Genomic DNA, 72089 nt, shown 5'->3' with positions numbered 1-72089 from the left:
AATAAAGAATGCTTTAAAAGATGTCGACATCAGATTAGCCTACTATAGTATAAACAAAAACAACAAATTTATTAAGACACACAAAGATCCTATCCCCAGTCCCATGAAAACCAACGTGATATACAAAATTAATTGTCTAAATTGCGACGCTTCTTATGTTGGTCAAACGGGCAGAAAGCTGAATACTAGGATAAAAGAACATAAGACCAACATAATGAAGCCCAATAACAACAAATCAGTGATCACTGATCACCGCCTAACATACAATCATGACTTTGATTGGGACAATGCACAAATACTAGACAACGAGCCCTTTTACACAAAAAGACTGATATCTGAAATGTTATACATTAAACGACAAATAAATAGCATAAATCTACAAACAGATATAGAATGTTTGCCAGCTATTTACGATGATATAATAAACAAACTGCCTAAGATCTAATGTCACCTATCTAACTCTTTCCATCTTAAATGTATTTTTCGCCCTTGAGCTCATTACCATCTGTACCATCGGCATAACCACACGTTAAACATCAGTTGTCGCGATATATATACCATAGATTCAACAACACACAAACGGAGTGCATATCCTGTAAGCTTTTTCTGAGTCACCACCAGTATACACAAACTAACGGTAAATTACTTTATTATAAACAGGTATTTATTATACTCATTTTATTAATACAGACTTAACCCTTCAATCTAACTGCATACCTCCCTCGGTCTGGAAACCTCGGAGAATTGCCTCGCGGGATTATTATGCAAGCCGTACAATAAAAGAGCCGAACAAGTTGGATCGTTTTATATATATGTAATTTATACAACCAACATGCGATAAATATGTACAGCGGTTCTGAGGCAGTGATCCTTTTAATCATGCGAATACGATCACGGATTTTATGTTCACACATGTCTTACGCCTTTATTATGCGATGTTTTATCATTAATTTCGTTTTTATTTATAATTCATTTATTTAATTTATATATTATGCTGAAGAGGATTCAAAACATGAATCGAAACGTTCAAATCTTTATTATAATTTCCGTCATTCTATAGAATGTTACTAATGTACTTAATGTCAATACAATTGCGACATATCATCTATATATAAAAAACTTATAATTTTATGTTCACATCTCCTCGCTCCTATTGCCTCTTTATTATTTACTTAAATATTATATATATAAATTTATTACAATAAAGAAAATAATTAAAAATTATATTACAAATTTTAGCTGTCTACTACATTATTATTGACAAATATTGTTCAATTTATTTTTAATTACCATTTAGCTTGTCACAAAGCTGATTTTGGTAATAATCAAGCTGATTTGATAAACACGGAGCCACTATGTCGTTAATAGAGTTGTCAATGCCGCTAATGAAGAAAAGAGAACATCGCTTTGAGGTGATGTTTATCCGCTGGTCCGTGTTGCTTAGTTACGAACGTTTGACGAGAAAGTCGCGTGTTGAAACAATTTAAGATCTCTTACGAAAAGTTTTGTATAAAATACAGGTGCTTTCAGGACACAGGTGCTTACAGCATACAGATGCTTTACGCACATAGGTGCTTCACAGCATAATTCACGATTTTAGTGAATAGCCAGATAAAGCGAACGTGGACGCATGTTTAATAAGTGTTAACTGGTAACACGCTTTAGAGCCAAAAATACAAAAATTGTTCAGAACCCTACCTGCATGAATTATTCAGAAAGCTACAAGTAAAACGAGTCAATTGAAAGAACGATCAACTATCGTATTGATAATTTTTGAGAATTGAAGTTTGAAGCTCATTAATTTTGGTATATCTCAATATAGATGTGACAGGATTACTTTCTTTCGGTAATGTATTTTGATAGTTATTTATGCTAAGACTTAATTCTTTAATTCAACTATTTTTAATTGTGTGTACATATTTCTGTATGTTTCGTCTCATTTCATTAAGAAATAATATTATAATAAGTTTTGATTTATATTGATTCACATATACAGGATGTCCCGAAATGACCGGTAAATATTCTAATGGCAGGTTCTTTAGAACATTTTAAAATAAAAAGTTTAATACAAAAATGTCGAGGCTATAATAGTTTTCAAATTAGAAAGATTTAAAGATCACGAATGACAGGACTAGAATTTCGCGCGCTCAGGTACAGCAAAATAACAAGTAATAAAAGTGCTTCTATGAATTTATCTAATTTATCTAATTCTTTTATCATTTGTTATTTTGCCGTACCTGAGCGCGTGAAATTCTAGTCCTGTCATTCGTGATCTTTAAATCTTTTTAATTTGAAAACTATTATAGCCTCGACATTTTTGTATTAAATTTTTCGCCTTAAAATGTTTTAAAGAACCTGCCATTAAAATATTTACCGGTCATTTCGGGACACCCTGTATATATCTATGTATTTCTTGTATATTTCATTTCTTTTCACTAAGAAATTGAGTATTGTCATATTGTTTTACATTTGTAAGTTTAATATTGTGTTTCTAATTTAAGTGTGATTGAGTTTCCACATTAAAAAATAAAATAGTAATAAGATTATTTCTTTTCAAGCTAAAACATACACAAATTAACATTGTTTCCTTTATGTCTATTCAGATATTCAATATTACATTTAGAAAGTAATCAATATATTAATATTAATCTTCTAAAAAATACATAATATCCAATCTGTGTTCACAATTATATTTAATTATCTTTCAGTTCACAACGTATTAATTTCTTTTCTTTCATTCATTAACGTTAAAGGTTGCAAGTAAATATATGCAATACAATATGCATACAAAAACAAAATAAACATTTTATTAAAAAATTATTAAAATTATTATTAACTATTTTATACATGATATGTATTAACATATTTATTATTAACTTTTATCATTATAATATATATGTATATATATATTAACTTTTATCATTATAATATATATGTATACAGGGTGTCCGATAATAACCGCCTCACCGCTCATATATAGGTAGAGCAGGTCAAACTGAGTAGAAAAGTCCTCTACCATTTTTCGATTTTCGAAATAATTATCGAGAAATTAATTAACAAATATTGACAAATCTGGGCGAGTACAAGCGCGCGGCGAGAAGGCCCATCTTACTGCTACGCGGTTACTAGGCGCTCATTAAATGATAGGAGGAGCGGTCTACGACTGAAAATGGATGCGTATGAGTAGCGCGCCTAGTAACCGCGTAGCGGTGGGACGGCCTTCTCGCCGCGCGCGCTTTACTCGCGCGGATTCGCCGATCTTTTTTTAATTAATTTCTCGATAATTATTTTGAAAATCGAAAAATGGTGAGGACTTTTCTATTCAGTTTGACCTGTTCTACCTGTATATGAGCGGTGGGGCGGTTATTACCGGACACCCTGTATATATTATAATGATAAAAGTTAATAATAAATATGTTAATACATACCATAATATAAAATAACGAATTCAAAAAATATTATTCCGTATAAAATATTATTCCGCGTATTCTGGTGGAAGGGGGTCGTCCCATCCTGATCTTATTAATAGATGGACGGATTTTCGAAGGTAGCTACGTGAACTCGAATCCATACCGAGATGGCTCGGTAACGTACGTTCCACTCCCATGGCAGAAATACACGGGTTTTCGGACGCCTCACAACTGGCGATGGCAGCTATGCACGAGTCCCTGACGACGACGGAAGATTTGTTACAAGAATAGTATGTTCCAAGACTAAAGTGACACCAATTAAGCGAATCTCAATTCCACGACTTGAGCTTACTGCTGCACTACTTCTGGCGCGATTAATGACAAAGACCCTGCAAGCACTTGAACTCACAAACCCGTCAGTGACTTGTTGGTCCAACTTTTCCGTGACGCTTACTTGGTTAGCCGGTCATCCAGCTTGATGGAAAGAGTTTGTGTGCAATCGTGTTTCAGCCGTACAAGAACTACTACCGAACGCCACATTGCGTTTTATATCGGGCAAAGAAAACCCTACAGATTGCGCATCTCGAGGCCTGACACCAGCATACTTAGCCCAACACAAATTATGGTGGAACAGTCCTAGCTGGCTGTCCGAGCCACAGTCATCCTGGCCTATAGGAGGACCCAAACTGACTGAACCTGTTGATTTGGAAGAGCGAACAAAAAATGTTATGGCCGCAGTCTCCAGGCAAATTCCTTACTGGGAGTTAGTGCACAAGTACTCTTCTCTCGCAAAATTGCTCCGCGTCACAGCAGTCTGCAGAAGGTTCGTCACATGTCTTCGACGAATATCAAATTCATCACCTGTGAAAAACCCATTAACGCCTTCGGAGATACAACAAAGTAGCAAATTCTGGATACGAGAGATTCAACAAGCATTTTCTCCTATGAGATTAGCATCATATCGAGGAACGATCGGCTACCTAAGTCAAATCCATTGGTGCGACTCACTCCATTTTTAGACAACGAAGGCCTTCTCCGAGTGGGAGGGCGTCTCTATAACGCCAAGATCGATTTTGATACCAAACATCCGTTCATACTACCAAGGAGGTCGCTCCTTAGCACTTTGATCATTGATGAAGCACACAAGAGGATGCTCCACGGGGGGACTCAGGTGACTTTGAACTTTATACGGAGAACGTATTGGATCATAGAAGGAAGGGCGCCTGTAAGATTGCAAATTGTAAAATGCGGACGATGCGTTACCAAGGTCTACGAGCTCTACAATTGATGGGCCAATTACCATCTGCGCGAGTAACGCCCGACTCTTTTTTAATTCAGGACTCGATTATGCCGGCCCCATAATGTTGAAGACTTAGAGAAGGCGGGCGGCACGCACCTACAAAGGCTATCTGGCTGTGTTTGTGTGTCTTACAACTTCAGCCGTGCATCTAGAGGTCGTTACTGATTACACGACAGAAGCCTTCATTGCCGTCTATAAGCGCTTCACGGGAAGAAGAGGAATTTGTGCCACTCTTCAATCTGACTGCGGAACGAATTTTGTGGGCGGCGATGCCGAATTAAGAGAACAATTTGATTCATCTTCAAAGGAGTTACAGCTACTTGCTTCACTTCTCTCACGTAATAATACCAAGTGGATATTCAACTCCCCATCAGCCCCCCCCATTTCGGAGGAAAGTGGGAGGCGGCTGTGAAGTCCACGAAGTATCACCTGAATCGGGTGTTAAAGGACACCATTTTGACCTATGAGGAGTTGACAACCATAATAGTACAGATAGAAGCAGTACTAAATTCGAGACCACTATGTCCACTGTCAGATGATGTCACGGATTACACAGCCCTAACCCCCGGACATTTCCTGATAGGTGAACCGCCTACAACCCTTCCAGAGCCCGACTTGTCAACAGAGAAGATCTCCAAGCTCTCGCGTTGGCAGCTCCTCAGACAAAAGGTGGACCACTTCTGGTCAAGATGGTCGACAGAGTGTCTTCAACGATACCAAGCTATTTCCAAGTGACATCACCCGTCCAACGAGATTAAGAAAGGAACAATGGTTTTGATCACCAATGAGCGTTATCCGCCAGGAAAATGGCCCTTAGCTCGAGTAATTCACTTGCACCCGGGACCCAACGGACACACGAGAGTTGTCACCGTGAGAACAGCCACGTCTACCTATAAACGACCCGTAGCAAAGATGTGTGTTTTGCCTACGGACCCCAACACAGTTCATTCGACAGAATTAATGTCGAAGGCGGGCGGAAATGTTGGGGAAACATGTGATACCGACATAGGACCGAGATAGAGAGCGCTCGATTAAAAGGTGGAGGCGCTTGAGCGGGCTCGCGGGCCTGTCGCTCAGGCTTGCTCGCTCGGTGCTGGTTGCATACGCGACGTGTTGTTTATCTGTATTTTGTCTTCCCTTCCGAATTACGAGCGTTTTGTTGTGCTATCCGTTTTTTTTACCACGCGACATTTCTAGCCTTGATAGGTGACAGAAGTCCAACTGGGGATAACGTACTGGCCTCTTAAAGGTGTGAAACGTCCAATTGGGGACGATAAAGTTTACAAGCGAGCCTTCTCCCTCCAACCACAAGGTGTGAGTCTTCTCGACTCTTCCGCTTTTTGCCGACGACTCCCTACAATGGGACGAGGTGTTGGATACTAGTCTCATTTCTTTATTGATGATACGACAAGGAAATTAGTCCCAGAACGACCTGTTTTTCAAACATTACATACGAGTGACGAATCTCATAAAAGAAGAAATCATAACACCTAGCAAAATACAACATTAAAACTAATTTTTAAAAAATTGTTACGCATACGTTTTTGCACTATACCTGTAATTTTTAATAAAAATGTATATTGGCCTTTATTTTTAAACACCTATAACTGATAAACGATTTATCGTAGAAGGGTCTGCCACGGCTCATTTTAAAGATAATTTAATTATCTTTGATTAATGTATATATTATTATAGCCTACAGCCAACCGGAAGTGAGCTATTTTGCAAAATACCTTTCAAAATTCAAATTTTGCAACTTTCTTGCCTTTATCTCATACACTCATTACCAAAATGAATTCAAATATACATGAAAAGTTTCAAAATTTTATTCCCTATTATTTTTATAATACATGCTATATGCGTACAATCAGTACTTTTTGAGTTATAATCGACTTTTTCACACGAAAATTGTAGTTTTAGCTACTAACAGCGCACTCAAAAAATTTTTAAATATTCGTATCTCCGCAAATATCAATCGCACAGGAATAAAAAAACGCAATTTATTCGCAATTTAGTGCTCTACAACTTTCATTTAAACGATTTTGTGATCCAAATGGTCATTTTCGAGATATTAACGAAAAATGCACGACGCGTGGGCGTGTTTTCGTCGCGTCGCAAAATGATCCATACTTTAAAAAATTCTGTCTTGGCTTCTATTGGTCGTACGAAGTTCTATAAAAAACCGAATTGTGCGGAATTTTATTAGCTACAATTTTGATATTCATGTTTTTACTCGTAAGCTTGATACTTTTCGAATTATTTACAAAAAATCGGTTTTTTGAACCTTTTTGACACCACTGTGAGTTTTCCGTAGCTGCCACGCATGGAGACTTTTGATATCAAAAAGCACCCCAAAACACACCTCTTCACAAAATTGCAGCATTTGTTCAATTATTTTTTCCAAATCGTGAAATATCGAGCAATTTTACTGGGCTATAAAAGGAATAACCTGTATCGAGAAATTCTTTATATCTCGCTATATCATCTTCAGTTAGTTTTTCTTTATTTTGTGAATAACTAACAATGATGCAATCGTCATCTTGTTCCGCATTTGTCAGAACAGTAACAGTAGTATTAGTTGCTTCCATTGGTAAAATATTGGATTCGTAACATTGATTTTCTTCGATAATAGTTTCGTCTATATTATATTGTCGACGACTTTTTCGACCAATAAATTTTGGACTGCTTCTTGAGCTTCTATTATATATTTAGGATTTCTAATAGGCATATGTTTATTATGTCAACTATCCAAGATTTCGGGCAGCATGCAATCGTAATAGAAACGTGTTAAAAAGGGCAGCATTTGAGTATTTCAAAATACATTGTCCCTATTAATACGTGCTATTTTTAAGCTTCTTGGCGTCCACACAGTGAAAATACAATATTCTTGCTGCGTTACACTTAATTGGCCTTAAACTTGATAGAAAAATCGATGTTTTGGATTCATCTTATCTAGATTTTTCTTATCAAAAACGTTTTTTAATTGAAGCAGCGTCTTTATCGCCTCTTCCGCTGTTAAATGTTCAGCTGATAGAGGACATTTTATTTCTACCAGGCCATCTTTATCTATGAGCTCATCAGGAGAAGCAGCTAAACATGGATTTTTAACATTAATGAATAATCCGCAAGTTTTAATCTCCTTTTTCTTTTTTTTGTCCAATTCTTTTTTTGCAATTTTTTCCTCTCGCAACTATATTTCATAGCCGCGGTATCGATAGAGGGAGGGAACAAAATGTTCTTTACAATTGCAGCGCAAAATGTCACATGCAAACCGCATCTAGTACGAAATATTACAACCAGCTCACGAATAAATCGCCTCTGGAATTATTTTTTAACTAATGCGCACATGCAAACCGCATTTAGTACGAAATATTACAACCAGCTCACGAATAAATCGCCTCTGGGATTATTTTTTAACTAATGCGCACATGCAAACCGCATTTAGTACGAAATATTACAACCAGCTCACGAATAAATCGCCTCTGGGATTATTTTTTAACTAATGCGCACATGCAAACCGTATTTTAATAATAGACTTTATATATACTATTTATATATTTTAATTAGGAATTGTTTTAAAGATATAATTTTTAAAAAAATGTAGAACAATTTTCATAATACTAATGTTTTAATGGACTTTATGGAAGTCAAATTACCAAATATTATCGTTTTCAAATGATACAAGTCATCACTCAAAAAGTGTGATTAATGACGTCAAAAATCCATCTTGTGTTAGTAGAAATATTTGGATTTTTAGATCAATGGACAATTTCAAGAACATTATAACATTATTTTATTATTTTAATAATTTGATTATTAGAGAATAAAGTATGTGCTTTATAAAAGTGAGAGTGTCAAATGGAACATCGTAACTCTCTCTATATATATGATATTATTTAAATAATATTATATATTATTATATTTTATATGTATATATTATTTATATATAACTTATGAATCAAAATTCATTTTTAATAAAAAATATAAATTTATTGGAAAATAAGATCGCTCTTTGAGTAATAAAATCTTTCATTCGAAAACGATATGCCATAACATAATTGGATAATAATAAAATAAACAACATATGACATAACAACATTAAAACAATTCCTTTTATATAAATGAAAATACTAACCTTTTCATCCAGCCTTTCTTGAAGGAAACTCTACGTTGAGAGAGACAAATATTTCCAATCGTGCTGTTGACCCATTTTTTAGAGACAAATAACTAACACTACATAAATAACTTCACTATACAAAACTACACTAAACGATATTAGAGCGTGCATCAGTAATGCCGAATCAGATGCATGGCTCACTCTCCGTATGACACACACACAAGCGCGAGTCGCGTATATGTGGCGCCGTGCACGTGCCAAGCTCACATGTAAACGGCTCGCGCTTATGTGTGCGTCATATGGGCCGTGAGCCGGTTCGGCGTCACCGGCGTGTATGTATGTTACTCTGGACGCATGAAACAGACAAGGATAGTACTATTGTCTTTCCTTGTCACAGAAAACGATTATAGCTCTGACTATCGCGACACCAGTCAATCTGCTGGTGTACTAATCTATTGCTCTTTTTTACCCATTTATCCTCGATTTCGTATGATACATATGCACGAAAGTGTATTCGACAAAAATTATTTTTACTACACATCAAATTCATTTTCTACAAGTTTACATATATTCTGTCATGCATTTCTTTAGACGAAACGAACTTATTTTGTATGTGGAAATTGCAAAACTTTTATATTAATAAATATAGTTATGACTTGACGCTACCAATTGATAATATAAAACTGTAATTTCTTATTTTCTTCATTTTTAACTGAAAATTATACTATTTCAACGATTGTTGCTGTATATACTTTAATCGTGGAGAAGCATTTTTCATTCTGTACAACTAATAAAATAATTTTTATCTAATATTAAACAATCGTTTTGATCGGTAAGGTAGAACGGTATGACATCCCCTTAAGGGGATCCTAAACGCCTCTTTTTTACCGACGAACCACATAAAAACTTTGCGTGTACAGATATTTTTTTTGGCTACTCAAATCGATAAATCCTTTTCCACAATTGATGTACTTATAAGAACAAAGAATGGGCGCTATAATTTAAGCTGAGAAAGAGAAAAAAGTAAGAAATTACAGTTTTGTTATCTGCTCGTCATGTCAACATTTGCTTGAAATAAAAATTCTGCAGTTTTTCCATACACAATATATAGCGCCCATTTTTTATTCTTATAAGTACTTCAATTGTGGAAAAGGATTTATCGATCTGAGTAGCCAAAAAAAATATCTGTACACGCAAAATTTTTATGCGGTTGCGTGATGCGAGATCGAGACACAAAGAGTAAAAAAGAGCCGTAAATAGTTGCCTAATATCGTGATAGATGGCATTACGATTTTTTTCTGGGCCATGTTCGCTTGCAAACTGAAAGCGTGCTCTATCTTTGTTCAACTTTCAGTAAGTAACAAAGATAGAATGACGTTTTTTAGCTAAGGCAAATTTAGTCTATGTATTGCTGTTGCTTTTTCACAAGCTCGTCTAAACATTTATATCTCTGTTTTCTTACATGAAAAAGCGATATGTAAGCGAGTGATTAGAAAAAGATAAAGTAATTATATATATGTGTATATATATAAAGTATATAAAGATTATAAATATACATATATAAAGATATATGAAGATTATATATATATATATATATATATATAGATTTCATATATATATAAAAATATATAAAAATTTTATATATATATATATATATATATATATATGTATATATATAATCACTTTATTTTTTTCTAATCGCTCGTTTACTACATATTACTCTATTGCCTTGTCACTCATATCCTAATAATACGAATTCATATTTATAGGCTATATTTATTGAATGTTGTATGAAAATATAAACAACATTTTCTAAAATATATTACGTACGTTCATAAAGCATTCTACAGAATACTTATAAAATATTCTATAAATATACATAAAATATTATGCAGAATATTCGATAGATATTATTCTATTCACATTCAGAAAACAAATAGAGTGTGTATGCCATTAGAATGTACTGTGAACTATATAATCTATATATCTATATATCTATAGAATATATTCGATAAAAAAATATATATTTTACAAAATGTCTTATGAAACATTCCAAGAATATTTTCAAGACCATTTTTCTCTTGAAGAATATTCATAAAATGTTTATAAGAATGTTTGGTGCGTATATGCAGGATAAATAAAGGATAAAATAAAAATAAATAATATAATATAAATAAGAATAAAATAAAAATAAAAAAGGTAACATAAATAAGAGTAAAATAAAAATAAAGAATATAATATAAATAAGAATAAAATAAATATAAAGAATATAATATAAAAATAATAAAATAAAAATAAATAATATAAATAAAATATAAGATAAATTGTTATTAGGACATTTTTGTTATTAGTATGCGGGCTCGTTCGTCGTCCTATCCAGTGATACCATTTCTGAGACTCTGCCCGTTGCCAGGCCGATATACGGCTCGTTCTCTGTGTGTGTACAGCAGCGGGCAGAGCTCAGAAATGGCATCATTGTCGATCTTTCTCAAGGGTCGCGTGTGTTACTTGTGTGTCGCGTAAAAGAAAAGATAAGAGAATGAGAACCATGTCAAGTTGTAAGTATAAATTCAAATATATTATTCATTTTATTATACATATATTATACATATATATACAATTTTTTTTTCAGCAAATATCAAACAAAAAACAAATCGAGGGAGATGTAAGAGCAGTAGCGTCGTCTACGCTACAAGCACAGAAGACGGCGTCTACGCTGCAAACGAGAGAGACGACATCGACGTTTCAAAAAGGACCACGGACAAATAAAATAGTTCAAAAGATTAGTTATTTATATAATTACGCACGCACGCACGCACACACGCGCGCGCGCGCGCGCAACGCACACGCACATTTATATGTATCTAAATGAATCAATAAATATATAAGAATATGCATATATATATATATATATATATATATATATATATATATATATAATATGCATATGTGTATATGTGCATATGTGTAATTGTTTATATTGATTTTTTAGTAAATTTATATACATACAAATGTATATACATATACAAGGTGCCTAATGTTTTTTATTATATTTTTGCAGAAAATAAACGAAGCGGTATGACGAGCAATCAATAAGGATAGAAAAAGGCGGCAAAGGTACATGCAACCAGTGTATAAACTGTGTATACATTGGTCGCATGTACCTCAAACGCGTCCCTGACACTGGCATCGGTATACGCCACGTCGTACGCGGTACCACCAGCCTTCGCAGCATCCACGCCGGCGTACGCACCACCAGCCTTCTTAGCACACGCCCCACCAGCATATGCAAACATACAACTCAGCGAGCACTGCATCGGCGTACGTATCGCGGCCTTTCTAAATAAAAATAAAAATATATTATATATATGTAATTATAATTATATATAAATATATATACATATATGATTATAACTTTTGTATCTTTTTTTTCTACCTTTTATAAGTTTGTGTTATATATATATATAATCTTCATATATCTTTATATATGTATATATATAATCTTTATATACTTTATATATATATATACATATATATAATTACTTTATCTTTTTCTAATCACTCGCTTACATATCGCTTTTTCATGTAAGAAAACAGAGATATAAATGTTTAGACGAGCTTGTGAAAAAGCAACAGCAATACATAGACTAAATTTGCCTTAGCTAAAAAACGTCATTCTATCTTTGTTACTTACTGAAAGTTGAACAAAGATAGAGCACGCTTTCAGCTTGCAAGCGAACATGGCCCAGAAAAAAATCGTAATGCCATCTATCACGATATTAGGGCAACTATTTACGGCTCTTTTTTACTCTTTGTGTCTCGATCTCGCATCACGCAACCGCATAAAAATTTTGCGTGTACAGATATTTTTTTTGGCTACTCAGATCGATAAATCCTTTTCCACAATTGAAGTACTTATAACAAAAAATGGGCGCTATATATTGTGTATGGAAAAACTGCAGAATTTTTATTTCAAACAAATGTTGACATGACAAGCAGATAACAAAACTGTAATTTCTTACTTTTTTCCCTTTTTCAGCTTAAATTATAGTGCTCATTCTTTGTTCTTATAAGTACATCAATTGTGGAAAAGGATTTATCGATTTGAGTAGCCAAAAAAAATATCTGTACACGCAAAGTTTTTATGTGGTTCGTCGGTAAAAAAGAAGCGTTTAGGATCCCCTTAATGTCATTAATATTGTAACAATAATAATAAAGATAAATATAATTACCAAAAGTGATACATAACAAATTCAGATATAAAAACAAAACTAAAGAAATAATATAAAAACTTAATAATATCTGTTACTGTTGTAGTTATTATTTTTCATTAACTCGTATTAGTTGGTAATTCATACTTCATTCTATCCAATAGAAATTCTTCAGATAATAATTATAATTGTATAGATGTTTAGTTTGTGACTAACATATTTTTACTTTTAGTTTAACATTCTTAATTAGTTCTTTCTGATTGTAATGCACAAATTTATTTATCTAAAAGAAATTAAAAACAGTCACCCGGCAAGCGAAAGACTCGGATTCGATTCCCGATTCAGCGACTTCGCCCCGTTATTTTTTTCGCCTACGTTTCTTTAGGGGGAGTAAAGAGGAGGTATAGAATTCTAAAAACTGAGAATCTAATTCTTGGTAAATATACCAAGTAAAATATGTACCCTGTGCACGTTTCAATTTTTGTGGAAAAAATTAATTTCTAAAGACACATTAACATCTGCGTAACAGTGCTCTTATTTGCCAGATTGATAGTTGTTTATAAATATTAAGAGCGTTGTATTCCAAATACTAGAAGAAATTATTTTGTCATTATTAAAGATGTATTCTCGACTAACAAGCCGAATTATTATTATACCTTTTCATATATTACATAATTTTTTACATAATTAAGATATATGGATATGATAGAATATATATGTATATGAAATATAATACGCATAAGTAAATTTGGCTATTATAAGAGATTAGTATATGAATATGTATTTTACTTAGGTTTATAAAATTTATTTTTATAAGTTGTGCCTTAGAATACACATAATCAATAATATTAATTAATGCTGCAACTTTACTAATCTCTCTATACGAATGAAATAACAGAGAGAGATACGCATAATAAATACATGTAACATAAACTTTTATGATTACAAATAGTGTACATTTATATTCAGATAAAATGACATTTATAAATAATATTATTTTATCTGGATTTAACGTAATTAAGCACTTCATTTTTTTGCATGCTGTGCAACAATTACAGGAAAAATATTAATATTGTTTTTAACTTGTAAATTTGAAAAGATATTTTTTTCCTTTGATAACATCGATTTGATTGTCTTTTCAGGGAGCGTCCCGTTTGACCACGTCACGATTGACCACAGCCACTTATATCAACCGATGCCTAGGGTCATCAGCAACGATTAACCAATCAGAGAGCCTCATTTTAAACTGGCCAATCGGCAACGTGGTCAATAGATTCCCACCCTCTTTTCATTTTTAGTGCAAACCAAAAATTCTAAATTTCTATTAGATTCCTTTGGCTCAAATAGTTGCCATAACTTTAATATTTCTTCGCATATAAAATAGCTATCATTCATACCATAACAGTATGTCCATTTCTTTCACCATGACAAACCATTTTAAGAAAAAAGGTATTAAATAATTTATAAAGTTATGCGTGTAAGATATTAAAAAAATGTTATCTTAAAGAAACATAATTATAAGAAGAATTATTTGTATACTTTATATAAGTGTAGATTTTGAATATTTAGGTATGTAAGCAAATTAAGATGGGCGGCGTTTAACCACTTGTCCAAATCGAAAATACATGCTCATTTTGCAGTCTCTTGTTTAAAACATTTAGTAAGATCATCATTATTAAGATATTCGTCATAATCTATTACTCTTCAAAATCTATATAATATATAAGTGTATTTTCTTAAAAATAGAGAAAGTTAAACATGTGAATTTTATATTTATTACTTTTTTTAAAAACAGAAATACATAGCATACAATTGAAATAATTTATTATAAAGCGGCCGTTTACTATAATTTTTTAAAGAAATAATTAAAAATAAAAATATTTGATTAGTACAACAATTATGACTATTTTACTTATAGTAATTTTTAAACTTTTTTTAATAGAATTGTTCAATTAAATTTACATCAACTAATTCTTCTAAATAATCTGCATATAAAAATAATGTAATAAAATGTTTAAAAAATTAAAATTATATAATATAATATATCTCAAATTTTTAACTTTTTTATGTAAAGAAAAGCTTAAATATTTTGGGCGTAATAAACAATTATTTACAACAATTTTTATGAAGATTTTAAAATGCGTGCAAAGTTTTGAAGTAAATATACACATTATATAGTAACTTTTAAATTATTAAACATTAATTTAATGTAATAATTTTTTAATAAAATTATTATTTCTGTCAAAAGTTTTTAAATTTTTGTAACAAATATTTATGAGAGAGAAAATTGATATGTTATTAAAATAAACCGATATTTTAAACTCAGATATATGTATAATAGTATCGTAAAATTATCTGTATGATGTAAAATCTATATTTAAAGTTATGAAAAACGTAAGTAAAAACATATATATATATATATATATATATATATATATATATTAAATATAAATTATTATAAAAAAATATACTATATATATTAAGATTAATATTAAATATAATATAAAATATTTTTCTCTTTTGTACTTTTCTTAAAAATTTTCTATATTTAATTTAATTCAATCTAACAAAAAAAATAACATTTTAAATCACATGTATATTTTATTTTTAATTATTTAACTATTTTTATTTTAATTATCATCATCGATGAAAACTGATCTACATATGTAAATTTTATAAGTAAGATTTCTTTTTAGAAAAATTTATTGCTGTTTACTATGATCATTTTTGTTTCTGGAAGTTGCAAGATACTTGATATATATGTTACGTTGTCGAGCATTCATTATTCGTGATATGTTAAACTTGCTATCTTCTTTGATTAACGATTTATCTTGGTTTATTCTCTCAACAGCTTCCATAGCTGCCCAAAAATCATGGAAACCTGCAGATTTATGTATACTAAATTTAAAAAATTGAACATTAAACATCTTCATACATTTTTATCAGACAAAATAATTATTTAATTTATTTTAACGTATTAAAGTGTTATACATATAGTGCATGCATGAAGTTGTAACTTATATATATATATATATATATATATATATATACAAGGTGTCCGGTAAAGATTGACTCAACGTGAGCAAATAAAGCGCATTAAACTGAACATAAAAGTCCTTTACCGTTTTGCGATTTTCGCAATAATTATTGAAAAATTAATTTAAAAATATCGACCAACTCATGTGAGTATTAGCACGTGGCGAGAAAAGCCAACCCGCTGTTACGCGGTTGCTAGTCGCACGCATAGTAACCGTGTAACACTGGGCTGTCTCTTCTCGCTGTGCTCCTAGCGACCGCATGACAGCGGGCTGTCTCTTTTCATTGTGTTCCTAGCGACCGCCTGACAGCGGGCTGTCTTTTTGCAGAGCGCTAATATATTGATGCAAATTGGTTGATATTTTTTAATTAATTTTTTAATAATTAGGTAAATATTGACAATAGCGAATAAATAACGAGCAACAGCTAAAACCTTCTGAAGGTCACTCAGGAGGATGACCTTGACAACATATGTCAAGATCAAAGTCATCGAGACTGGGTCCGCTATTGTCAATATTTACCAATAATTATTGCGAAAATCGTAAAATGATAAAGGACTTTTCTGTTCAGTTTAAGGGGTTAGACCACCTTGGAGCCTCAAGCATTTTTAAAAATTTTTTTAAAGAAAACTATCTGTACAAGGACAAATTCTTTTTTGGTGTTTATTATGAGTATTAAAGAATATAAAAAATATTTTTTAAAGTATTTAATATAAAAATTAAACGCGTGATGGCTATCTTTTTGTATGTGGTTTTGATCGATATGCAAAACGGCGGGCACGATTACTCAGCACTGGTTAGTTGTAGAACAAAAAAACAGAAATATTTATTTTCTACATATTCAAAACTAGGAATGTACGTAGCCGTTTTGAGAAATATGCATTTTTGTTAAAATGGCAACGATTTGAAAAAAAAAAGTCATTTTTAGCTTCAAAAATTTGAATGAAATAAAGCGATAGCGGCGAGAATTTTTAAAATATCGCAAAAATCCTACGTACAGTTCTAAATAATGTTGAAATAAAGATCTGGATAAAAATTCAAGTCGATTGGATAAAAATTGGCGAAGTTATGCTTCCCGCCGTTTCGAAAAATGCTGTTTCGAGAAAAACGCGTTTAAAGTTTTTTGGAACAATTTTTGACGCTGAGCGTCGTTTGGCGTCTGTTCGTTCTACAATTGACCTCGTGTATAACGGTCAAAATTTTGGCTGAGCCATCTATAGGTACAAAAAAAATTCATAAGAATAAGTGTCCCATTTGCAGGTAACAGGCTCTTTCAATAAGCCGCTTACACGATGTAGCGCAACACGTTGACGCGTTTCACTATACTCACTCGAAACATCATTTTCCTTTGCGATTTCGAAATCGGGTCTAATATATATCATTTTTAAGACTATAAGGAATATTTTAAGCAAAAAAAAAATTCGATTTTTTGAAAGTGTCAAGGTGGTCTAACCCCTTAATGCGCTCTACCTGCTCACAAACGTTGATTCAATCTTTACCAGACATCGTGTATATATAAAAAGAGCGTATACTTTATTTTTAATAGTTAAATATCTAGAAATGGTGGGATTTTCTAAAAAAATGTTTTAGACAGAAAACTTATTTAGTTCAAAGAAAAAAAAGATAGAGATACTAGTTTGACCTTGAGTGAACATGCCAAAGTTATGTGAAACTCCAAGCTGGTTTTCTTTAAATAGAACCACTTGATTTTTTTATATAAATTTATTTCTTACAATCTTTTCTGCGTAAAAAGATATAAGGTTAGAGTAATAATAATGGTTATGGAATTGATAACTGCTGCACTCATCATAATATTCCAGGATCATTTCTTATTTATTCACAATGACAAATAATTTTTTTTAACTAATTGTTGTCTCTTTAATACACAATGTAATTTTATATTATTTTAAAATCATTATTTAATTATTATAAAAGTTACATAAAGGTTTACTTTCTATCAATCAAATGTGTTTTTCTTGAAAGCAGTTAGTTTTAACAAAATAAAACAAGAATACTTTTTTCTTAGAGAAAGATGTGAAGAATTTAAAAACATAATTTAAAAATAAAAAAAAGTTATCACACTACTTTAAAGATCTTCACTTAATAATAAAAAAAGTTCTTTTACATTATTAAGATCTACAAAGATCGTCGCATCGAAAAATAAATGAAATTATTTGATTTAGGGAAAAAAATACCTTAAAAAAGGTATTCCTAAAATTTTTTGTCAGACTAGTTGTTTAGGAGAAAAACGAAGATAAAAGAATTGAGAATGTCCGGAACGTCGCGTCGGCCGCATAAGCAATTAGTTTTTCTCCTAAACAACTAGTCTGACAAAAAATTTTAGGAATACCTTTTTTTAAGGTTTTTTTCTCTTAAATCAAATAATTTCATTTATTTTTCGATGGACGAAAAATTAAAAAAAAATTATTGCCATTTGAAAATTAGCACCCCCCTATATCTCCCCCTCAAAATCAAACCAAATTGTCAAAATTACATAAAAGTTAAGGTTACTATTAATTATTATGCTGTACAAAATTTCAACGAAAAGTCTTCGAGAGCTACAAAACATTTTGCAATTTTTTCTACCAACTTTAGGGGGCTATAACTCAGAAGGAAAGCATTTTTGGTCCTATGCTTATAAGAACTTTTTTTCTTATTTTGACTCCTAGAATATGCGCTTAAAATCTTCGACATAGGATTAAAAACACCCTGTGTATATATTATAATTTATATAGTAAAAAATGAAATATATATTGTAGTATTTAAATTATAACATTGCAATTCTTACTTACTAGGTTTTAAAGTATAGTTATAAAGTATATCCTCTTGAAATATCATCGGAAAATACGTGTTGCAACATGCATAATACTGCAAACGCTATAACAAATCATATTAATTAATTAATTAAAAAATTAAAATTTAATTAAAAATGTTTAAAATAAATTTATTTTAGTACTTTAATAAATAAGCATATAACTGATTTCTTAAAGAAAAATTAATTTAAAAAAGTTTAATTATACATATTTCTATCTATTCTTACAGCAAAATTGTATATATTAGGTTGGTCAGAAAGTAGTTTCATATTTTGAGTTGCCCTATTTGCATAAAATACAAAAACTTTCTGATCAACCTGATAAATAAAATGATAAGATATACTCGGCAATGAGAGCCCATGCGCGGATGTTGATGCGTAAAGAAACTGCGTAAAGAAATTAATTCTTTTCACGAAAGAATTTTTAATTAGTGCACAGAGCACATATTTAGATTCTCATTTTTGAGAATTCTAAAAACCCCACTATACCCCTCTAAAGAGATGTGGACGAGAAAAAATATCAGGGCGAAGTCGCTGAATCGGGAATTGAACCCGAGTCTTTCGCTTGCCGGGCGACTGCTCTTACCACTGAGCTATTCAGCCCCACACCGATACTTTTCTCGTCTATTTGTTTATAAACCTCTTGACAGATAAACTGAAGAACGCGATTTTTCAGCCCCGCGTGAATTTTAATAATTTGAAAATATATACGGCTCCAATATTTACAAACATGATAAGATATACTCGGCAATGAGAGCCTATGCGCGGATGTTGATGCGTAAAAAATCGCGTTCTTCAGTTTATCTATCAAGAGGTTTATAAACAAATAGACGAGAGAAGTATCGGTGTGGGACTGAATAGCTCAGTGGTAAGAGCAGTCGCCCGGCAAGCGAAAGACTCGGGTTCAATTCCCGATTCAGCGACTTCGCCCCGATATTTTTTCTCGTCTACATCTCTTTAGGGGGGTATAGAGGGGTTTTTAGAATTCTCAAAAATGAGAATCTAAATATGTGCTCTGTGCACTAATTAAAAATTCTTTCGTGAAAAGAATTAATTTCTTTACGCAGTTTCTTTACGCATCAACATCCGCGCATGGGCTCTCATTGCCGAGTATATCTTATCATGTTTGTAAATATTGGAGCCGTATATATTTTCAAACTGATGAATAAACTACTGATTTTATTAAACGCTAGATTTCTTTTCTTTTGAAAATTGTATAGACAATAACAATATTATATTTATATACTTAATTTTACCTTTGATATAATAGAAATGAAAAAAAAGTGAATTAATTTCTGGTGACATTTGATATGAGAGGCTTCAGAAAACAGAAGTCCAAATGAAGAGATTTCTACTGACTAAACTAATTAGCAATACTTATTAACATCTCAAATATTATGTTATAATACGCGTTTATTGTAATAATACCTCTTATATTGTTAAAAATATCTTTTACTACGTTTAAATATTAAATATAAATATATAAAGTAAAAATTTTCCAAGCTTATTTGTAATAAGAATTATTTTAAATTGAATGTACATCAAATTTTCTGACTAATTTGGACAGTGAGATCTTATAGAAATTAAATAGAATCAAATAATGTAATAAACATCTTATTCTTAACAAATAAAAATTATATTAATACATCAATTCTCAAAAAGATATTAACCTAAAACTATACATGCGCCGAAAATTATTAGATAATATATAATAATAAATAGATAAGTTAGCTCTTGCTTTTAAGAAAGCATAAAAGAAATTCAACATATTATGTACTACTTTTCTTATTTTCTAAAATAAAACTTTATGTGTTTTGTTTGATATTTTTACATAATTTAATTTCTTAAATTGATTTTCTTTATTTTAATTATTAACATTTAAAAGCATGTATAAGATCATTAAAAAATAAAAATATAAGTTATTTTAAATTTATTTTAGACAATCTGTTTCTTAAAACGTAAAATCTAGTAAGATACTTATTTTCTATTTTACTATGTAATAAAAATTCTTTTCTTGTTTTTTTATAAATGGATATTTTAACAAAGATCCTTAAGATATAATAATTCAAAATACCGAAAAAAATTTTGTCTCTCCTCTCTCTCTCTCTCTCTCTCTCTCTCTCTCTTTCTCTCTAATTTTATTAATTTGATTAAGTATTGGCAATTGAATATATAATTAATAGTTACATGCATATAGTTCAACATTTAATTGTAACTAAAGCTTTTTAATATTGTAGTTTTGTATAAAATAATGCATAATAGTACATAATATCAGTAGCATAAAATTTATTTCGATATATTAAGTTTTTACTTTAAAAATGTTTAAATAGTATATTTCTGTTGTTTAAAGGAGAAATATGTTCTGTTTTTAGTGACTTACCTTATATAGTGATATTGTATATCGATTTTGAAGTATTTCTTGTAACAATTAGCTATTATTTATTTAGCTCAACTATCAACACTATTATTAATTCCAGATAGTAATCTATGTAATCGCGATCTTATCGCTTGGATGGACCGAAAACTGACAATGCTATTGAAACTTGACCTGACGTTAATAAGGCATGATGTACGCAGTGTCATGTTTGTAAAGTCTAAGGTTGATTGTATAGCTGGTCGATAAACACAATCGAATATCAGTACGTAAGAAGTAAATAGACTTTCACACACATTTATATATTTAAAATAATTTGTTTTTCAATTAATTTTTCCCAAAGGAGAGATATATGCATATTAAAAAAAATTTTATTATATTCTTGTAATGTTTTTTTATAAAAAATTATTTCCCCGCGACTTACAACAACTCACTTATACATCCTGAAAAAAATTTTGGTTTTTCATAGTTTGATCTTATCAAATCAGCTTTACGATCAATTTATATCAACTGATGTATATTTTTATTTAAAAAAGTCTATTTTAACATATTTAAAACTGTACAATGTATATACAGGTGTACATCTGACGAGATTTAAGATTCTTTGAATAAATTGACTATACTTTTCTTTAATTTTTATATCATATTAATTATGCTATGTTAGATTTAGCATTTTTAAAGTGTTTTCTCAATTTTCAGTAAAAAAAAGTTATAAAACTAAACCATGATGCAAATAATTAAATAATGGACACTAATCGAATTACTATTAAAAGTAACTTATAACTGACTATTAAAAGTAACTTATTTCAATACTTTTAAGACGAATTTTGACTACTTTCTCACAGGCTTAAATTAATAAATAAATATTTTGGTATTCAGTATTCAAAAATTATAATAAAACATATGTAACTTACATTTTTTTAGCAAAAATCAGTTCATTTATCCATCTTTATCTATCGACTTAAATATTTTTTAATATTGTGTTTTTTATTAAACATAATATTAAAAAATATTTATTTAAGTCGATAGATAAAGGTGGATAAATGAACTGATTTTTGCTAAAAAAATGTAAGTTACATATGTTTTATTATAATTTTTGAATACTGAATACCAAAATATTTATTTAGTCAAAATTGGCCAATAAATATTAATATATAATTTTTTTAATAAAAAATAAATATAATAAAAGTAGACATAACATATGAACATATGGTAAAAATAAGATTTTTTTAAAGATTTCATTGTGTTAATTTTTGTAAAAAAAAATTATATGTAAAATTTATGGTGAGAAATAAAGAAAAAATCATACAATCAACAAATAGAGCTTCTTGCGAAATATAACTTTTTAATATCTATAACGTTTTTTTATGTAATAATTATTACAATAAGGGTAAAACTGCATAAAAGCCGTCGCCTACTTAATTCCTGCGGGGAATTATTCGAAACAACTCCTCGAACAATATATGTAAGTAGCAAGAAAATCGGAGAGGTGTAACCTTTTATGCAGTTTTACTACAATAAGTAATTATATTGATGACTAACTCAAGAAAGACGCCAATGAATCAATGATGAATCTCTTTGATAATTGACTATCGACCTTCTATATACAAATAGGAACTATAATATAAAGAAATAATAGTCAATAATCAGATATCTTTTAACGTTATTTTTTGACGTAAGACAAAAAAATGATAACGAAATTGTTGATGAGATACTTTAAGTCTAATTGCTGCAATACCGATAAAAGAAATCATCGAAAAACAAAAATTTCATAATCAATCAAATCAATTACAAAAGAATTTACCGAAAAATGTAAATAATTTGTAATACGATCTTAATCATAAGTTGATATCTGACAATAGAAGATTTTTAAACAAAAAGCTAGGTAAAGTGGGAGGAACTTCCTCCTGAAAAAAAATATAAAAAAGGGAAACAATACACAGTTCTCAGTATACAATTTTTTCTTGCGCAGTGCAATTCAATTTTATTAATACACTTTTATATAGTTTTTCATCTTGTGTACTCTTACGAGACTATTATCTCAAACGAAAATATCTCGTTCTGCCAAATTCTCGAGAAAATTATCATAAGTAATAAAAGTCAACTTAATCTTCCTTCTAGTCTTTTTTCTTAGATTTGAATATTTTCTTAGTCATTAATTAACACCTCAGTACGAAATCATAAGCAGAACCATTGACCTCTCTTGAAGCAATTGTGAAATATAAATGGAATAGTCGGAATAGATAGGCATCGAAACTATCGGCACGAATAACTTAACAATTTTTTTTATAATTGTATATTTTACAATTTTATATAACAATGTAAATTTTGTTGAATTCATTACGGAAAAATTGTATAATTATAGCTATTTTACTTTTTTCCTTAACATTGTCTCTTTTTTTATAACTTCTTTTTATTACAATGATAACAATTAATAACATTTAATTTTAAGCACTACTGATTTTGATCACATTTTTATATAAATTGACATCATTTTTTATTATGGACTATGTTATATATGGATTATGTTTATTGTACATTATCTTACGAATATATAATATATAGTTTACACATAGTTATAATGTGTAATTTCTGTTAATTTCTAAATTTCTTATGAAAATTTTTACACACAAATACTTATGTAACATGTCTCATTTCTGCTAATTTTTAAATATTTATTGATATTTTCACAAAAAAGCGAGAGAGCAGTTCTTAAATTTATTTATATATATGTAGTATGTATATGTATTATGTATATACAGAGTGTCCCATTTTAATTCCTCCAGTGAAATATCTCGAAAAATATGGAAAATTCGAAAAAATGTTTTAGACAAAAGTTGTATGGTTTCTAGGGGGACATAAAATGGTGCCATTAGTTTGACCTTGAAGAGTCACATGAAGGTCACGTGAAGGTCATTTTGAATTTCTTAAATGGAACACCCTATATATTTTTGCATATTCATAGCTTATCTTGAGAGCTTTCCAAAACACTATGATAAAATTTTTTTCATTAAACACTTTTCGAGTTATAAGGCTTCAAAGTGGCAATATTTTGACATAAAATACAAGATATCTCGTAAAATATTCATTTTTCGATTATCTTAGCCTAATACTTTTGCACAGAATAACGAGACAAATCAATTGGCGTAAGTAAAACACATAATTATGTTAAAGTAAAAATGTGTAACTGCTAGTTGCAAATTCAGACTTTTTCTTAAAGATAACTATGTGTTTTCTTTACACCAATTGATTCGTCTCATTATTCTGTGCATAAAAGTATTAGGGTAAGATAATCGAGAAATGAATATTTTACGAGATAACTTGTATTTTATGTCAAAATATTGCTACTTTGAAGCCTTATAACTCAAAAAGTGTTTCATGAAAAAACATTTTATCATAGTGTTTTGGAAAGCTCTCAAGATAAGCTATGAATATGCAACGTGACCTTCATGTGACTCTTCAAGGTCAAACCAATGGTACCATCTTATGGCCTCCTCGAAACCATACAACACATGTCTGAACCATTTTTCTCTTCCAGGCTTGGTTTTCGAGATATTCGACTGGAGGAATTAAAATGGGACACCCTGTATAAAATATTTCACTGTTTTGTAGTAATGTGTGCGCATTGTTTTATGAAATTTGATTAATTGATGAAATTATACAAAAATTTTGTAGAAATTAGTTACTGTACATATAACTTCTTATATTCACTGATTATAAAGTGTTTTATATCTCTGTAACATTAAAGATAGATACAATATAATGAAAATTAATCTCTCTCGACATTATCCTAGAGAAAAAGTTGATTTCGAATGTATCAGAAGATGCTGCTAATAATAACCATATTAGCTATACATATTCATAGAAGAAAAAGAAAGCCATAATTTCTTTTTTGTTGTATATTATAATTTGCAAATAACTTTATTATTATAATTGTAAAAGAAAAATGTATTTATTCAAAAAACTCAACATTTTTGTTGATGATATATATTTTATTTGATTAATAAGATAATAATAATTCGATAATATATTGTAACTAATGTAATTGTATGGAAGTAGATGGTTTTTTTAAATGGACAACTCTCTTAACCGAACAAATTATTCTTTCTTATCACTGTCCATAACAAAGACTTTTTTGTACTTATTCCAATTACAAATAATGAATGATTCAAGATATGAGAAAGCAAATTTAAAAAATTTTATTTTTATCTTAATTGCAGAATCTTGTTTCCTTTAGGAGTGTGAAAAAATTCTTGAATGAGGAAAATTTACTAATCAACAATAGTTGTTGGATTATCGTAACAATCGTATTCTAACATGGAAACAGAGAATAAGACGGGAAGGTATGTTTCGTATTACTCGGAATTCGATATTTCGAAGAGTCTTTGACAAAAACATAATTTTTTTTGCACACTGACTTCGACGATCCGGTGCTAATTACGCGACTTTTGTGAATCTGCCTTTCGAATTTCGTATACCTATACGGATAATAGCTTAAATTTTTCATTTTCTCGAAAATAGACATATTTATAACATGTTTGATGTTTATAACAGTACATACATCATTTCGTCATTGTACTCTGAAAGAAACAATATGTTCAATATTCTATTGAATTTGACAATCCATGAGATCAAATGATGATCAACAAATTCTGAAATGTCAAATTTTTCTCTAACAAGTCGACTTCGTTGTCGTAAATAATAAATTTGATTGAAAGAAAAGAAATATCGGCCGTATATTTGCACATTTATTTAAATATGATATTGCTCAATTTGTACTTTATTCAAGTAATATATGTTAGAGACTCTGATTAAATTTTACGAAACAAATTGTTATTCTTACAGTTTCAACGATAAGTATAAGATGAAAGACCCATTTATACAATTCCAAAAGGAACGATTCAATTATGAGCATATGATGGAGGCTGTGATGCTGAAGAGTACGTCCAAGGAACCGGAGAATTTAGACAGATATACTATCGGTGGTAATGATACGGGAATCTATACGGAATGGAATACCGATAACAAAGTATTGGGAGATATGTGCAGTTTTCTGAATAGTTGCGCATATTTCTACCTTTGCAAAGAGAACGATGAGGCACGGCGTAAGAAGTGCATTGACATCATGGACGATTTTGTGCCTCGATATCAAAAAGCGATGGAAGGCAAATACGACAAGGTGTTTCCTTGGGGTAACAATTGGTATCAATTTTCTATCAGTTCAACCTTAATGCTCTTTTATTACATGTTAATAACGGAAACAAAAGAAAACCAAAAAATAGCGATTTACATGATACTGTCGATCATAAAAACGCCAAAGAAATCGCTCGGCATGGGTCGTGATCAAGCTAACAGTGTATACATGGCATTACCATGGATAGTGGCGCATTATCACAACGGAGATATTGAAAATGCCTCTAAACATCCGGATTATATGTACGTTGTCAACTATATAAAATTGCAGCCCGTCAAAGAATGCAAAAAAGAGGGATTGTATCTTGATTATACATATATCACACACACAGATTGTTTAGCTTATGGATATTTGAGCGAAATAGAAAATATGAGTCTGCCGCTTCTTTATTTCGACAATTGTATTCTGAAAAATTTCTTATCAAAATGGGAAAGGTGTAAAAAAATTCTGGCTCATCCGACAATTCCTTACGGACCGATTGGCTTCTATACTCGAAGCGATGCATTGAAATCATTCGCATATAAGGATAGCAAACTCGGTATAGAGGTCATTCCCACATGTTTGTTTATTCGTATGTATGGTAAGGATTACTCGTTTGTAGTTCGTGGACAAAATTCGTGGATAGCATATTACGAGTCGGATCAAACGTATTGTGATATGGCACAATATTGGGTACAATATAGAAACGTTCATTTTACTGGCCAAGAGTACGAACCTACATTTCCGGATGTCGGATTCTTTTATGAAAAATTCTTTTATACAAAAGAAAACCCACGCCAACCTGTAAAAGAACGTTGTACAATTCCAAGTACAACTAGTACAACTACGACATTTCGCACATCACCGAATAGATGTCAACTTGTAAAAGCAGGTTTTGTATTTTCGTATGCCAACATCGGAATGATGCGACATTTTTACAATTGTGCCGAAATGCGTTACACTCATGATCCGAATTGCGAACGCGGCCATTTTAGCGTAGACGAATATATACTTTGCGATTACAACAATCACATTATAGATATATGGATACGTATATATCGACACACAGATAACGATGTGATCTTGTTCTTTGAACGAGAACATTTATGGGCACAGGGGGAAAAGAATGTATTCATATATCATCTAAGATGGGATTGTAAAAATCGCACGCTGATATACAAGGGTAGACAAGAAGTACAATGTCCAGCTGATAAATGGGATCTGTATTATCCGAAAGGTATCGAGGTGGTTAATACAAATAACACGATTATGCTCCTCGATCACGAAGAGCCTAAACTAGCCATGTATCCTGACTCGTACATAGAATTGAATCGTAATTTTAAAACGGTTTATCAAGATAAAGAGTACGAATTTGTCTTTGACGAACAAACAAATCAATACTGTTTAGCCGATTTATGCATTGATAAAGGGAATAATTAAGAAAAAAATGAACAAAATACATTATGAGATATCTATAGTAATATAATTGATATAAGATATTGGTTTTCAATAATAACAAAGTAGAAAAATATTGCTATCATAATCAAGAAACGTAGTCAGTTTTACTTATCTTACTTACTCTATAGTTATATAAATTTTTTACTTTTAAATAATCAAATTTTAATCTTCAATTTTTAATCTCAATCTTCTATCGATACAGACTTTACAAAATGTAACCAATAAGATACTATTAAAGACCGGTTAAAATGTGATTGGATAATTTTTGTGATTAAGTCGGCCCGGTGAATCCGAAATAATTCAAAGACAGCGATATTATTAATTATTTACCGAATTACTATTTCATCACGCGCGCGGACAATGAAAAAACGCCCTATAAAACCTGTGGGAAATAATACAAACACAATATTATAAAATAAAAAGATTCGTATTAATTTGAGAAAATAATTTATATTAACTTTATGTTTTCATGTATAATTTACCATGTATTATGCATAGTTCTTATTACTAATATAATATGTACTTTATTTGTAAAAGTTTATATTGTTATAAAATCTCTCTCTCTCTCTCTCTCTCTCTCCCCCCCCCCCTCTTTTTTCCTTTTCCTTTTTTTTCTCTGTTCCAATTAGCAAACATTAGTACGTAAATTTTATCGCTTTCATATTAATGCCAAAACTGAGAAAATAATTTCGATTGTTACGGACATAAAGAATAAAAAAATCAAATAATATAGAAAAAAATATAAAAAATTTAAACGCAATCTGTAAGATACGATCACAACTTCAAGCACAAAACGAATTGCAGTTTCCATATTTATTCAAGATGGTTAGGTTATTAGAGCTGTATAATATTCATTTAATTTAAAACTAAATTTAATAAACAAACAAAGAGGAAATTGACAAATAAGAGTCAACTTGGATATTCATGCGTCGATTTCGTAGAAAATAATTTATTCTGCGAAATTGATGAGTGCACAGGGCATGTATTTTTCTTGGTGTATTTTACCAAGATGTTTATTCTCATTTTTGAGAATTTTAGAAATGGAAAATTTAAAGGTGCCTAATACTTTTGACCAAGACTGTACATGCACGCACTCACACGAGATTTATAACTTGAATTATCTTCTTCAATTTTCTTTTCGAAAAAGTTTTCCATGATTTGTTTTTAAATTGCAGATTTTACAAGAAAATGTCTATTTTATAACACTTTTCTTCAAAACGATGACGACTTCATTGACTAGAGAACATCACAAATCCAAAAATTCTGATTTTGATGAACCTTTGCACAGAAAGAGGCGGAAGGTAAATATATGAATTTAGAAATTTTCAGTTGCAGCTAAAAAATGATTTTAAAGAATGAAACCACTCATATGTAAAATGGCTTTTCGTTTTTCTCGCACTGAGAGAAACACTTTTGTAATTATTACAAATTTTCATTTGCTGACTTATAATTTGCTTAGGATAACAATAAATTTGTTACTATTATAAATAAACATCCAGTTTTTGTCATTTTAACAAATCACACATCGTCTTTGCAACAAGCCTCATTTACTTTTCTCTATTTGTTCTAATTACTAAATTGTGTGGCATAAGTACTGACACTGTTAGTAAATTAAAGGGATTACACCACCTTGGAGCCTCAAATTTTAAAGCATTTTTAAGAATTTTTTTAAAGAAAACTATACTGTACAAGAAAAAACTCTTTTTTAGTGTTTATTATGAGTATATTGAAGAATATAAAAAATATTTTTTAAAGTATTTAATATAAAAATTAATCGCGTGATAGCTATCTTTTTGTACGTGGTTTTGATCGACATGTAAAACGGCGGGCACGAGTACTCAGCACTGGTTAGTTGTAGAACAAAAAAACAGAAATATTTATTTTCTACATATTCAAAACTAGGGATGTACGTAGCCATTTTGAGAAATATGCATTTTTGTTAAAATGGCAACGATTTGAAAAAAAAAGTCATTTTTGGCTTCAAAAATTTGAATGAAATAAAGCGATAGCGGCGAGAATTTTTAAGATATCACAAAAATCCTACGTACAGTCCTAGATAATGTTAAAATAAAGATCTGGGTAAAAATTCAAGTCGATCGGATAAAAATTGGCGAATTTATGCTGCTCGCCATTTCAAAAAATGCTGTTTCGAGAAAAACGCATTTAAAGTTTTTCGTAACAATTTTTTACGCTGAGCGTCGTTTGGCGTCTGTTCGTTCTACAACTGACCTCGTGTATAAAATAACGGTCAAAATTTTGGCTGAGCCATCTACAGGTACAAAAAAAATTCATAAGAATAAGTGTCCCTTTGCAGGTAACAGGCTCTTTCAATAAACCGCTTTCACGACGTAGCGCAACACGGTGACGCGCTACTTACTCGAAACATCATTTTCCTTTGCGATTTCGAAATCGGGTCTAATATATATCATTTTTAAGACTACAAGGAATATTTTAAGCAAAAAAAATTCGACTTTTGAAAGTGTCAAGGTGGTGTAACCCCTTAACAAATATGTCGATAACAGTTCTTATTACTAAAGTTCTTTGTGTGTGTGTGTGTTGTCAATAAATTTAAATACTTAGATTTGTTGCTGCAACAAATCAAATTGTAAGTAAGCAGACCACAACGACTCCGTGTAGCGCTTGTCATTTGTTATAGCAGTTAGTTTTATGTTGTATCGTAGCAACTAGTCTTATGTTTTATCATAGCAGCTTTGTGTGCGCTCGTTTTTCTATTCGTTTCGTGAGTGTGTGTAGTGTATTCAAAAAAATGAGTGAAGAAGGGGAACAAGTCGAACAAGATGCTGTCTTCAAGCGGCTGAGGCGTTGGGGTTTAATTAAGGAAATTGTGCAAGCATTCAAGGGTAAGTTATAATGTTTTCATTTCATGTTATTAATAACATAATAATTCTAATTTTTTATTCCTTTATCTCACCACTTGTTGCATCATTCTTTAATTTGTTTTAAATCGTAAAATCAAACATCTCGCGCATTCCTCGACGTTCTTCTATCCATGTTTTTCGCGCTGCGCTTTCGATTATTCTATTAAAATCTACAGCGTTTTTGTTATCGCTATAATAACTGATTTGCGATTAACCGTTGCTGCGCATATCGAGAGTGAGTGCCTCTTCTAAAGATCTCGCAAAATTGCTACGATTTTATGAAACTGAGAATGCATTTTAGTTATACCTCTTTTACTTGATCCATTTGCACTCGATAGCTGCCGCACACATTGATATCGTGTGAGCTGTAAGTTCCATCTATGTAGCTTTGCTGCGAAAATGTAATCTATCATATTTGCCGTAATTTCGAATATTTCATACGCTTTATTATATTATTATTCACATTGTCATATACACAGAAAAAAGTAAGTATCAGATCAGCACTTCACGTATTTATATATAAAATATCCGGTAGAGATTAACTCAACAAACTAATTATCCGTTAATTTCGCACTCTGATTACAGAATAAAAAATTACTGAATAAGTATTTCCAGTTTTGGATAAAGAAACAATACAAGAACTAATTCCACTGGCTGGGGAGAGGTTATTATTTAATATAAAATTTAAAACTGAAAACCAAATGTTGAAGTGGTTATCTTAAAAATATACAAGTAATTAAAATTAAAGTATATTTAATCTGATTAAATTTTATCTAAAACATATCTAATTTTCAAAATTTCTGCTTCCACTGATGTAAGAGATACTGAAGTAATGAAATAAAACAATTATTATTATATATTAATAAATTTTAAAAATGCTTACATTTTTTACTCTTAAGTCAATATACATATACATATTTATTTTCTTTTTTCTTTACTACACAAGGAGACCCAGCATTTACAATTCCAGAAGGTCACAGTCAACACTAAGGTGAAAAAAATAACATAAGTCACTCTGTTAAATTTAACGAAAAAAAGTGTTGAATAATATTTCTTTTTTCAATTATTTTATTGTCATACTGTGCATTTTATTTTCAGAAAATTATTAGTCTTTTATAAAAAAGCAAAATGTACTGAAGTAATTATAATTGTGTGTATAATGGATTTGACGTTATAGAAAGGCACTGATGTATTTTATTGTTTTTATTTAAAATTTTGATTTATTTTACTCATTAATTTTTTTTTTAAATTCTCTTTGACAGTAAAATCTATTAGTTTATTTCTCCTACTAAAGAATTATATTTTAAACAGTTTTTATTATATTTCTTTTTTTTTGTGCATGTAGATTGAATTAAATATACAAGGGAAATATAATACTAATGAGTACAAAGGAGTTACAAGCTAGAATTATATAGATGGGAAAAAAATCTATATTATTTCACTAGTAATATTTTCTGTACTGACATTAATGAATTACTTATTGTTAGTAACGTAAAGGCTCTATAATATTACAATAATAAACATAAAATATTTAATATTAGAGCAATAATATGTGAATATACAGAGATAACTTATTGTAAGATTGAGTATTGTAGTAACATCACATCTATTTATAAAATTAAAATTATTGAATTGAAAGTTATAATATGGTGTTAACAATTGGCGAACGTTTCGATCAGATATTTCTGACCATCTTCAGCGAATAAATGAAGTTAATAAATTGAATAAACTATATTAAAATAATTTACAATAAGTATCGAATAATATAATGTTGGAAAAATGTTCGACTTGAAGAGAGCTACGAAGTTTCTTGTGACTGTCGTTATTATGCTGGTGCGTTAGTGAATCTTTATGATTTGTTGACAATTATGCGCACTTTTTAAAAAAATTTAAGCAAAAAACATTGAAACTATTTAGCTTTAAACTAATAATAGCTGAGGCTATTATTAGTTTAAAGCTAAAAAATGACCTGGACAAGCGGTAAATATTATATAGTATTAATTATATAGTATTTATAATAATTATGCATGACAGTTTGTTCAGGATCCGCCGGATATATTGATTTTCCGGGTCAACTGAGAGAGTCAATCAATATTTAAAAAAAAAACGAATGACACAGACATCACAGACACAACACTTGATTGACACAATATAGATTACGCGATAACGAGTTTACTGTTTTTTCACTCACTACCGATTCACCGATACACACATCGCGTGTAGCAATCAGCTGATTGCAGCGTCTGACGGCCGGCGATCTGGAACAACTTTTGGTTATTAAAGTAACGTTATTTTAAGGAACACTTATTCCTGACGTAATTATAAGACATTTTCTTCTTTACCAAAATTTTAAAGCATAATTTTATGTTATAAGATAAAATAGTTAGCAACTCATGCGGTGGTAATCACCACTGTCGGACGGTCAGCTGCGCCCGCGCTCGCAGCGCGCCGCGCCGCTCCTGCCTGCCTTCTGTATTTGACGTGTGATTTGCTGACTATTTTTGCTTATAACTCAAAAACTACGCTTCAAATCAAATTTTGGTAAAAGAAAAATTGTCTTAAAATTGTGTCAGGAATACGTCATTTTACGGACGGAAGGTTGTTCTGGGACACCCTGTATATATTCGAATTATTAAATTTACGCGGGCTGAAAAATCGCATTTTCGATCATTGATACAATAGATTTATAAACAAATAGACGAGAGAAATATTGGTGTGAGGCTGAATAGCTCAGTGGTAAGAACAGTGGCCCGACAAGCGAAAGACTCGTTCGACGGCCGCGGAGGTAAAAAGAGTAACGCGCGCACCTTAGTCTGCCCAACCACCACGCTTCATGCTTTGTTAAAGTTGTCTATGATAGTTAACGTACCGCTGGTCGAATGCTCAACTTCACATGCAAATTTCTCGGAAACGAAGGTCCATTCACTCAAACCCTCTTACACTTTTACTACCTTCAACCTCCCCTATCGAATGGTATATGCTTTATTCAAAAAGCGATTTCGCAGTTCGTACTCACTCCTTGTAAGAAATAAAATTAAGAATGAAGAAATTAAACAACGTATGGAAATAAAAGGCACAATAATAAATGATATTGGGAGGAAACAATTAATCTGGTATGGACACGTTCAGAGAATGAATGACAATAGGCCTCTGAAACAAAGTGGAATGGATACCTTCAGGAAGACGAAGAAGAGGAAGACCTAGGAAAACATGGGGAGAAGAAATACGGAAACCTATAAGAGCAAGAAATCTCACAGAAGGATTTTGAAACAAGATGAGAATGACAATTAAACATCGGACGTTAGAGCGTCGCAAGACGTTCTAACCCAGATATATGTATATATTTTTATAATTTGATCAGGATTATCAATTGGTTAAATTGGAGAAAATACTTGAACGTAATGAAAAAATAAAAGGCTAGTTATATAATATATATATTATTTTATAATAAATTATACATATACTCATAAATAAAAAAACAGTTACTTTTATATTATATATACATGTGTATATGTATATATGTTATATGTGTACTATATTATGATGTGTGCGTGTGCGTGTGCGTGTGCGTGTGCGTGTGCGTGTGCGTGTGCGTGTGCGTGTGCGTGTGCGTGTGCGTGTGCGTGTGCGTGTGCGTGTGCGTGTGCGTGTGCGTGTGCGTGTGCGTGTGCGTGTGCGTGTGCGTGTGCGTGTGCGTGTGCGTGTGCGTGTGCGTGTGCGTGTGCGTGTGCGTGTGCGTGTGCGTGTGCGTGTGCGTGTGCGTGTGCGTGTGCGTGTGCGTGTGCGTGTGCGTGTGCGTGTGCGTGTGCGTGTGCGTGTGCGTGTGCGTGTGCGTGTGTATGCGCGCGCGCATGTGCGTGTGTACACATATACAAAATAAATGCCGCGCGCATATAACTCAGGTAGCAAGTACACGTCATTTTGACGTCAAAATTTGGTCAATTTGAGCCAAAAATGACGTGATGTAATGATGTGAAAATAACGGGCTAATGTCACAGACAGATGATGACATTTCAAGTTAACGTTATTTTATGACCATTTTAGTCTTATTATTGACATTTTAACGACAATTTTAACTTTGAATCAACCAATTAATTATATTAAAATGCTTGGTAACTCCATATAGAATTAATTAATAATTAAAATAAATATAATAAATTATATATGTATTTTTAATTTATATAGAAATTTTGAGTTTGTTCAAATAACAGTAAAGTGAACTGTTTCGCCGTCCAATTATAAATAATTTGCTTAATATTCTGGTTTATCTATCTGTCTAGTTACAAATCTACTTAACATTCTAAATTCTTTGTTGAAATTATATCAGAAATTAAACTGACAAAAAAAAGATATACTTTGAATTTTATGTTTAGTATACTTGTTCTTTGTAGGCTTGAATACAAGTTACTTAAGTCTGAGTGCGCCGCATAGTGGCAAGCAAAGGAACACGTATATAACAATATTGTATATCTAAAATTTTTAATTTTACTACGCGTATTTTTACCTTTGTAAATTTATATACTTATTACTATTATAATAATAAAAAAATACAGTCAATTTAGATAATTTCAAATACCATAAAATATTGAAAAATAATAAATCGATATTCACGAAAATCAACTTTCCAATTCGATTCAACCTCTCAATTATATAGACGTCGAATCAACATTGAACTAACGTTACACTTCTGTCAATAATATATTACTATAAGATATTATTCTTTCTACTTAGGATATACATATTAATATAATAATAATTTAAATATATATATGTTGTATATATACATATATGCAATATATATATATATATATATATATATATATATATATATAAATCAATATTGTAAATCTGTTTGAGAAGTTCTTTAACAACTGTTGACGTTCTTAAATTTGCAATTGATTTACAAAATATTTATTTGTAGAAATGACATAATTACGACTTAAAAATCACGATATTACGATATGACATTTTTGTACAATGTTATTAAGATGTCACAAAAAACGTTTTAAGCATTATTTGATCATGTGACGTCATTGGATGATCAGCAATGAGTTTTTGACGTCAAAATGACACGTGTTTGCTACCTGAAAATGTTCTATTTTTTCTATATAAACATACACCGAAAAAATTGTATTCTCTATTTTAGAAGAATTCCTTCTAAAGCTTTCCTCCAATAAAATATTCTAAAAAATTGTATTCTCTATTTTAGAAGAATTCCTTCTAAAGCTTTCCTCCAATAAAATATTCTAAAAAATTCAGAATATTCTCCTCTAATGATCTTTTATTAAGAATAGTATATGAAGTAAAGAAAATATTCTTAAATTGTATCATACAAACTCTATTTGTGCTTACACCACTAGAGGACATAACGGTATATTTTTCCCGTAGATAGAAAAACCTCTCGCAAGATAAGAACCCCAACTCAAGAGAGCTCAGTGTCGGGGCTCTTAGCCCTGAAGATGCAAACTACAACGTTTGCGAAACGTCATTGCGTGTATTACACTGTTTAACCACGCGGCATCCGAATATATTCTTACATATTAAAAATATCTAATACTTTTCTATTTTTTAGAGGATTTCTGTCTTTAGTTAAGAAAATCCTCATGGCGCTTATTTTAGAGGAAGATATTCTAAAAATAAGTGGTATATTCTTAAAATGAGAATATGATTTTTTCGGTGTATGATTAATTGCACAAGAAACAAATAACGCACGCTGTGCGCCTATAAGTGTTCTAGTACAATAAAAATCGAATATTATCTGCTGTCGATGTGACAACATGCAGTAAATATCGAACAGATGTCTTATCTGAAATAAACAATAAAAAAACGACAAAAATAAAACATTATGTGCTATCAAATTATAACAGTAAAAACGCAGTAAAGATGTGTAATGTATTATAAATTAAATATTAGGTATTAAATGGTGTAAATATTATCGATAAGTCGCTGCTTACTTGTAATTTTCCGGGCATAAATATATGTAACATGTTATATTGTAAATATAATATAAATAATTTTGATATAATTAAATAAGTAATAAAATAAATTTAATATCCGTTTAATATTCCGTTTAATAATTTAATGTAATTATAATCCGTTTAATATTCTGCATTCTATGTTGGAGTCGTATCACAGAAATTAATCTGATAGAAATAAATATTTCATATTTTTAATTTTCACGTTAGTCACGCTTTGTAGTCTTTATATTTGCTCGTGACAGAGAGAAACTAAAATACAAGATTCGTAGCATAACAAAAAAACTATAACTCGATATAATATTTCTTAATACTGCCATTTTATAACAACAGATCATGCTATGTTTCTGCTATGTTTTTGCTGTTACTTTTTGAGATGACAGCGTATGTTCAATTTTTACCGCATTTCTGCCATCACACCGTAAGAGTTTTTCAGTAAGATACAGTGTTACAATGTATCTTGCTGGAAAGTTTCTAGTTTGCAGATAAGTTTGATTTCCAATGATATTTTGCCACGACATGGCGTCATATTATGCTTAATTTTGATTTAGTTTTTGTTGGCATTATACCAATACACAATGTTTAAAATCTAGTTTTTTTTATGCCAAAACTTTCTGTTTAAATTTTTTTTTGTATTTTTTTAGCATATCAAAATGCAAAGACTACTTATTTGTGTTGCAGTTTTGCTGACACTAACTAAAATTATGTACGGCTACTGTCCGAGCTCTTCCAACATAATATGTAGCGCATAATTTGCAATACGTGATCTTGACAAAAGTTATTTGGATATTATAAATACCACTTGAAAAGCTTTAGCAATCTCTCGGCGTTTATTAAAAAAATATTAACAAATAAAATTTCTTTTAATAAAAGTCTCTTTAGACAATCTATAATTTGCAACAAAATCCAACAGAATGTTATTTGTAATTTTAACGTTACATGTTTTAATGTATATTCAAATATATATGTATATATATATATATTGTGTTTAAATATATTTTTTGCATTACACAACACATAAAATTTATAAATATTTTATTTATTTTATTTTATTTTAAAATTTATATATCATTTAAAAAGACTTTAAAATAAGTTTGCAATTTTCCATTGAAAGCACCAGGCGAGGTGGGTAGACTATGCATGAAAAGTCTATGTGCAATTATACAATTGTAGACTGTATCACATTGAATGTCTAAAAATCTTTCAAATATTATTCAAAACTATCACTTTGGCAATATATAATTAACTCAAAGTTATTGGATTTAATTCTTCTAATCGGTATATTTATCATTACAGAAAATGAGTAAATATATGTTTAACAGGAAACATACATCTGATTGTGTCTGAACAATTATATTTCTACAATGTCTTCTGATTATATAAAATAATTATTCGTAATCATTTATTATTTTATAATTAATTTGTTTACTTTTTAGGAACTGTCTCTTAAATTTTGACGGCTTATTTGGACAAAAATGAAACAAAGAAAAGCGAGTAAAATTTTATGAATTCGACTGTTTTAATTTTCAACATTAAATAAGATTTCAGATTTATTTATTCGGTAAATAAAAAGAATAACTTATATATTACATTACAATTGGAATAAAAATCAATTTTTTATAGCTGAGAAATATTATAAATATATCATATTTCCTGTAAACAATATAATAATTAACATTAATGAAGAATAACGGGCACTTGCGAAAACTCGATTTGTAAATAAAAAAAGAAAATAGTCGGGTCTTTTTGTCTTTTACCGCTTCCTCTTTCTTTATCTTTCAAAATATATCTCTCTTTGGAATGTAGCCAATGTCAATGGATTATAAAATAATTAATCAACAGGTATACACGTTTGTAATGCCATATATATACAATACAGCTAATGTCAAGTCTATCTCCAAGAGTCTACAGATTATTGCATTACTATACCTCTATCGTACATATAGAATAATGTACTCAAATGTGAAGGTAAAATCTTCCATCAATAAATAAAATGCATGTAAATCAGATGTATTCGACGCGAACGTTATACAAGATAGCTAAAGATTATTTACCGATATTATCTGATTTATCCAACCTATATACGAGGAGACTTTTACGTATACGCCTGGTACATTTTGGCGACCGCAACCGAATCCCCAAGACACTAGTCCAACAAGTTCGTAGAAGCCATCATCTTGACATACCAAAGGACCACCTCCGTCGCCCTAAATATTGATAAATATAATTAGTTCTTCATACACACACAGTTTTCGTAAAAATTCTTACTTCAAAGACAAATTTTTTATATTATTAGATTATACAATACATATACACATCAAATATTTTCTTTTTTCAGTTATAAAATAATAAATATATACCTGACATGCATCATTTCCTTGCTCACCACCAGCGCAGAAGCTGCTAGCCGGTAAAATAAAAATTTTCTCGGTTACGGCATTCACTTTTCTTACGCACTCAGCATCACTTACAATGGGTATCTCCGCTTCACGAACTCGAAGAGGTATAGGACCAGCTATGAAATATCAATGTATATATTGTTATGTAACAGATATATACAAATGCCATGATATTCATTCTTAAAAAAAAATACATTACATATGCACAACTTACCTTCTCCCATATATCCATAACCAGTAACTGTACATCTTTGGCCAGCTGTGTGACTGACACCTCGCGCTGGCAAACAAACTAAGCAAACTCCATCCTTCAATTCTGTTTGACCTTGAAGTTTTAGCAAAGCGATATCGTTATCGAGCGTCTGACTGTTATGGTTATGATGAATATAGGTTGTTGCAACGCGCAAGGTTTGGGCACCAGGACTTCCGTATTTGCGAGTTAGATCGTGATCGCCCACCCTGACATAAATCATATCGCCAGATCTGACGATACTAGAAATAAACTTTTTTTGATACTTTTTTCAAATTGACTTATCTTTTGCGAGTGAACAATTGTAATCATTACATGAGCGATAAATATATTTACTCACTTTGTGACGCAATGCGCTGCAGTGAGAACCCATTGCGTTCCTATTAGTGCTCCTCCGCATAAATATTGGTTGAGGGAATTTATCAAAGCGACCTGCCAGCACCATTCATTAGCGTCCGCATCTTCACCACCTACGACACGCCCAACTCTCTCGGAACTTCGTGCTTGAATCGGACCGCGAGAGGTTCCCTTCACGCCACAGACATATTTACTGTACACTGGACTTTTAGTAGTAGTGGTAATTGTTGTTGTTTCATCTATAAAATTGACTATCTTTAGTATATTCAGATTTAATTTATGATAGGATAATTGGTAAACCTTAAGAAAAGGGACCCTTCTCTTATGACCTTGACCTTGACATATGTTGTCAAGGTCATGACCCTGAGTAACTTCTAAAAGATTTTAGCCGTCAGTCGTTGTTTATTAAAAAGTTATAAACAAAAGAATTTTTACAAATTATATACAACTTTTAGTACTATATATATTTTAGAAAGCTCATTCTTAATATAATGTAATATCTATTTATTTAATATGTGATACATTAAATGCGTTGACAGGGGATGGGCTTCATCCCTCTCTTTGCATCCTTACTCCGAAAAAAAATTAAGCCAATCTAACTTATGTCACGAAACAAAGTCTATTTCACGCCTCAAACACAGATTGGGTTGGGATAGTTTTTTCGGGGTAGGGGTGCAGGAAGAGGGGCGGAATCTTTCCCCCGTCTATGCATTCACTGTATCACATTAAATAATAATAAATAATAATAATAAATAATAGATTTATTAAAAGTACTTTTCATTAAATACATGATGTGAGAAAATTATATCCTATTTATAAAAACTTCTTTTGATAATAACTTTTTAATAAACAACGATGGCTAAAACCTTTTAGAAGTTACTCAGAGTCATGATCTAGACAACATATGTCAAGGTCAAAATCATAAGAGGTGGACTCCTTTTCTTCAGGTTTACCAGATAATTTAATTTAATTTATGATATAATTTTTAATCATAGATGATATATATATAGTAAATTTTAATTTAAAGCAATTATATCTATTCTTTCGATGATTTTTAATTTGTAGAATTTTATAATCTTATAAAGTGTAATGATAAACTAGATCGAAATAATTACTTACAAATCGATGTAGTGAACGTTGTGTAAGGTCGAGAAGTAGTGTGAAATGTATCATTTCTATTAGTCAGAACTGGTTCCGTAGAATTTCCACCATGCAATTCTCTTATCAAAGATTTCGGTGCGCAACATTGATATCCTTGTTTTTTACATTTGAATAAACTTGTCAGTTCGGCATTTCCTGCAATCATATGTATAAATATGATGTATTTTGTTTCAAATATGAAATTCGCATTTTCTGCATGATTACAACTTACTGAAGCAAGTGAATGATAAATAAGATACAATACAGGAACCGGGACATTCTGAGCGTGGATCCGGTGGTAATGATATAGTCGTTGGTAGTCGCAAGGTAGGTCTTGGTTTTGGTTTCGGCGTCTACATAATAAAAAAAACCAACATTTTATTATTTATATAATATTTTACAAAGAGTTTTTATATTATTCATATAAACTGACTTATAATACAGTTAAATAATGAATAATTTTTGGTAATTATAAAGATATAGATAGCCATCTCCGATTTCAACAATTTTCAGATATGTTATCAAGATCATCACTTTAAATAATATTATAAAGCTTTTAACTCGTTTAACTTGTTTCTTAAAAAGTTATTAATAAAAAAATATTATGAATATTATATAATTCTGTGACACCATATATGTAACTAATGTAAGCGTTATATGTAATGTATATGTGTGTTCGCTGTTTTTTTCATTTATATGCGTAACAAATAACGTCATGTTATAGTTATATGATAGTTATAATATCTACATAAGATATAACTGTTATATATGCAAAATATTATAAATGCTTCATGGGACATAACTATAACTAACCTAACACAAACTTTTTTCTGATTTTAAATTAAAATTAAAATTGGGTTAGGTTAAAACTTTTTCGTTCTGCAGGGGGAAGAATGGAGCTTCTCCCGCCTACGCTTGTTCTATGCGATCCTTATGCATTATAAAACGTTACTTGATTTCCTCACACATAAGCGGCAATTAAAATCTTCACAACATTACTTAAAGTGATAATTTTGATAACATATCTGAAAATGAATGAAATCAGGAGTGACTTTCTATATCTGTATAATTCCCTAATTTTTTTGAACATAAGATCTAGCTTAGTCCTACTTCTTGTAGTTTTTTATATTAAATATGATTCCAAATTTAAAATTAGTCTATTATTTCACAATTTAAAAAAAATTATAATTAAAGTTGCAAGAAAAACGAAAAAATATTTTAATGTAAAGCAAAATATTTTAATGTACTTTATAATGAGTTTGTTATGAATACTCATAACAAATAGGTAATCATTATTAGTTGACTATTTATATATCAAGAAAAATCAAAAAATTTTTTTATTATGAGCTGTATTCATTTTTACTTTGGAGACGATACATATTATAGTCTAAAATGACGTTAATATGATGGCAAAGCTGTATAATAAATAAAAATATTTTATTAGTTCATTTATTAACCATGAAAGAGACTTAGGTATCATAGTGATATATTTAAACTAATAATTTTAACTTTATAGATCGTGTTTTTTTCTCACCTAATGGTTATTTTTTATATTCTTAATGAAAATGTAATACAGGGTGTCCGGAAAATCGCCCGCAGTACTTCGGGAGATAATTTGAGACCAAGAAAGAAACAAAAAAACTATATAAACATAGGTCCGGAAATAAGTCGTTTCCGAGTTATAGCTACTTTTTGTTAAAAAGATCGTAATTTATTTTTCATAATTGTAATCATAATTTATTTCACAATGCTGTAACATAAATAACTTTATTTTGGACTTTTTTGGCGTAACCCAAGATGCACTATGTAGATGTAGAGGCATAGTCCGAGAATTTAATTTTTTAGTTTTTAATTTTCGTATTCTTCAGTTCATGTTTTTCATTTTCTTACTCTCAAAGTACTGCGGGCGATTTTCCAGACACCCTGTATAAAGAAATTGTTTTTTTTTAAATGAGAAAGCAAAGAAACGTACTTATTACTCTCCTCTTTTCAATTTTGATATCGGATTTGTTTTTACCAAAAAAAACTACTTAAAAAATTTTTATGTTTCAATAATTATAATTGACAACTATTTAATATATATCTAATAATCTAATTTATAAGTTTTCTAAATGTTTTATTACTTATAAACGACACAATACAAATTTCTTTTAAGAATTGAAAATCCTAATAATATATTTAATTTTGATTGCAATAAAACTTTTTTAATACGTCACATAGTTATAATATGACAAAGTATATACATTAAAGTATATGCATTAAAATGTGTAACTCTTTTTTACAATTTTAACTATTCTCAAAATTATAACATAATGAAGCAATTTAAAAATTAAAATTCAGCATCCTCGAAAAAACTACAGAAAGTGATTATTTCTTAATTCTTATTTTTTGTTAAATTGTGTAATCACTCGTATGGTACAAGTGATTTAGTATCTGCTGATAGAAAGTGAATTACCTGTGGACTTTTAGTATTGTCACAACAGATGAAGCCGGATTGACAAGTCGTTTTAGTTATGAGGACATTTGGCCGCTCGCAAAAAGCTATCATAATTTTCAACAAACAAAAGCCAGGACATGGCTTCGGTTGAGGATTCTTTGTGGACGGCCGAATCGTCGTCGTTGTTTCCTAAATAAAATAATACATTTCATACAGCATACATTGGTATGAACTTTGAAATAATTATACTATACTAATATTATTGTGTTCTAATTAATAAATTTTATAAAGTAATTTTTTTGAAAATAGTATTTTTTGCTTTTTGTTGATGCAAGTTATTAATGCATCTGTAATAATTTATCGCTCATTTAAACGAATAAATTTAATTTATTAAATATAAAATTTTATTACTGCTTTTTCTGGTGAGGATTCATTGACGCAACAAACTGTCACGGATCCATCAGCAGGACAGTCTGCATCTTCATCAATGTTATCGCAAAAGAGTGCGTACAATGCGTTCGTACACTTTCCTTTGCATGGGTGCAATGTTGGTTGCGTCGTTATCGTCAATGGCTGCTTGGTCATCGTTGTCGTCGTCATTGTCGTCATCACTGTGGCGACGGCGGTTGCAGAAACATCAATCGACGATATATGATTTGATTTTATTGTTGTCGATGGAGACGAAATCTCACTATTGTTTTTTTCGTCATAACGAGAAGAATTTATGCGGTCGATCACCAAAAGTTCAGGCGGTGGAGACTCTCCAAAAGCTTCCCTGGACACGCAACACTTGAAACCGGGCTTACAGAGAGATTCTATTATCAATACGGCATCACAATAATCTGCGATTCTCTCGGCCATACAAATACCTGAACAAGTTTTCTCTGAAATGAATGAGTATTGTATAAGTGTAACTTTTTTTTCATAATATATTGCTAATATATCTTGTGTAATAAAAGACATTCTTTTACTTAATATTTATGTCAATATAAGTAAAAATTTTACAAAACAATATAATAAAAAATACTACGTTTTGAGAAAAATTATATATTGTACGTATATATATATACATTTATATGAAATCAAGTTAAAACAACTTAATACAACTAGAAGAAATGCAATTTTGTTAAAATAAAGAAATACAGTTTAAAGAACAGTGAAATATTTACCGGATGACTTTTCATTTGTTTCATTATGGTTCTTCTGCAAAACAACAAGAATGTATAAATATAAAATACATATATGTGACAACAATTTTGAATACAATAAAAATATATCCTTAATAATAAAACGTATCAAAATCTTTAATTTGGTAAAAAAATAGGAAAATAATTAAAAAATAATAATTTATAAGGCTCTTAAATAAAATTAATAATAAATATTAATATAATATTAATAACTAAAATAATAATTATATTATATTAAATCTTAATATATTAATTAGGTAAATATGCATAAGTACTACTCCAAAGAAAATTCAAATTTTTTTAATTGTAATCAAGAAAAGTAGTGCGAAGATAGTACGTACAAGTGTTTTTACGAAGGCGCAAATGTTTTTATAAGTTTTTAATGAAAAAATTACATAAATAAATTTATTCATCATTATTCATAAGATCTTCAAAAAAAGTTGATAGAATGGAAAAAAAAACATTAGTTTCATAACATACACACATACACGGAGGGTGCAAGGAGGGCCTTCGGTCCCCCCTCCTGCACCCACCCGTCCATCTCGCTTCGCATGTACGTTGCAAGACAAAGCAAAGTTTATATGGTTTGCAACTTTTTACGTGAAATGAGGTGGACGGGGTGGGTGCGGGAGAGGGGCCGAAAACCCCCTTACACTCCCCCCCCGTGTGTGTATGTGTGCGTGCGAGCGTGCGTGCGTGCGTGCGTGCGTGCGAGCGTGCGTGCGTGCGTGCGTGCGTGCGTGCGTGCGTGCGTGCGTGCGTGCGTGCGTGCGTGCGTGCGTGCGTGCGTGCGTGCGTGCGTGCGTGTGTGTGTGTGTGTTTTATGAAACTATATGTTTGTAAACAAAGGTGAAGGGCTGAGTATACGTAGTTTTATGTTTCCATTTAATACATCGTATTTAGTATTCTCCATTGTCATAACTTCTTCAGAAAGACTTAGTAAAAACACTTGTACGTACTATCTTCGCACTAGATTACAATAAAAAAAATTTGAGTTTTCTTTGGAGTAGTACTTATGCATATTTACCATTAATTATAATATGTAATATAATTATAATTTTTAAAATAATTAATTCACAGTATTAGCGATAATATCTTATTTTTTAACAATAAAAAACTTTCTATAGCAATTTTCAGCATGTCGACCCTTATTTTTAAATACAAAATCTATTGAATATACCAGCATAGTTGCTAATGAAGTGGAAGAAGTCGATGTGCTAAGCATTGTGATAGTTGTCGTGGGTGTCGTAGAAATCACAGTATTTTTGATTGTTGTCACAGATTCAGTCGAGATCGGTCCTTCATCATCGATGATGTTTTCGGAAGATGATCCTGTGCTGTTTATCGGATCCTGTAGGCAACATCGCATACTGCTCGTAGGACATTGCACGTCTTCAAGGACATCGTCACACATTAACGTCGCCAATGCGTGTACACATACTCCCGGACAGTCAGCAATTTTCGCCGTGCTCGTTAAAGAATTTAAAAATCCTGTATACATGAATTATACAAAATATTTAAGCATATTTTGCGAAAATCACGAAAATATTTAGACATATTTATACGTGATACAATTAAATTGATATAAATCAATTTTTAATTTAATTTGAATTAAAGATAAAAAATTTTAAATTAATTTATTTATAGTACTATAAAGAGTTAAATTAGTATAATATAATCTTGATTTTATTGATATTTTAATTCATATAATTGATTTCAATAAGAAATTTTTTATATTAAAAATGATATAAATAAAAAAATTATTTTGTCAGAAAAAAAGCAAAACAAAAATTTTATAGAGGTTTCGAATTTTTTCTCGAAATATAGAATACTCTTGTAAAATCTATGACTTTTGATTTAAGATTTATGATTTACTTTTTTAGACTTACTTCATATAATTCAAATAACTTGCATTGATCCATTTTTGTCATTATAAAAAAATATAGTTAAATTTATATAAACACATTTTCATAATTTAAATTGTATTATATTGTTTAAGTTACATAAAAAATGATAAAAATATTATAGAAATTATATAATAAAAATATAATAGTAAAGAGATTCATTAAAATTATGGAAATGCATACAAACAAATAAAAGTATTTAAAAGTATAAGTTCTCAAATTATGAATTAGATTAGACTAAATTTAAGTCTTCAATAAAAGACAAAAAGTCTAACGATTTAAACATATAATATAGAGTATTTCATGTGTGCATTGATTAGACAGTATTATTTTATATTTTGTAGCAACGAAATTATAGAAAGACTGGTTAGAAAAAAAAGTTGGATTTTTGTCGAAGTTAATTGTAATTGTATCTCATTTACAGGTGCGTGAATACAACTCCGTGAATGAACGGTAAAAATTCCTGCATATCTAATCTCACCAGTGAATACATTATCTTACAAAATTCTTAAGAGTGACTGAACTTGATTTTGATTCTCGCAGAAAATAAGTTAATGGCCGCCAGAAAAAATTTCCTGTTATTGAAATTTTTTTTTCGTGTATTATGTTAAATTGAAGAGAAATGTGTTTAAGTCAAGCTGCATTTTATAAAATTATGTGAGTATATTAAATTATATATGTATAAGTGCAGACATTACCAATTATAAAATTATCTATTTACAAAAGTATTTTGATTTCCTAATTATTATTAATTCTTCTAAAAATAGATTTTTAAATATATTAAAAAATTCTTAATTTTGAAGGCATAGAAACTTAAATATAATATTTATTTGTATAATTAACTACAATATTTTTTTGTATGACAATTATACAGAGAAAAATATATATATAGCTTTTTCATTTATATATAAAATTATAAAATTTTTCTTTCCTAATGCTTAAACATTTTTAAAAATGTATTGAATTAATTTTACATCACACTCTTTTTTTCTAATTCTAAATTTATTTTTTTTAATTACATAAGTATTTTTCACCTTTTGATATTTAGATGTGTAATGTGCGTCTGACTGACAATGAGTATATATGTATATTATGCATATACGCGCGCGCGCGCGCGGGCGTGCAAGCGTACGTGGGTCGTGTGCGCGCGTATGTGTATATGTGTGTGTGCGTGCATATGTGATGTATCACATATATTTCTACTATGTCATTTAGTGATTTATTTAATTTTTATATTTTATAATATTGAATTTTTATAATTTTCTCGAAGTGGTATCCACAATCTGCAACATTTTTGAACACTCATTTATCAGATAAAGATGAATCTTCTGATTAAATTGTAAATGTTTTACACAACATGTTAACCAACACCAGTTTTGGGCTGAAAGTTAGATGCGATAATAGTCGATGTTACTTTTGAATGAAAGTTTAGCACAAAAATAACAAATAGTAGTAACATGTAATAAGTAAATAGTAATATAGTTTTTCATATGTGATATAGATTTGCTAAGAAATGTGTGCAGGTATCAGCTTGGTTTGGCAGTTATAACGGACCAAACAAACATAACGGTATAGTTAATGAGTGGTTTGACTCAAACTACGTATATAACTGTCGTTGCAGTTACATGTATTTCGACTAACGTATAATTCGATTTCGGCAGATAACGAATGATTACATAAAGCTATGCAGGCTTATATATATATATATATATATATATATATATATATATAATATAAATATATAATAATGTGCGCGCGTGAAATGCGTATGCGTGTGCGTGTGCGTGCGTGCAGTGCGTGTGCGTGCGTGCAGTGCGTGTACGTGTGTATGTCGTGTACGTGTGTGTGTGCGTGTGTAGGGGGGTGCGGAGATGTATATGTGTACATGTAATGCTTGTATATAAATACAAAAATAAACATCACTGTATTTTGATAAGCTCTTAATACCAACTGTCAAAATCTGGATAAAAAATAGAAAATTTTATTTCAAAAATAAATAAAGATGTGATCTTGATAATGTGAATCAAACCTTAATACTGCTAAATACACCACTTTGTAACCGACAACAACTTTTGTAAAACATTGTTTTATGAAATGAATGTGTTGTTAATTATGTAATTAATTATTATCAATAATTATCATAACAAGAGTTAAAACGGTAATGTATGTACATATATATACAAGGTGGCTTATTTAATCAATCCGCTAGACTATCTTAAAATCCGTTAGTTTTAGAAAAAAATTTTCAAATATGTTGTTTGTCTCGAAGGAAGAAAAAAGCGGCATAGGGCAAATTAATTTGACCTTGAGTGTACGTATCAAGGTCATATGAAGATCAACCTTAGTTTTTCAAACGGAACTACCTTGTTTTTTTTACATAAATAGATTTCTCACAATATTTTGCATAAAAAGTTACAATATAATAATTAAAAATTGTATAGTTTATAGAGATATTTTCTATTTCTTAGTTTGTTATAATTGTACATAAACTATGAAATATCGTAAAATATCCGTTTTTCGATTATCTTGTTTTAATACATTTATGCATAGAATAATGAAAGGAATGAATTGGTGTAAAGAAAATACATAGTTGTTTAAAAAATATATGAACAATTGATATTTATAATGAGTAGTATATATTTCTTTTTTAAAACCAACTGTTTACTTTACACCAATTAATTCCTTTCATTATTTTGTATAATCAGCGTAAAAGTAGAAATGGATATTTTATGAGATATTTCATAGTTAATACACCAATTAATTCCTTTCATTATTTTGTATAATCAGCGTAAAAGTAGAAATGGATATTTTATGAGATATTTCATAGTTAATTATATTTCATAATTATGTTAAATTATATCAAATTAAAGTACAAAATATCTCGTAAATTATTCAACTTTTGGCCATTATATTTTTATAACTTTTTATGTAGAATATTAGAAGAAATTTATATAAAAAGAAATCAAGATAGTTTTACTTTAAAAAATAAGGTTGATCTCTTGTTATGTATAATTATCGACAATAATTAATTATATGTATATTTAACAATACAAATGGTTATAGTACAATAAATTTTATCAAAATAATGCTTATATTTTACATTTTATAACTCTTATATTATTACTTATATTTTTGTATATATGTATATGCTTATATTACGTAAGTTCTTATATTATAATTTTATCATTTTTTTCAAAGGAGCACTAATAAATGTAAAATTACTAATAAAGATGATTATTTTATATATATATATATATATATATATATATATATATATATATATATAGAGAGAGAGAGAGAGAGAGAGAGAGAGAGAGAGAATGGGTTGCGTCCATACCACTACCAACGGGTGCAACAACTTCTTCCGCGAGACGTAATATCACGCGTCCACTTTTGTGAAGGTATATTCATTTTTTTAATTTCAATTTTTTTTATATTAAATTTACTGTAACATTCAATAATTATTTTAAAAAATGTGCAAGATTTCTCGCACAATGTCGGCGAAATAATTTATTTCCCGATTACATTTTGGACGGACGAGGCTACATTTACGCCAAATGGCGTATTTAATTCTCGTAACTTTTTATTTTGGCAAGAAGAGAATCCTCACGCCATACGTCCGTGCGCTTTCCAATATCGATGGGCGATAAATGTATGGGCAGGAGTAATCGCTAACAGAGTGGTAAATATTCTTGTAAATTAAAAATCTTTTCGCCCGTAACGTAATCATAATTTATCTATTATCTATTGATGATTTTCAGATCGGACATTATTTTCTTCCGCCACATATCAACGGACAAACGTATGCATAATTCATTGAAAATGAACTGCCGGTACTTTTGGAAGACGTTGATCTCCGCACGCGACAAATGCTGATTTTTCAGCACGATGGAGCTCCCACACATAATTCCCGTCGAGTACGGGAAATTTTAGACGCGCAATATCCAGATAAATGGATAGGTCGAGGAGGCCCAATCAATTGGCCGCCACGTTTGCCAGATTTGAACGTGCTGGACTATTTTGTTTGGGGATATATTAAAGCTTCGGTAGAATACTGTCGCGAAGGTACCGAAGATGAAGTACGCGAGGCTATTCTAGCAGCCTTCAACACAATCACCCCCGACATGACGCACCGTGCGACGCGACAAATTGTTCGAAGAGCCGACCTCTGCTTACAAGCACGAGGAAGGCACTTCGAACAATTATTGAATTAAATTATGAAAGTGGATTAGGCCTACTGGGGATACCACTGTAAAAAAAACGCGCCAAGCTATCTACTTCAAGGTGGTGTGGAAACGATAGCGTTTCTTCACATAAAATAATTTTTATTTCTTACAGATGTGAATAAAATCTGTCTGCAAAGTTGACACGACTTTTTACGAATTAAAAAAATAAATACTAATAGTTTTAGTAGTACTTTTTATAGTTTTCTAATCTCTGATAAAAATTATAAAGTTCCGCATTTCTTATATTAAAAATATTGAAATTGAAGAATATCGTTTTTTAATTTCGCAAATCTAACACGACGTATCCTCTCCTCTAACAAAGTATTAAAACGTGTTAAATATTATCATTTTTGACAAGAGTTCCCGATAATTCTGTTCAAATTCAGCACATAAATGCAATTTCAAATCGATAATCCGCCAATTAACAATTTTTTTTCAAAAATTGAATAAAAATTATAAATTAATGGAATATCGTTTTAAAATTGCATATACGTATGTTTGTGTTGAATAGAACTATTAGGAATTTTTGCCAAAAATGTAAATATTTAATGAGTTTTAATATTTTAGAGAGAAGGGTGTCGTGCTAAAAATTTCTTCGCGAAATTAGCACATCTTTTTGATTAATTTCGATTTTCTTAATGTAAAAAATATTTTAATTTTTGTCAGAAACTGTAAGACTATTTTTTAATAGTACTTTTGTACTATTAGAGTTCTTATTGTTATTTTTTTATTCCCGACTGCAGCCAACTGTAAGTTGTAGAATTCTTATTTTTCCGAAATTCGTAAAACACGTCGTGCAAACTTAACAACAGACACTAAAACAATCTCAAGCAGAACATAACGATTACAAGTTGTAATCGTTACCTCATTAGTTGTATCGAAATATTATTTTTATTTGCGTTTATTAATTAATAATATTGGACCTTGAGTTTTTGCGCGGTGTCGCGAGACGTAAGAACGGCGCGGTAACGACGTGGTAACCATGGGCAGCAGCGCGCTTATCTCTCTCTCCCCTCGCCGCGCGCCGACGGCCAATGCTAAATACACTGGGCCGGCCTACAAGCTCGGGCGGCTCGAGCGCTTGCCTCCTGTGTCTCGGTGCGCTCTTATTCGCCTAACTTTAATAATTATTATCTTGATTATTATTGCGAATTTCGCAAAATGGTATAAGACTTTTCTGTTCGGCTTAATGTCCTCTACCTGCTCACGCGTTTTGGTACAAGTGTTTTGGGACACCCTGTATATATATATATATATATATATATACAGGGTGTCCCCGAATTGGCTGATTAACTCTCGTAGATAGATAGATCGTGTTAAACTGAAGAGAAAAATCTTATATCATTTTGCTAAATTCGCAATAATTAATGAGATATAAATTAATAAAGATCGACCAATACGTGCCAGGATAAGCGCGCGGCACGAAGAAGCCTCCTACTTGTTACTTAATACTAGGCACGCGGCGAGACAGTAGGCGGAGCAGTCTACAAAGGACATACAAAGGACGTACAAAGGGCGTACTTAAAGAGACACGTACAGTGTGTTCTGCGTTTACGTCTTGTCGCGCGCCTAGTATCAAGTAACAACTGGGAGGTTTCTTCGCGCCGCACGCTTATACTGGCACGGATTGGCCGATCTTTATTAATTTATATCTTATTAATTATTGAGAATTTAGCAAAATGATATAAAATTTTTTTCTTCAGTTTAACACGCTCTATCTACCGACAAGAGTTGATCCGCCATTTCGGGGACACCCTGTATACTTAATAATATATGTATATATTAATATATTGTATAATATATATTTTTTTTATATTTATATTATAAATTTATGATATAACAATTATGAACTTCTTAAATTTATTATTTTTACTAATTCTGAAACTGGAGTTTATATTCTTATAATTACCGATAATAAATTAAATTTAAAAAATCAATATTAAAAACAAAAATTTAATAATTTTACTAAAACCATTAGTATGTATAATTAGGTATAATTCTGTGTGTGTTTGTGTGTCGAGAACTATACATACTTGCCAACTTAATCAAAATAAGTGATATGCATATGTATTATATATATATATATATATATATATATATATATATATTTATATACAGCGTGTCCCACTTGGAAGTGACCTCTTTTTATCTTTTAAATTAAAAGAGATAGACCATAACAAATACACATACGAAATTAAATGGCTTGAACTGAACTTTATTGTGAGTATAGTGATTGATTACAAAATTTATTTGTATTAAAGAACGGAGAGCTATGCATAATTTTTTTATAATGTAGATATTTTGATATAATAAAAGTTGTAGCACTGTTTGAAACAAATACAATGGATGTATAATTTAATGTAAATATTTTACATATTATACGAGATTTTCCGGCTTGAAATATCGCGGACGACGTTTATCATTTCATTTTCGGTCCTACGATATGGTCAACTTCTGACTCGTGCATTAAAAGTTGACGTACGTGAACATACATACGACATACGTCAACTTCTAATGCACGAATCAGAAGTTGGTCATATCGTAGGGCCAAAATGGTAGACGTCGCCCACGATATTTTAAGCCGGAAAATCTCGTATATGTAAAATATTTTGTAACCAATCACTATACTCACAATAAAGTTCAGTTCAAGCCATTTAATTTCGTATATATTTGTTATGGTCTATCTCTTTTAATTTAAAAGATAAAAGAGGGTGGCCACTTCCAGGTGGGACACGCTGTATATACACACGCACGCACACATATAGCAAAATAATCTCACAAATATCAAAATAAATTCTGAAATAATTAAAAAGAATTTTTTCTCTATCTCTATAGATTTCAAGTAAACAATTTGTAACACTTTATAATGCACCTTATATGTATATGCACATATATTTTCTCGGAATTTGTTAGAGATAGTAACAACACTTTTTTGAATGTTTATTCAAATCTTTTGTATAATATTTGAGATAATAGTACTTACCGATTTTTCGGAGAATGACAAAAGGACAATTCTTAAAATATGGTAAATAATTTATGTCGATTTAAAATCTTCTTAATTAAAGTGATTTAACACTATTTTGTGCTAAAGAGTCCTTAATTAGAGTGACGCCATGAAGTTTTCACTTTTGATTGGTTTCGTTATGTTTTATTTGTTCCCGCCAGATTTTAAATGAAAATAAATAAATGCATATAAGAAATTATATAATATATTGCACATTGTGTTATATATTGCATATTGTTATTTGCATTACATTTAAAAATAGACTATTTTATTTAATTTTTTTTTCAAAATGCACGTATATTAACAGTTAATTAAACAATAGTAATATTGTAAATATGTATAAAACAAATAATTTTACCTCGAATAAACATGAATTATTTGATTCAGTTGTTATATTTATAATAGTATTTATTGCATAGACTTATTGATAAATACTTTTGTGATTTAATTTTTACAAAAATATTTATAAACATGCGAATTTATGGAATTTTTTGTCATATTTTCTCAACTACACAAAATTTTAAAAAGTGAATGAGATAACAATGATTTGTTTCTATGATTGCACTTGAATCTGTAAAAATTTATGTGTCATTTCATTTAAAAAATGGAGAACCACTTGGAAGAGTGATGACTTTATTCAAGAAATGAAGGGAAATTGTTGTTTTTTATTTAGAGAAATTTTGTAAAGTGTGATTTATTTGTCTAGTATCTATAATTTAGCTATTAACTGACAAAAGAAATACCGTCATTTCTCTGGAGTCACACTCTCCATATTTTTATATAAATAAAGTGATTTTTATAAATTTCTTCTCTGATTAAAATAAAAATAAACAAAATACATAAATAAAAATAAACCTCACTTCTTAAATATGTGAAAATATTAAATTTATAATTCTATTTAAATAATTAATCTATTATTTAAATTATTATTTAAGAAAAAATTAAATATTTTGCTTACAATATTTATAATGTTAATATTAATTAACTACTATGTAGTTTATACGCATATAAGAAACGATAAAAATCAGTGTGTAGTAAAAGTCGATTTGATTTCTAAAAATCAATAACAGATGACATATAATCAAATGACAGATAGATACGTGTATAAGTGTAGCTACCATAGATATATTAAATATAGATGAAGTTTCATTTATCTACTGCGCGTCAAGATAAGTGGGGTAAAGGGGGAAAATTTTCCTCCTTCGCGCATATGCAATAACGCATTTCTCCCAGCGGCTCATTTTGACAGCGCGAAAATAACTCACTTTAAAAGTTAAATGTCAATTGTCATGTGTCATATATCTATTGTTCACTGAGAGAAATATACAAATGCGCATGCGCAAGAGAGGAAAATTTGTTATCTATCGACAGTTATCTTGACGCGCGGGGATCTAAGGCAGAAATGAGACAAAGCCCGATCTATATTTAATATATCTATGGTAGCTACAGATCTGAGCGCGAATTCTACGCTTCTTTATTGGCAAACTTCGTGCGTGATCGTTTATAACTTAAGGGAATACCGAACTCATTTCTTTTATTGACCGAACCATATTTTTTGCGCACCGAAATGTTTTTATTGGTTGCACAGAATAAAAAATCCTTTTCCACGATTAAAGTACACATAGAAATAATGGATAAACATTCCGATTTTTACGTAAAAGTCAAAAAAATCGGAATGTTCATCCATTGTTTCTATGTGTACTTTAATCGTGGAAAATGATTTTTTATTCTGTGCAACCAATAAAAACATTTCGATGCACAAAAAATATGGTTCAGTCGATAAAAAAATGAGTTCGATATCCCCTTAAAAATCATTGCAACCATGATATTTTTATATTAAAATTTTTTATTTTATTTTAGCTCTAGAATACATTATTAAAGTATTTTACAAAGATTGTGAGACATCCTATAGGAATATAGGGTATTTTATTTCAAATAATATTATCGAATATCTAAAAGTCAAGAGGTTTTAGAAAAAAATGTTTTCAACAAAAGTTGTTTGGTTTGAAGGGAGACAACAGATAAGGATATTATTTTGACCTTGGATGTAAGTGCCAACGTCATATAAAGATTAACTTAGTTTCTTAATGAAGTTACACTGGTTTTTTATATTTATATTTATTCGATTCCTTTTATCATTCAGCTATAAGAGTATAAAATTTGAATAGAATATAATTGAATAGAATATATCTTTATGAGATGTTTTATATTTTAATTTGATAAAATTTTACATAAACTATGAAATATCTTATAAAATATTTATTTCTCGAGTATATTACCTCTACTCTATACTTCATATCTTATGTTATCTCTACGTTAATACTTTTTTTATGCATAGAATAATGAGAAAAATTATTTGATGTATAAAAAATACATAGGTAAAGTTTTAAGAAAAAAATCGGTAGATTTGTATATAGAAATGTATATACATTATTTATATTAAGTATATTTCAATGTTTTAGTAATAATAGTATGTAGACTAATAAGAAGCACAGTATCTTTCAAAAGTTGACTAAAATGTAATTTTTAAAGTTTGCTTTTTTAATTTTTGAAATCTAGATTTTGAATAAATTGTGTGATTTTTATTAGGAAAACTGGCGACCAGTTGAAAGAAATTAATTAAATAATATATTTGAAAAAAAACGTGATCGTAATAAATCTTATCAATATAATCAACTATTAATCAAAAACACTTTAAATAAATTTAAAACACGCATAAATATAAATATATATACACATATAATATAAATATATAATAATATCAAAATTGGTAATCGTAGGCTTTGGAGAGCTGGTGTGCTTATTAAATTAAAAATTACCACACCCAACGAAAATAAAGTAATTACGTCAATTGTCCCTGGTAGATTTGATATGTTAGATATAGACATTAATATGTGCCGTCCAATATTCACTTTAGTCCATAAGAGAAATCTTCTTTCATTTTGATTTAGTTTGTAACTATTAGTTCAAGAAGAAAACAAGATAGGGATTAGTTTGAGTTTAGATATAAGTACTAAAATTTAAACAATCTACTTTTTTATATATAAATCGATTGCTCATAATGTTCGACGTAAAATGTTAGAAGAATATAATGACCAAAAATTGAATAATGTACGAGAATTTTATATTTTAATTTGATATATATTATATTATTTTCAAGAAAAAAATATGACATATTTAATAGTTTATATCAAATATGTCATCCTATTTCTTCCTCTTCCAATCGAACAACTTTTATTATAAATATTTTTTGTACAACATCAAGTTTCGAAAAACATCTGTAATACTTTATGTAGTACACCTTGTGTACGTTTTTATATAATTCAAAAAATTTGTTTTATAACTCTTTAATTTCTAGAAAGCAATAAATGTTTTAACAAATTACAAAAAACTACGAATTTTTTAACATAACTAAATGCATGTAATTGTCAAATATTTTACATTAATTTAATGGTACATTTATAAAAATATTTTAAAACAGAAATCGTTATATTTAATTCTAAGTTTTATAAAAATACAATGTATTGCCATATATATATATATATATATATATATATATACAAAATAATTCATTTTATTTATTATAATTGCGATAATAAAAAATTAAAATAATAGGACATTTAGCTTCGTAAGCAATAAATAAATTAAACAAAAAATAAATAATTAGTTTATTACATGAACTAACTAATAATAAGTATGAATGGATTTATTTCCTACTTTTTAAGTAGGAATATAGTGGCAGCGAATCGACCATCATCCGCGACGATAGTGCAACAACTCCTAAAAGTGGAACAGTCGCATCCTTACAGATTCTACCTATAAAAGTGTGTACCGCATATCTCCGCGCTTGGGAATTTCTATTTCTCGAAACAGCTATTACTGCTGCTATTACTAGATGATTTTTTCAGTCATGTGTATTCCATACAAAAATCGTTTTACAGAAAAAATGCAGATAAATAAAATAAATTTAATGTAATTTTACAAAACTATAATAAAAACTTATCCTTTCCTCTTTCTAAACATACATCATTGTTGTTATATAGATTTTAATTTTCTTTACGAATGTATGGTATTATATATATAATATTATACATTCGTAAAGAAAATTATATATGTGCGTGCGTGCGTGCGTGTGTGTGTGTGTGTGTGTGTGTGTGTGTGTGTGTGTGTGTGTGTGTGTGTGTGTGTGTGTGTGTGTGTGTGTGTGTGTGTGTGTGTGTGTGTGTGTGTGTGTGTGTGTGTGTGTGTGTGTGTGTGTGTGTGTGTGTGTGTGTGTGTGTGGGTGTGTGGGTGTGTGGGTGTGTACGTATATGTATATATATATATATATATATATATATATATATATATACATATTCTAATAAGCTGCACACGTATCTAAACTATTTCAAGAATATGATGTTTTAATAAAGTGTTATTTGTATAACTAAAATTTATTTAAATTGTAAATTTTATATAAATGTAAAAAAGATATCAAGTAAGATAAAGTAGAAATATCGTTACGGAAACGTAAATGGTTAATAAAAGGAAAATGCTCGTGCTATTATTATAACATTTTATTTTTTATAGGACATTATGTTGTATTTTATTTTGAACATAATGGTAATCGTAAATATTTACGAGTTAACCTTTATTTATACAGTCTCATCACTCAGTCACTCAAAGTATATGATTGTAAACTCTACATGCAGTCATAAACTTTATTCTCTTTCTTTCTTCTTATATGCGATAAAAACTTTCGTGATATAAAAGGAACTAGGAAATTGACATATACATATTTATCACAGTTTTTTATCGTTAGCATTAATAATTTGTTAACTTACTCTATTTACAATATATATTTGAGTATTAATTTTGCATTATATTTAAACACTAATATATTTAACGTAGATATGTATATGTGTGTGTGCGTGTATATAAGGTTGTTTAAAATTCATAAAAAAATAATAAAATTTAGATACATTTAGATCAATATTTTTTATTTATGTTTGAATTTAAAAACACTATGATAAGATACTACGGATATATATATATATATATATATATATATATATATATATATCCGTATATCATATATATATATATATATATATATATATATATATATATATCCGTATATCATATATATATATATATATATATATATATATATCCGTATATCATATATATATATATATATATATATATATATATATATGATATACGGATATATATATATATATATATATATATATTATATACGGATATATATATATATATATATATATATATATATATATATGATATACGGATATATATATATATATATATATATATGATATACGGATATATATATATATATATATATATATATATATATATCCGTATATCATATATATATATATATATATATATATATATATATATATCCGTATATCATATATATATATATATATATATATATATCCGTATATCATATATATATATATATATATATATATATATATATATATATATCCGTAGTATCTTATCATAGTGTTTCTAAATTCAAACATAAATAAAAAATATTGATCTAAAAGTATCTGAATTTTATTATTTTTTTTATGAATTTTAAACAACCTTTTTTTATAAATTTGATGAAAAAATAATATTGTTCCTTCTTTCTATTTAAGATTTTTTATAATTAGTTGAAAAAGAATTTTTACCTGATAGGAAGGTACTAGCCAAGGAATCATCATCTTGCGCTGCGACTGATCCGACGAACACGACAAAAAGAATGATGCCTCCAGAAGCGGTTCTCAATATCATCTTCAACTTGTCTTTAATTGTTTTTACTATTTCTTCGATAGGAAGAGTAATGAAGAAAGAGGAAAACAAAAAAAGAAAAAGAAAGAAAGAGAGAAGAAGAGAGATTTATTTTCAAAATACGAAATTGATGCACTATTTTGTTTCGATCACGTGCGTAACAAACTGTTTCTCTTTACCACGAAAAAATTTAGTAATGTGCACAATGTTACGTCGAGCGGATCTACATTGCCTTCCTCATGTTTGACAGGGACTGACTGGGTAGAGATCAAAGCCGCTTGTGGGTCAGGGTATGCGGATCCCCACCTTCACATGATAGCAGCTCGAGAAGGTGTGTGTATCTGTTTCTTTTCTGTTCCTCTCTCTCTCTCTCTCTCTCTCTCTCTCTCTCTCTCTCTCTCTCTCTCTCTCTCTCTCTCTCTCTCTCTCTCTCTTTCTCTCTCTCTATCTCTCTCTCTCTCTCTCTCTCTCTTCCTATATGCGTGAGTATGTGCATGCGTCTCTGAATATAAAATGTGAGAGAAAAGAAAACAGCGAGGGAAGAAGAGAAAAAGAAATACGAGCGAGAAAGATAGTCGATTGGCTTTGGGACTGCTATTCAGAAGGGATAGGGTTGTTAACAAAAACGGTTGATTGTAACTCTTTGCTTTTACGATGCACTATGCTAAATTAGCGATTTAAATTATTACTAAAACAACCTTGTACAGATTTTAGTTGATATTAATTAATGCAAAATATTTCGATGTGACATTTTAAATAAAACGTTAATTATACAATTTTTGTTACAATATAAAATGTCGTTTCTAATGTTTTATCTTGATAAGAAATTTTATTTATGGACTCAAGTTCGTATTAGAAAAATTTAATGTTGAAATTTAATCGGGCGTCTGCGCTTGTCGGTATGTATTCTTCATTCTTTCTTCGACTGATCATCTAAGTACTTTCCTTAGAACGCTTCTTATGCGCCATGCACATGTACATGACATAATTTCAGTTTACGCTGATTGTTTCTTCTGATTCCTCTACTCTTCTTCTTTTCGGATCTCACTTTTTTCCTATTTTTCTTAGATTTATACTCTTCTTTCTCTTTCCTTCTCTGTCTTCTTTCTCTAGCCCTTTCGTCGTTTCCTCCTACCATACGCGCATTGACCCATGAATATGTGTATACAGATATACACACACCCGCGTACACACACAGGCGCAAGTGTATATACATGTGCGACTAGCGGTACTTTATCCGTAAATGTACGAGATACCGTACGATATATTTTTCTTCAGAATTGATCGCTTTTTGTACAAGCATCATTTCGATTGCATACACATTTCTGATGGGGTTTTATAAAACACCATAATGACTATTAAACTTAATGACATGAAATTTATGACAAGTGAATTCACTTCTTAATATCTTAAAATACTAACTGTCTGATGATTTTATGCTATCGACAAAGATGAAAGTGAAAGAAATTGTTGAGAAGAACAACTGTTTTATTTTTTTCACGAAATATTAAAAAAGAAGAAAAACATGATTTTTTGATACTTAAGGTAGTCTCAGGTAAGTTAGATTGATTAGAGTATATATAAATTTCTCTTCTATAATATAAGATAGACTCTCGGTACGTGATATTTTTGGTATTAAATTTCATTTTTGTTGATATAAATATAAATTATATATATTTCAACAGTATCTTTTAACTTTTAACCGTTTTTTGCAAATTTTATATTTGTTTATAACAAAAATTTTTTTATGGACAAGAGAAAGATATGTCGCATAGCGATAACAACTGAAGGAACTGTTTAATGGAATAATATATAATCAAATATAGTTGTATATGTTAAATAAAAATATAGTTGTATATGTTAAATAAACCATGTTTTTATGTAATTTATATATTTAATACTCATATTAAAAAAAAAACATTTTATAAGAAATGTTTTTTCATATATAACACATTTATGTTTTTCCATATATAATACATTAATTTTAATAATTATACTAAAAATTTTTGTTTGCGTTAGAGTTTGTTTTAATTAAATATAAAACATAAAATTTTATTTAGTTATAACGACTGAATATTATATTTGTAAACAACCAAACTTGTTTGACAAAATTATATAAGAATGCGCGCTACATATTTCCTTTTTTTATTTAAATGTATCGTTAACACAACTGTATTTCTATTTAAAAAATAATTGAAAAGTATATACATTTTAAATAGATCTGTGCGTATCTAATACAATATATTATGTACTCACATTAGGTCAAATAATTTCCATATTCACTATAATATCTCTTTATTTTCACTATGTAAAATTATATGTATTTGTATATGTGTCAACAAATAGTTATATTTTTTATATCAACTGTTAGTATACATAATAGTACAAATTTAGTCAACTATAATCGTATATAATCCTATTCGAGATTTTAAGATTTTTATCGCAATATATAATCAGATATAACATCTGACCTAATCATATATAGTTTTATAAGATTTTTATCTATACTAATCATATATTATATATAATAAATAATACCAGATGTTAATAAAATCATACAAAATTACACATATCTGATATTATATCATTTCTTCTGGATTAATACGTTTATAAAATATAATTAAACTATTTTTTTATAAAGAACTTTTGGACTTCTTATAAAAGTCGTGGAAGTTACGGTACCACCGGCATTAGCATTACCTAAGATGTATTACGTGCAGGTTGTGTGGTCAGATTGACATCTTTTTGTTTGCATGCGTGGGTATATATGTGTGTGTGTGTGTGTGTGTGTGTGTGTGTGTGTGTGTGTGTGTGTGTGTGTGTGTGTGTGTGTGTGTGTGTGTGTGTGTGTGTGTGTGTGTGTGTGTGTGTGTGTGTGTGTGTGTGTGTGTGTGTGTGTGTGTGTGTGTGTGTGTGTGTGTGTGTGTGTGTGTGTGTGTGTGTGTGTGTGTGTGTGTGTGTGTGTGTGTGTGTGTGTGTGTGTGGCGCGCGCGCGCGCGCTAACTAGAACACTTAGAATATCTTTGATTTTTTTAATGATGTGAAAAAGTGTTTTGATGCTATGAAAAACAAAAATTGTTCGATTCAAAAAGCAAAATTCTTTTTTTAATGTCACCTTTTACGATATTTTAAAATCATTTTATCAAATGAAATGACCTTTTTAAATGCTGACTTTCAAATAAACTTTGAATCACAAAAATTACGTTCAGGAAAAAAATTGTAATAAAATTTATTGTATATTTTAGTTCAAAGATCTACTTTTCAGAAAAGGTACATTTTTAGATTTTTAAAAATAGGTTTTATTTTTGTAAAATCTTTATCTATTTTCAAAATTGTTGAAACTAAACTTTGATGTAAATCAAGATGTCTTTCTATGTATAACTGTGTTGCATGAATATTTATAAATATACTTTAAATAAAAAGGTACATATATATATATATATATATATATATATATATATATATATATATATATGTACCTTTTTAAAATTACAGTTTTATATATTTGTATACATATATATATATATATACCTTTTTAAAATTACAGTTTTATACATATGTATACATACATATACATATATATATATATATACAGGATGTCTGGTAATAATCGCCTCACCGCTCATATGCAGGTAGAGCAGGTCAAACTGAGTAGAAAAGTCCTCTATCATTTTTCAATTTTCGAAATAATTATCGAGAAATTAATTAAAAAAGGTCGACGAATCCACGCAAGTAAAGCGCGCACGGCGAGAAGGCCGTCCCACCGCTACGCGGTTACTAGGCGCGCTACTCATACGCATTTATTTCTAGTCATAGACCGCTTCTCCTATCATTCAATGAGCGCCTAGTAACCGCGTAGCAGTAGGATGGACCTTCTCGCCGCGCGCTTGTACTCGCCCAAATTTATCAATCTTTGTTAATTAATTTCTCGATAATTATTTCGAAAATCAAAAAATGGTAGAGGACTTTTTTACTTAGTTTGACCTGCTCTACCTGTATATAAGCGGTGAGGCGATTATTACCGGACACCCTGTATATATATGTGCGTGCGTACGTGCGTGCGTGCGTGCGTGTATATACATTGAAATCACTGAGATGTCTTTAAAAAATATTTAAAAATGTACCTTTTTAAAATTACAGTTTTATATATATATATATATATATATATATATATATATATATATACATATGTATACATTTAACCTACATATACATGCTACCGAGCTAAAATCATAGCGTCCAAAGATTCTGCGAGTGGATTTTATAAAAAAACCAAATTTGTCTTTAAAAAATATCTAAGGATGTACCTTTTTAAAATTAACAAGAAACTCATATATATATTCTCTCTCTCTCTCTCTCTCTCTTTAAATATAGTAATTTTTTTGTTATATCCAGACTCGAAAAGGATGAGTCAGTAGAAGTACGCGACTTACCCGTGTCGAAACGCACTCCTTATCTCAACGCTTCCAACTCGAACAAACTATGCAGAGGCTTTAAACCTGTCAAAGACCTCAAAAGTCTCTTTTACTAGTCTAGTAGGCCGTCCGTTCGTTGATCCCTTTTTTTGGTAAGGGAATTAAAGCCCTGTTACACAGGACGAGACCTTGTGCGATGTGGAATTTAAAAAAGCAAGAGCGAAGTTAATTAATTAAATGAATTATTCAATTAAACATTATAATTTATTAGAAAAAATTAAAGAAAAAATGAAGATAAATAAACATACAGAATTTAACATTATTATCCGCGGTAACATAAAGAGAAATACAAATATATATATATATATATATAAATACTATTTATGTAATGTGTACATAGTTAAATAATTTGAATTATTATCGCCGATGTTACACGAATTCGAAGGTCAACAATCAAAAAAATTCGGGAGAAATTTTAATGTTATATCTTAGGTTTTGACTGTTCAATGTATAATTAATACATAAGAAAAAATGAACCAATATCAAAACGTATAAGTAAGTAAACGTAAAGTGTATATATAAAGACGGTCAAAAGTGTATGTATAATTAGATACATTAAAATCAAGAGATTGAAATTCATAAGCTAAATAAAACATGCATCTAAATTAAAATTAAAATAGTGGACATTTACTAAGTCCAAGTCGTAAGATTTATTTGTCTTTTCTAATTTAATATACTTTAAACAATTCTTTATTATCCTCTAGAAATGATATTCAGAATTACAAATAAAAGAGTAGAGAATCTTATTTCCAACAATATTAATATAAAAAAAAAAACAGGTTAAACCAACGAAATATTCTGAACAAAACAATGACAGAGAAGTGAAAAAGATTTTCGTTATTCCATATGGTAAAAATATTTCTGAATTGAATATTTATTTCGGAATGAATATATTTCGGAAATGATAGTCTCTACGATTAAAAAATCCGATCTAACAATAGGGTACCGCTTAAATAAACTAGATAAAATTATAAAAGTACAGAAAGATAAAAACCTTTTTATGACTAATTCCAATGTTATATATAAAATAAATTGTAATGAATGCAATGCGTTTTACATTGGGACAGACAAAAAGACAATTACGGACAAGAATAAAGGAACACATTAACAACATAAAAATGAATTCGGAAGAACACTCGGTAATTTTAGAACACATCTTGAAAGAAAAACATACATTTAACTGGGAAGATGTGAAAATTCTGGACTACGAAACGAATTATCATAAGAGACTCACTTAAATTGTAATGAATGCAATGCGTTTTACATTGGGACAGACAAAAAGACAATTACGGACAAGAATAAAGGAACACATTAGCAACATAAAAATGAATTCGGAAAAACACTCGGTAATTTCAGAACACATCTTGAAAGAAAAACATACATTTAACTCGGAAGATATGAAAATTCAGGACTACGAAACGAATTATCATAAGAGACTCACTTCAGAAATATTGCATATCAAAGAACAAAAGAATGGTTTAAATTTAAATAAAGATACCGAATTACTTAGTGACGCTTATTATGATATCTTACAAGTTGATAAACATATAAAAACTTGTTTATAAGACGAGAATAATTGCGGATAATGATAGGTTGTTTAAACACGCGAAAGGTTTTTCTTCGACCTTTTATGTCATGATGAACAGTATAGCTTAGAATCTGTTGGAAGTGAGACGTCTCATAGAGTCAAGAAGCGTTTGATATTTTAAAACAATGGACAGACAAGTAAGTTTAAGACGAAACAAGATTGTAATTAATTAGTATTAGTAAGATTTAAACATCACACAGCAATGCCAACGTAATTTTTGATATATTTATAGAATATACATCTCCACGCATCTAAAAACGCACAGATTGTTGATGGATAACTGTAAATTCTGACCCTCAATTGATAATAGAATAATTGGTTACTAATAACTTTTGATGGCACATGTTTTATGTTAAACTAGCGACATTCGAACAATTAAGTTTATAATTTCCGATTTGTACACAACCATCAATTAAGCTTGCTTATACTTTGCGCGTAGTAAAAACCACCATGGATGCTCAAAAGGCTCCATTACATATGTACTGATGCAAGATTTAAAAATGAGGATTTGATTGTAGTTTTCGTTACACGAATTTTTGTATTTGTATTTGCGTTCAGTATGTACTGAAGAAGGCTGCGTACAGCCGAAACGTACCTATATGATGTAATTTAGAACTGAAATAAATATTATTATTTTGTGAATATATATTTAAATTTGCTCGTTAGTTGGCCAAATAATTATTAATCATAGTTAGATTAAAATACGAGCGGTATAATTTAAAAATTTTGAATTTAATTCTTTATTAATTTTTTGGGTATTCTACAATGGAAAGAAAAGAGAATATTGAGATCTTAATAAATTGTTATATTCTAGTCCAGTCCATCCGGAAGTCCTCAGTTTAAACGAAATTGTTATATTATTTGAAAAAATAAAAAGAAGGTAAAAATCGAAATTTTGTGAGTTTATCTTTATTCAGTAACCAAGTTTATATTTATTCAGTAACCGAGCATATAAAATATTGACAAACTCGAATATACGGGTTATTTTACGGAAAAAAAGGTACTCCCTTTAAGTGTATTTGATAATTAACCATATGAAATGCTGATAAACTATACGGGTTATTGCATGAAAGAAAAGTGCAAAATAAAGACTGAGAAGAACGGATGCGATAATTAATTACAGAAATGTATGTATGTAATAGGTTAGTGATTTTTAAAGAATGAAAGATTCCATGGAAATTTAAGAATTACAGTCGGACCTCTTATCCTATGACCCTCTTATGCTACGAAACTTCTTATCCTACGACAAAAAATCCTCTCATGCTACGACCGCGAAAGGGGAATTATACCCCACTCTCAAATTTTTGTCGTAGGATCAGAGGTTTAAGGGGAAGATTCCGGACTGAAAATGTCGTAGGATAAGAGGTCCGACTGTATTTAAATTTAAACAAAATAATAAGATAAAAAAGAAATAGAAATTATTTAATTGAACTCACTATTTGTTGATAAATGTGGACGCAGGTAAAATGGCTGGGGTCAATGAATACTGATTTCCAATTATCCGTGAAAAAGTTGACGATAGACATCCATCAGAGAGTTATAAACAAGTCACACTACATAATTAAGTTTAAATTCATGTTCACTGAGACGTAAATTATGGAATAACAAATAGATGTCGCGAAAAAGAATCCCCGAGGCTATATATTTAAAGTCAAATTGAAGAAAACTAGATGCTCAGGTGCGATATCACAATCGCGATGATGAATATTCTATAGAATTTATTATAAGCAACTGTGACCTAAAGGTAGTCTGTTAGGCGAGCACTCATATCAAAGGTTTTCAGTTTTTTATCTCCAATTTAAGACTCTAGTTTTAAACAATTTCAGTTTACGATGACTCTGTTTTATTTAAAAATTTTCTTAAGTAAGCTAGAGAGCCCTTTGAGTGTTTATGCATGGCTCATTGTCAGTTTCATTTGTTATCTTACGATTTGAAATTCTCGTCTCGCCTATCAGATATTCGTTGAAAATTAATATTTTATGAAAGAATCGTGAAGTTTATCGTAACACTTTAAATATATATTATATTCTAATATGTACATATTTTTGTCTTACAATTAGCGAGTCTCTCATATGTTGTATCAATCTATGCTAGTTAACGGACTGTTTGTTATATTCTTCTCTTTGAAGAATTTGTTAAAGTCTTCTGGCATTGTGACCATCTGTAGTATAATAATCATGACTTTTGGTAATACCATGATAAACTGGAAGAAAATATATAACTTAAATTATTTTGTAGTCAAAAAACTTGATAGTAAAGATTATAAATTAGTTATTTATCAAACTGTTTTATACAGAAAGAATTAGAGAGGAAGAAATTAATGTTTCTAAATATCAATTTGTTTAATAAAAATTTTCGTCACATATCGAATAAAATAATAAATATATTATATAAGATGTGGTAAAAAAAGTATATTTATAAAGCTTATACCATAATAATTAATAGGATGTTAAAAGATAAAATAAAAATAAATGCAGAAGAATAAATATAGAGAAACTAACACTTCGCAAAAAGCCATCGCCAAAATAGAAGAAACCCGATCCAGTAAATTTTAGTGGATGATGTATTATTTGCAACGTATACTGATAAATCTGCACATACATACAAAATAATTATTTAAACAGTTTATTTAAAACATTTGTTTTTATTATAAAAATTTATTTTACTTCGTCACGAACACCAACATATCAAAGGAAATTTGTCAGTTTATGAATGATTCTTTTCATTTCACTTGCCTAAAAAAATAATCAGTATTTTATTATATTTATACTATTCTATACTGCTCGAGAAAATAAAGTAGGAGACTTTAAAATTTCAAATGAGTAATTATGTATAATCAATAATTGTCGTAATCTACATTCTAATATAGATTACAAAAATTACAAAAATGTTCAACTTTTTATACACGTAATGATTTGAAATTTTAAATTTTTTGCCTCCTGCTTGACTTTTCAGGTAGTTGGAGAGAGATATTAAACTGTTAATAATTATGTAAGCCATTCTGCATATTAAAATTCATATAAGAACTTATCTTAGCGCTGACACGCTTGCAAACATAATTTATACAGAAGAAGAAGGTTAAGTTAGAATATTAATAATCACCAGTAGAATTTAAAAAAAAATGAAAAAAAACTTTAACCGTCGACCTGACTGGCTAAGAACTTTTATTTGAATATTTAAGAAATATTACATTACGATACGTTTCGACTCTTAGTTTGGGTCCTCTTCAGATATACAGTTTCTACAAAAAAGTTCGAAGTTGTCAAATATAAAAATAATGTACGTGTGGATAATGCACCATTATAAACCGCAACAATGTAAATAAAAAACAAGAACCGACAATTATTACCTGAGATAATTCAATTAAGCACTAAAACATAATGATTATTACTAGACGCGAAAACTTCAAGCAAACAATTAATGTTTCGTCGAAAGTCGACATCTCTTATGAGATGTTCACCAGAGAAAGAGAGGGATCATACTGATTTTATTATTGTATCGTAGATAGGATTAAGGTTTTCTGTATCCTTTTGGTCGTTTTCGAGAAAAATTATGAATCAATTAATTGATGTGATTATGAAATACTTTTGTCATTAGATGTTACATCCTTATTCACTAACATCCCGAAGGAGCTCATGTTTAAGGCAATAGAGAGACGATGGATTAACATAACCAAAAATACTACGATGAATTTGGCACAGTTTCTATATGCTGTTGAAATAATATTGGATTCAACGAGTTTCTGCTTCGATGGTCAATTTTATGAGCAGATTTTTGGTAGCCCCATGGGGTCCCCCTTGTCTTCAATATTGGCTGACTTGATCATGGATGACCTGGAAACGTACTGTCTGAGCTCTTTGAATCCTTCCATTTCGGTATACTACAGATATGTTGACAACATTTTTGCCATTGTACCGCGTGACTGTGTCGACAGCATCGTTTCAATGTTCAATAGTTACCACAATAGACTACAATTCACTCACGAGATTGAAAATAATAATAGCATTAATTTTTTGGACACATCGGTCAATCGCATTGGCAATACTTTGGTTACTAATTAATTGGTACAGAAAACCTACTTTTTCTGGTAGATATATCAATTTTCTCTCCAATCATCCTACCAAATATAAAATAAATACTATCTTTAGTCTGGTTGATAGGGCCATTACACTCTCTGATGAACAATACCACGATCGCAACATCACAATTGTTAAGGAAATATTGACTAATAATTGTTTTCCACTAGAATTTATTAATAAATATGCGAATAAAAGATTGAGAATTCTCAACGCTCGCTACCAGAGACATCGGTCCGTAACTCGAATAAAATCGATGTCAGATCCGTCATCCCTATTCCATATATTAAACATCTTAGCGAAGATTTAAGGCGCGAACTAAAAAAGTGCAGTCTCAATACTGTTTACAAATCAACCAAAAAATTGGACTGTCTAATAAAGCGTGGTGAAGACAAACTTAGCAACACCGAAAAAACAGCGGTGGTCTACAAGATTGATTGTATTAATTGTAACGCGTTTTACATTGGTCAAACTAAAAGACACTTAGGAGTGCGTATAAAAGAACATAATAACAACATAAAAAAATATGCTAGTAACGATAACGTCGTTAGTAAGCATAGAAGCGAATTCGAACATGATTTCGATTGGAAAAACCCAAAAATTTTGCATGCGGAAAGACATTTGAGAAAGAGAGAGATAGTCGAAATGTTTTACATTAAAATGACAGACAACACAATTAACCTTCAAAAGGATACAGAAAACCTTAATCCTATCTACGACACAATAATAAAGTCAATATGATCCTTCTCTTTCTCTGGTGAACATCTCATAAGAGATGTCGACTTTCGACGAAGCATTAATTGTTTGCTTGAAGTTTTCGTGTCTAGTAATAATCATTATGTTTTAGTGCTTAATTGACTTATCTCAGGTAATAATTGTCGGTTTTTGTTTTTTGGTTACATTGTTGCGGTTTATAATGGTGTATTATCCACACGTACATTATTTTTATATTTGACAACTTCGAACTTTTTTGTAGAAACTGTATATTTGAAGAGGACCCAAACCAAGAGTCGAAACGTAATGTAATGTAATATTTCTTAAATATTCAAATAAAAGTTCTTAGCCAGTCAGGTCGGCGGTTAAATTTTTTTTTCATTTTTTATACAGAAAAGTCTAATTCCAAATGACAGCAACCAAATTTGTAAATCAAACCACTTTAATGGTGGTAATATTGAGAGCATATTCTTTTGTGCAAGTATATAAAAAAATCTAAAAAATTTTGCAAAAAATATTATATAATTTACCAATTCCATAGTCATTTGTATTCCAAAAATTCTGTTTAATTCATGAGCGATTCGATGCAATTCCAAATAAAGATTTTAAAAAAATAAGATTTGATTAAAAATAAAATTAATGAGAAAACATAAAGAAAAACGTATAAATTATGCATAAAGAAAAAACTACATATCATTGCACAAATAGCTTTTTAAATGCACTAATTTTAAATTAAATTATTTTTATTAGTTTTATAGTCCTCAGAAATTACAGATATATTCGAGCAGATTTATATATTAATATATTTATGGATTTACATTAATGTCCATAGCACATGTTTGTAGTTGTTAGCGCACATGATATATCTATGAATGGTTAATACAGTTTTTCTTCACGTATATCGCAATCCATAGTCTTCTTTTACCAGCAAACATCTCATGTGTTCGTTTACTTCATCAAATCTGGTACCAATGTACCTGTGTGTTACCAAGTAAAAGCACTTACACAATCTTAAAATATATAAAATATAAGAAAGTTTTTATAAAAAAATAATTTACTACATTATGTTGAGTTAAAAATTATAGAAATAGTCTACGAGAAATTGTATTTAAATCTACGAAGGTTTCATGAAATATAATTCTCTTAAAACCATTTTTACTAAAAAATAACAAATTATTGTCATATAATAAATTTTATATTCTATTAGTACTCTATTAGTATTCTATTAGTCACTTTAGTAGTACATATTAATTTTTAAAACTATTATTATTATTAATTATTCATTGTAATTATATTTATTATTTTGATTATTAAAAATATAATCAAATGTACATGTTTTGAATATAATACTAACCATAAAAGAGTTATAAATATTAAATCCATAAATGCGTTAACGTGAAAATGATGATTTATAATATTAGATAAAATCAAGCTTCTTAATCTCTTATCGCGTTTCACCATATCATATCAATCCATCATATTATATTCATTATATTTATTAACATAAACATACAGTTAACAACCATTTTGCATATGTATGCAATTTCCGATATATTTTTTGAGTGCTTAGTTTTCCAATGTATTTTTATAAATATCCGAAATATATAAATTTTTTAGATTTTTTTATATACTTGCACAAAAGAAATTGCTCTCAATAATATGAAAAACAATAATTTAGGACATGCTTATTTTTCTATCATGTAAAATATAATTTTGTGTAAAGATATTTTCAATATATTTTTAGTATATTTTTAGTATATTTTTTTTTAGTTTATTAGTTTTGATTAACGATTACTTGGATAAT

At 29.6% G+C, this 72089-nt stretch overlaps 3 protein-coding genes across 3 annotated transcripts; 2 read left to right on the top strand and 1 right to left on the bottom strand.

Annotated features, from left to right (window-relative positions):
* The first annotated feature begins 26356 nt into the window (after nucleotides 1–26356).
* LOC140671365 (uncharacterized) lies at nucleotides 26357–27872 on the top strand. The gene has a single exon (XM_072902612.1). It carries the CDS (start codon nucleotides 26385–26387, stop codon nucleotides 27870–27872), a length of 1488 nt encoding a protein of 495 aa, XP_072758713.1. The 5' UTR covers nucleotides 26357–26384.
* A 10636-nt stretch (nucleotides 27873–38508) lies between these two features.
* Nucleotides 38509–59679, bottom strand: Mas (trypsin-like serine protease domain-containing protein masquerade). The gene is made up of 11 exons (XM_072902322.1): nucleotides 59333–59679; nucleotides 45695–46005; nucleotides 44497–44530; nucleotides 43739–44211; nucleotides 43346–43516; nucleotides 41123–41243; nucleotides 40870–41046; nucleotides 39734–39989; nucleotides 39358–39635; nucleotides 39105–39259; nucleotides 38509–38951 (listed from the first exon to the last, which is right to left on the bottom strand). Exons 1-11 carry the CDS (start codon nucleotides 59433–59435, stop codon nucleotides 38784–38786), a joined length of 2247 nt encoding a protein of 748 aa, XP_072758423.1. The 5' UTR covers nucleotides 59436–59679; the 3' UTR covers nucleotides 38509–38783.
* A 9108-nt stretch (nucleotides 59680–68787) lies between these two features.
* On the top strand, nucleotides 68788–69556 carry LOC140671364 (uncharacterized). The gene is made up of 2 exons (XM_072902611.1): nucleotides 68788–68812; nucleotides 69093–69556. The coding sequence occupies exons 1-2, from the start codon at nucleotides 68788–68790 to the stop codon at nucleotides 69554–69556; spliced, it is 489 nt and encodes a 162-aa protein (XP_072758712.1).
* Nucleotides 69557–72089: the final 2533 nt, after the last annotated feature.

This window comes from Anoplolepis gracilipes, chromosome 11, assembly GCF_047496725.1.
Source record: "Anoplolepis gracilipes chromosome 11, ASM4749672v1, whole genome shotgun sequence".
NCBI lineage: Eukaryota > Metazoa > Arthropoda > Insecta > Hymenoptera > Formicidae > Anoplolepis > Anoplolepis gracilipes.
This window is presented reverse-complemented; position numbering and strand designations above follow the sequence as displayed.

What these genes read in the sequence shown, in the direction of transcription:
- Mas (XM_072902322.1), bottom strand. Translation starts at nt 59,435, where the DNA reads ATGATATTGAGAACCGCTTCTGGAGGCATCATTCTTTTTGTCGTGTTC. An exon ending in ACAATACTAAAAGTCCACAG is followed by an intron (nt 41,244 to 43,345) that starts GTAATTCACTTT and finishes TTTATTATGTAG; the next exon opens with ACGCCGAAACCAAAACCAAG. An exon ending in AACGTTCACTACATCGATTT is followed by an intron (nt 39,990 to 40,869) that starts GTAAGTAATTAT and finishes TCAATTTTATAG; the next exon opens with ATGAAACAACAACAATTACC.
- LOC140671364 (XM_072902611.1), top strand. Translation starts at nt 68,788, where the DNA reads ATGCACCATTATAAACCGCAACAAT. An exon ending in CCATTATAAACCGCAACAAT is followed by an intron (nt 68,813 to 69,092) that starts GTAAATAAAAAA and finishes TTTTGTCATTAG; the next exon opens with ATGTTACATCCTTATTCACT.
- LOC140671365 (XM_072902612.1), top strand. Translation starts at nt 26,385, where the DNA reads ATGGACGATTTTGTGCCTCGATATCAAAAAGCGATGGAAGGCAAATAC.